We start from the raw sequence: 72,089 nt of genomic DNA, 5'->3' as shown, positions 1-72,089 counted from the left end.
CTTGGGTTGTTCTTTACTTATTTCAACTTAAGGTTCGCTGAGTGAGTCCTTCCCTTTTGATTTTCTAGCCCTAAGTCTTTGCAAGGTATATTATACTAAGTTGTCTTAATTGAACCACCTGTTGAAATCTTCTGTTCAGCTCTTTTACTTCATTTAGTCCTTTTCTGTTAGCTCCTCTACATTCAAGAGCAAGTAGCAAAATATATTCTAACATTTGTTTTTAACTCCTTATCTTTTTAATTTCTTCTACTTTCTTTGTGTATAATGTCATTGACTTCATTCCACAATTTATCATTTTAGTGAGTAGCATCCTTTGCATCAAATGTATTCTTAATATAACTGCTGTGGTAGGATGTATAAAAAGTCATACTTTGACTCTTTGGTATAGGTTTTGATTATCAACAACTTTAACCAAACAATTGATGGCTATTCCATAGTAGGCCTATGTCATTGTTCTGAGAGTTGAGTTTTGGCTCATCTGTTTTCCCTGACATGATGATGTAGTCACTTTATATTCTATCAGAGGAGGTTCAAATATATAGTTGGCATTTATGATGCTGAGTTAGTTCCAAATTCAGAAGAATCACAATGATGCATGGAAGATAGAGTGTGAGAGATGGTGCTTCAATAATAGATATAAATCTAATTTAAACCCACTCGCACTGTTATCCAGTTGATTCCGACTCAGAGTGACCTCTGGAAACCCTGATGGTGTTGTGGGTTCCACACTGGTCAGCAGTCCAAGTCCTATGAGATGGAGAAAGATGGGGTGTCTTACTCCCACTGAGGTTCGCAACTTGGGAAGCCTACAAAGACAGTTCCACTCTGTCCTGTTAGGCCACTATGAAAATTGAGTGCAGTGCCAATTAATTAATTGGGTGTAAAAATTTCCCATTTCCTTTTAAAAAATAAAATATTAAAGCCTGTTTTAAACTTATAGGTTATCCTATATATTCTATTCTATATTTTCTTCATCTATAAAAGTTAAAATTAGTAATAATTCCATTATATAATAGTAAGAACACATACAAATGGAATTTTTTAAATGCATCTAAATACATGATATCAGGAGAAATATTGAAGACATTAGTATTTTTAATTATGAAGATTATATTAAAATGTAGTCTTTTAGTGCTTGAGGGTTCTAAGGTAAAAATTGAATGTGATGACAGTATTTTTCTTGGTTATTCTCTCCCAGGTCAAGTTGCATCTGTGCAATCATTAGCTGAGGATTATTTTAAAATAAAAATGTAAAGATAAAAATATTTTTCCAAATATGTTTTCCAATATCTGTTGCTCTGTGCCTCCTTCATGGAAGGACTCACTGAATCCTCAGGAATATAATCAACACATAGGCTCCACCTGTTAGTTTTTTCAGGACTTTTTTCATCTGCCCAGAGCTAAATCTTTCCTGGGAGATCCCCTGTGCCATGGCTGTGCAATAAAAGTCTATTGTGATCAGTTACTGTGGAGTCTATGCCAATTCACGGCAGCACCGCATGCTCTATTTTAACTCAATGTGGGAGCTTTTGTGCATGGGATTCTCTCAGGAATGGCTGGCGTTTTTATTTTGATTATTCCTTTTGTCGAATGGTGGCCATTTATAGAGCTGGTTACCAATTTAACAGACAGCAAGTTGTAAAGGCTTTCATCTTAGTCACTGTCTGTTTATAATCAGCATCGCTGATTCCATCTCCTCCTGGCGTTTCCACTCTCCATCCCTCTATCTTTTCTAACTCTTTTGAATGTTGTCTCTGGCTATATGCTGCCTGATCAATCACAAAGGGTCAACTACTCTACACTGTGTACACCTCGATAGTGTTGCATTTTCCCTTATAGGTCTGTCTCTTGAATGGCTGACAATTGAGCCACCAGATAAATGTTGTTCCCAAGCCAAGTACTGAGCAATGGCCTCCATCTCCAGTGTCCCACACGGCTTTATCCAGAGAGCAAGCCTGGTCTGCTTAATGATTTGGAGGTTTCCTTACGTTTTTGTCCCATCCTATTCAAGACCATCTAAAATGATCCCGTTCATAGAATTTGGAAATGGTAGTCCAGCACCACCTGCTCTCTTGGTCTTAGTCTTGTGCATTCTCCTGCTCACCTGTTCCTTTAGTCTTCAGACTACTTTTTCTCATATCTTCAATTGTCATTCTTTTTTCCAATGACACTGTGCGAGAACTATAGTTGCAACTTAGATCATTGCTCATGAGATTTTTAAAAAGTCAGTTGCTATGCATCGATATAGGATGCTTCCTTTGTAAACAATATTATGCCAATTCAAGTAATGCCTGGATTTTTTTAAACCGCTTCTCAGTTCAACTTCTTAATTTTCCCCAATCCTCTCTCTCTCTCTCTCTCTCTCTCTCTCTCTCTCTCTCTCTCTCTCTCTTCCTACTTCCCTGATCCTTCTTTTTTTTCTTTGTTTCATAGATTTTGGTACCTAAGAAATACCTCATATACCAAACTCTATCACAGCAATTTCTGTATTTCTGGAGAATGAATCCTATAATTACAGTAATGCATGTTATTTTTATTGATTGATGTTTTCCTGTGATATAGTCTCAACAATATTTTAAGCCTCATATGTGTTCCTGGTGTGGAACCTGAGTGTTGTATCCTCTGTCATATATTAGTGTAATGCACTTCCACTTGAAAGGAAAAATGAAGTGACTATAACAAAATCTACTCACTTTCCCATTCACAAAATTAAGGTTAACATCAATGTACAATTTCACATGAGTTGTGGCAAAATAACCTTGGGGAAATAATTTTCTGACCAATCTGGTGTCTTCTCGCACATTTCCAAATAAAGAGCCTTATATATTATCCTGCAAGTAACAAAAGATCTCAAATCTGTGTCAATCATCAGTTTGAACTCACCAGCCTCTACGTGGAAAATGATGAGGCCTCTCAATAAAGATTTTAAGATGCAGTAACCTAAAAAGCGGTTCTTCTTTGCTGTACAAGATCAGAATTGACTTGATGGCAGTGGGCTTATATGTGACATGCACACAAGCTCAAACTGAACTGGATATAGATGATATTTGTTTATTTAGCTATAGTATATTTGATTCTGTTGACTGCTTTGAAATGTCATATTGTATTATTATTCTGATAACCTTTACCTTTTATTTAAACATTAATGACTGGGTATAAAAAATAGATTATTTATTTTCAAAGTAAAATGTGGCATTATAGTTGTCATTAACAGAAGCGTTAGAATCCCTTTATTTTTCACTTTATGTATTATAAAAACAGTATTAATTTGGTTTTTATTATGATTCTTAGAAATATCCAATTGCACTAAAGATTAAAGAAAAAAGCAGGAGATTTTCCTTTCAATATAGCATATTCAAATTAAATTTGCATTACTTGTAAGTATCAAAGTTTTTCAAAAACACACCACACTATTAAACATAATACATTATATAAAATATTATTAATCTCCATTTTAGGTCAATTTATCATATACAAATATGTTTCCATATAAATCTTTTGATATTCCCGTTAGATCAGGAATATTTTAAAATATGTATAAAATGACTAAATAATATACAAATGTATGTTTACTATTGTACAGTTGCATAATGTTTTAAAATTTGTCTTTTGGAGATCTTATAGACATTTAATTTTTTAAAAGGGAAGATGGAGGGATGTGTTTGAATCAAAAATACTTTAAATCTGCTGAATATCAATTTAACATTTACTAGAAAAGAATATTTAGAATTGTTTTTGTACTATAAGAAACATCCCATTACAATGAATCTGATAGAAGATCCAAACATCTTTGTTTTGACATGTATTGTAATAATAAGGAATTTGTGACAAATATAAATTATTATTCTATCAGGAGACATCAAAAGTCATGCATATCTTCTCTCCAGGTGCCTGTGTTTTGGCAGCTCAGAGCAAGTAGCAAACAGGGTTTTAAAAAAGGAAAAAAGGAAAACAATTCTAGACAACAAATTCTTACTAGTAGGAATTGTTATTAAGGCAAATATCTCACTAGTAGAGTATATTTTTCTCTAGGATTGTTTAGAATTATTATTGTCTGGAGTTAATAAAGAAAGAGAAATATTTAACCCTACGTTTACTTTAAAATTCTTTACAGACAAGTAATCCCATTGTTTCCTATAACCAGCATGTGTCATGCAGACCACCCATTGCAATACATTGGTATATATTGCAACCGTTGAAGTGCACTGTTTATAACCCTTTAAAGAAAATCTACTGAACAGAGAAGTGATGACTGAGAACCTCAAGCAGATTATTCAAATCCACTAAAGTAGTCGCATAGATATCTCACTTCTCAGAGTCTCTCCTAGCAAGTAACTGTGAGCCTGAGGGGCTAAACTAAGCTTGTTTTCATCCAGGACAGGGTTTTTCTGGTGGTATTTTTAAATGAGCAGAAATATAATATTGGGGAAGAGTTCTCAGTAGTCCCTGATGTCAGTGTGACATTTTTCTACTGACTCTTCGTTCCTTTTCATTTTTTGACAGCAATGAGCCCTGCATAAGGCTCTCCTCACCTCCCCTTCCATCCTCCTTCGTGCGTCACCTTGTTTCTCAGATGATAAGAAGGGCAACTGGCAGTCACTGGGGCACACTGGTGAAAGGCTGGCTGCAATCAAAGGGTCTGTTCTTTGACCGCACCAGCCACCCCATCAGAGAAAGGTGTGTCCACCCGTCTCCGTTAATATTTACGGTAAACCCTTCGGACCCTGTGGGAGCAATTCTACTCAATCCTCCAGGATGTCTGTGAATGACAATCAAGTTGAAGAGAGGGAGCTTTTGATTTGAATAGCTGGTTGGCAATAAGAAATGGCTAGCGAAAACAAGGGTAACATAGGGATAGACAATGACTCATTCACTGTCCTCTGGCAACGTGGAATCTGTGCTGAAATTAAGGGCAAAGAGACACTCCCACAAATAATGGATACTCAGTTGTTGAAACTTCTACCAGTGACTATTTAGCAAAGACTTGAATTGTCAGTGTGCTTCCCAGGGGTCTAGGGCTAACAAGTCTGAAAGGTTAATGGAACTGTTGTTTATTGATAAATTGAATTGATAGTTGCCAGTGTAATAACAAGAAATTGAGGGTAATGACCAAAGAGTTAAAGACTGAATATAAGGGCCAGAGGAATTTTTTGGTAGATTATGATAAGACTCTTATGATCTTCATTCAAAGAACAAACAAATGACTGAGCAGACTCAAACTTGATAGTCTTTATACTAGAGATATTTGAATGCTCAGTTATAGCATACACAGTCATTCTAGGAAATATCTGGGACTCTAAAATGTGGGACTAGACATCTAGGTAGATTTTCATATGGTTCTTGTTGTACAAAGTCCCCTGTGCATTACTCCTTAGAAAAAAATAGCAATTCTTTCACAAGGGAATGCATTAGGGATTTTTTTTGTTGTTTTCATTAACATATACATTAAATAATCATTTTATTGGGGGCTCCTACAACACATACATCCATACATCCATAGCATAATCCAACCATCCATCCATTGTGTCCAGCACATTTGTACATACATTGCCATCATCATTCTCAAAACATTTCCTTCTACTTGAGCCCTTGGTATGAGCTCCTCATATTTCTCCTCCCTCCCCGCTCCTCCCTTCCCCATGAACCCCAATAACTTATAAATTATCATTATTTTGTCATATCTTACATCATCCGATGTCTCCTTTCACCCACTCCTACACTGTCCATCCCTCAGGGAGGAGCTTAAATGTAGATCCTTGTAATTTGTTCCCCCTTTCTCCACCCTCCCGGTATCGCCACTCTTACCACTCGTCTTGAGGAGCTCTTCTGTCCTGGATTCCCTGGGTTTCCTATTCCTATCTGTATCAGTGTACATCCTCTAATCCAGCCGGATTTGTGAGGTAGAATTGGGATCGTGATAGTGGGATGGGGGAGGAAGCATTCCAGAACTAGAGGAAAATTGTATATTTAATCATTGCTACACTGCCCCCTGAGGCTTGTCTCCTCCCCACAACTCTTCTTCAAGAGGATGTCTAATTTCCCACAGATGGGCCCTATGACCCCACTCTGCACTGTGCCTCATTCACAAAGCTATGGTTTTTGTTTTGTTTTTTTGGACTCTGATGCCTGGTACCTGATCCCTTTGACACAGGCTGGTGTGATCTCACAGGCTGGTGTACTTCTTCCATGTGGGCTTTGTTGTTTTTCAGTTAGATGGTCCCTTGTTTACCTTCTAGTCTATAGGACCCCATATTCTATATCTTTTGACAGCTGGGAACCTTCAGCTTTCTTCACCGCATTTGCTTATGCATCCTTTTTGTCTTCAGTGATCGTGTCGGTGTTGACTGTTGTGCTTCTTCCATGTGGGCTTTGTTGTATCTTAGCTAGACGTCTGCCTGTTTATCTTCAAACCTTTAAGACCCCAGATGCTATATCTTTTGATAGCCGGGCGCCATCATTTTCAGCTTTCTTCATCACTTTTGCTTTTGCACCCACTTTATCCTTAGTGATAGAGTCGGGACAGGCTGGTGTGCTTCTTCCAAATGGGTTTTGTTGTTTCTCAGCTGGATGGCCACTTGATTATCTTCAGGCCTTTAAGACTTCAGATACTGTATCTTCAGATACTATATCTAGCTGGGTACCATTAGCTTTCTTCACCACATTTGCTTGTGTACCCATTGTTTTCAGCCATCATGCCAGGAAGGTGAGCATCCCAGACTGCCAAATTGTTAGAACAAAGTGTTTTTGTGTTGAAAGAGTACTTGAGCAGGGGCCTATGTCCATCTGTTTCCTTAATACTAAACCTAAAATATATGTACATAGATCGATTTACCTCTCATCATATATAAATATATTACATCTGTATATGCCTGTATTTAGATCTCTATAACTACCCTTTGCCTCCTAGTTCTTTCCCATATTTATTTGTACTTTCTTCTTGTCCCACTATCATGCTCAGCTTTCATTTGGTATTTAGGAATTCCTCTGGGTTACATTGCCCTTGATCCAGCCGTGACAGACCTCTTACACCCTCCTTGCCACTGATTTTGGATCACTTGTTGATCCCTTGTTCCTGGGTTTGTTTACATCCACTTTAATTCCCCCACCTTCCATTCTTCCATGTACCCTGGATCTGTCATCCCTTTGTTCTCTATTCTGGCTTGTTTATCCCGCCTATCCCTTCCAGGTAGACGTGCTATGTACCATCACAAAACTTTTCAAGGCAACACATTCTTGTCGCTTATTTGCCTTCATTCTTTTGGTTGCCTATTTGATAACTAGAGATATGCTAAATATAATCTGGCTAAGGGATAAGTAGAAATGAGTGAATTTTTATAAAACAGTACATGAGTAAAAAGAAAACTACTGAGGGATACAGTCTATATTTGATAGGATGACTGGTCCCAACACTCATCTGATGAATCCCTTAACTTGTAGACCCCTAGAGCTTCAACATCAGCCCTGGTCCAAAATGGTTAATCATTAGGAGGTGATTCACAAATTATGTCATTTAAAACCACCGATTACTCTAGATAACGGGGGTTTTCTAGATAACTGGGGCATTCTATAAAGCAATGAGTTACAATCTCTGAAACTCACAGAAGTTGTACATTGTCCTGTGTGATTGCGATGAGTTAGCATTGACATTTGGCAGTGAGTTTGGTTTGGGGGCTCTAAAACAGGGACCATCATAAATGTGCTTTTGAGGAGATCAGACAGACCACTATATTGTTCCTTTACATAAATGACAAAAAATGATGTGAAAGTGTTACCGATGACAATCTTAGAAACCTGGGCACCAAATAGAATGCTGAAGAATTAGATTTAGCACTGCAATGCTCATGAAAATAGGAAAGGAAGATATTTAGAGATAATCAACACCCTGCCAGGTAAACTGGTGCAAAATGTATTTCCAGATGAGAATGGAAAGGGAACATCATGGAATTTAGGACGGGAGACAGAGATACCATGTCAACAAATATGAACTGAAACAAAGTGAGCTGGACACAAAGTGGACCTCAGTAGCACCTTCTTGGAGACAGGTAAGAGATCTAGTGATCCTGGCCCTCACAGAGAGAGAAGGTCCAGAGAGTAAATATGAGACTGGACACCATGGTGATGCCTGAGCCTTAGGCGAGAAGATGCCCAATAAAAATAAAGCCTTTGAACAGCAAACAGCAGTCTGTCATCCTGTTAACTTGTATGGAGCACTCTCCCCATAATTGATCATGCTAAGCTCAAGACCCGATGGCCTGTTCACCCTCCCAGGAATGTCTGCCCCTCCATGTACACTGAAGGATGGGTGTCAAGCAGATACAGTCAAGTGTGCTTACTGCATCCACTCCCCAGTGGTTGACAGATATATTCACTGTACCCACTGCTTGACAACCAATAGGGACACTCACCACACTCTCCTCTGTATCAGGTAGTTTTTGTTCTGTTCAGTAACAGAGAGACATTCCTGCTTCCCTATAGAGAGTGGCAATCAAGATGTTGAGACACCAGAGAAGGAACTTGCCACTGTCAAGCAGCTGGTCAGCATTCCCTCGCATAATGCCTTGGGCACTCTGCCAAGGGTCTCATAGCAAGAAACAGCAACTAGAAGGCAATCCTTTTGCCCCCATCCAATGACAGCATGAGTTTGACAACACATAACCCATTCCCAGTCAGTTCCCTGCTGGATCATACGTGCACAGAGACCCCCTGGATATCTGGTCACCTACTGATATACCAAACTATGCATGGACAGCAGGCTCTAATCTATCCATTTAGAAAAGATTATTTTATCGGGCTAAAGAAATCACATCCATGGCTCCTCAATCGACACACTAAATGCTCTTACCAGTACTGAAACAGCATGCTGTCCCAGACACACTCTGAGGGGAGCCTAACTAGCAGCCCTGCTGTGTAGCCTCAAGGAAGGGACCTCACCTTGTAATACCACTCAGTCTTGTCATGGGAGACAAGTGCATCTAATGACAGAGGATTCACATGAATCTGTGAGCACCATAACCATAGAACCACTGTCACTGAGCAAACTTTAACTCAAAGAGACGCTATAGGACAAGGTATAACCGCTGCTTAGAGTTCCTGAGACTGTAAGTCATTGCAGAGAAAGCTTCTCCCACAGATTCTGCTTGACTTCAACTGCCAACTTTGTGGTTTGAAGCCCAATGCTTAATCCACTAGGACACCAGGGATTTACTATACTCACTTGGAACATGGAAACCATACTGGAGATAAATGAATCTCTAGAGGTGGGACATTAGACTCACTCCTTGTGACACATTCCTGAAGGCAAGCCACATGGCGATACACTAGAGCCTTGGAGATGAGGAAGCCACGTGGAGACCCCTGCCAATGTTGAGATGCTTCCACTACCACTGGATCCACAAGACTTTCCACCCACAGGCCTGTGATCTTTTTGCATTCAGTGTCATTTCATATGTTGTGTGAGTCTGAAGAGGAATTTATGAATTGGTATTGGACATATGGACTAATATTGAATTTATGGATTTGATCTGGACTGGGCTGAACTGTTTTCTCAATAGTCATTTGCTCTTGTATATAAAGCTCTTCCTACACACAGATGAGTGTCTATGAATTTGTTTCTCTAGTCACCCCAGACTAACAAAAACCTTTATAAAAATTTAAGTAACAAGTAGAAATAAAAGAGTGCAAACAATGAACAAAGTATTGGGTTACGTGGGTTGCTATAAAATTAGTTAGCATTATTATGAATTCCATGGCAGTAGAGAAAAAATTATATATAGAGAATTTTTAAACATATATAAAATCTTCCTAAATATCATAAAAGATGAGAACATTTATATCTATAAACCATATACTAGAAAGACCTAAGAAGATTAAGGCACATCATAATCAAATTGTGCAAAACAAAAGATGAAAAAATTGATTGCATATTGTGAAATTAGCAATATCATATACATTAAGGCATCAATAAGACTAGCACAGATGACTCATCATAAAGGAAATGGAATGACAGATATAATAAAGAAAGCACATTCCATGGAAGACAACTAGATTACTGGGACCTATTAATAATAAAACACTGGTGTACATTGAAATATTTAATTTAAAAAATGAAAAGGGAGTCCACAGATTGGGAAAAAACATTTAGTAACCAATGACAAATTGGACAAAGGACTAATTACAAAATCTGATATACACTGCAAATGTACAATAAGGAAAACCCTCTGATAAGATAGGCATAGAACCTATTGGCCTCTACTCATCTGGAGCTAAAAAAAATGGAAACCAAATATGCAAAGAAAAAATGTTTTATATATTACATAATCCACATGTCCCAAAGCCACATATACATTGAGACCAGGTTGATAAGATAGTGTTCTACTACCACTTACCATTTTGAGTAGTCCACGGTCACAAAAGTGAATGGAAGAAAAATGTAGAACAAAACAAAAATCCCTACAAAATAAGAAACCCAGACTTACTGGGATGGTAGAGTTGAGGGTAATCCTTGGTGGAGTAGACCAAAGTCCTGAGAGACCATGCGAACTTGAAACTGGCATCACCCGAGGAAGCCACTGTTAAGTCAAACAACATATTGGCACATTCTTACTCTTTTTATACAATATCTTAGTGTATTTTAAAAATAAGTAGGAGAAGAGGGGTAGGAGGAGACACACAGGTGTAGACTCAGGACCCAGATTTTAGCCTCACTGAGAAGACCAGGGGCCGCTCTACTTTGTATGTCAGGATTGATGGTACGAGGGACCTATGTGATGGATGCTTGTTAATAGACCATAGGGTGGTAAGTTATCAAAGTAGTTAAGATTTTATTTTAGCACTTAACTGAAATGATTGGCAAGATCAGAAGGCCCACTTGGCATTTGACTCAGATGTGTAGCAGTTGCTTCCGGTGTTACGCTCCAACCCATAGTGACCTGTGCCCAACAGAACAACCATGCCCTGGCCTGGTGCATTTCTTATACCTCTGCCTACAGCTGCTGCACCAATCCATTTTGTTGAGGCCTGCCTCATTTTCAACACCCTTCCACTTTACCAAACATGATGACCTTCTCCCCAAACCGGTCTCTCCTGACAACAGGATCAAAGTATGTCAGACAGTCTTGATATCTTTTTGTCTAAAGAGCACTCTGGCCTTACTTCTGGTAACACAGATTAGTGTCTCCTCTTAGCAGTCAAGGGCATTTTCACTATTTGTCTCCAGCATCAGAATTCCAATGCCATGATTCTTCTTCCTTATTCAGTGTTCGACTTTAGCATGTGTACAATGCAATGGAAACAAACATGGCTTAAACCAGGTGAACCTTGGTTCTCACAGTAGTATCTTTGCTCTTCAGTACACTTAAAAGGTCTGGTGCAGTAGATTTACCTAGTGCAATAGGTATTTTGAGCTTTTTAAAAATCACTTTATTGGGGCTCTTATGACTCTTATTATAGTTCATACATTGACTGTATTATGAATATTTTTAGATATGTTGTCATTATTCTTTTCTAGACAATTACTTTCTCTTGAGCCCTTGGTATCAGCTCCTCTTTTTCGCCCTTTCATTCCCCCCACCCTCATGACCCCTTGAAAGATTATAGATTATTATTATTTTCATATCTCCCACTGACCGCAGTCTTCATTTGAGCTTGTGAGGCTGCTTCCATGAGCACTGATTGTGGATCCAAGCAGGCAAAGTCCTTGACAACATCAACCTTTTCAACATTTTCATGAGGCAACAGTCTTCTTCATATCGTCGAGTTCTCCGATGATTTTCTCAGCATACAGATTGAACAATGTGGTGAGAGAATAAAACCTTGATGCACATCTTTCCTGATTGTAAATGATAGTGCACGCCTTTGCTCTGTTTGCACAGCTATCTTGTGATCCATGTACAAGATCATCATGAGCATAATGAAATGTTCTCAAATTTCCATTCCTTTCAACATTGGCTACAGTTTGTTATGATCCACACAGCTGAACACTTTTGCATGGTCAATGCAAAAAAAGTGATCATATTCCTGGTATTCTCTGATTTCAGGCAAGATCCAGCTGATATCGGCAATGGTAGCCCTTGTTCCATAGTCTCTTCTGCATCTGGCTTCACCTTTTGGTAGCTCCCTATCATTGTACTGCTGAAACCATTGTTGGAAAAGCTGCAGGAAATTGTCACTTTCATGTGATACTAATGATATTGTTCTGTGATTTGAGCGTCCTGTTGGGTCACCTTTACTCAGAATGGGTACAAATATGGATCTCTTCCTGTCAGTTAGCCAAGCGGCTGTTTTCCAAATTTCCTGATATAGATGAGCAGGTGTTTCCAGGGTTCCTCAGCTTTTTAAACTTTTCCATTGGTATTCAGTCAATTCCTGGAGCTTGCTTTCTGACTTATGCTTTTAATGTAGCTTAAACATCTTCCTCTAGTACCACTGATCCTTCCTCATTAGCTACCTCCTGAAGTGGGAGAATGCTGAATGATTCAATGACACTGTGTATTCTTCCCAATTTCTTTTGATGTGTCCTGCATCATTCAATATTTCAACTACAGAGTCCATTATTATTGAAACTCTAGGTTGGAATATAAATTTTCTTGAGTTCTTTCATTTTAAGACATGCTAAGCATTCTCTCATGTTTTGGAGTTTCTAACTCTGTCTCTGCATATGTCATTATAATATTTGGCTTTGTATTCTCAAGTTGCCCTTTGAAATTTTCTGTTCAGCTCGTTGACTTCATCATTTCTTCAATTTCCTTTAGCTACTCTATGATTTTTTAAGTCTTAAAGCAGAAATTTATTAAAATCCATTTATATACTGTTTACAGACAAAAATGTACAGAGCCCTCAACATTCAGGCAATCAGTTTTACTCTCAGAAGTACTGTGAGAAGACAGAATTCTTTGACCTCCCAATAAGATACTTCTGTTTATACCCCTGAAAATGAAGCATTTAATCATGCCACCTCTCAGAAGAAACAATCCCTTTGATCTCTAACACCTCTGCATAAATGAAGAAATTTAGCAGAGAACCTCCTCCAGAATGCGATGCCTCAAGACAGGCATCGACGACTCTACGATTAACATCAAGTTTGTGATTCCCTTCTGACATTCTGGCCTTTTTTGGCTTTTTTTCTTTCTTCCTTGTCTTTTCAAAGATGTTTTGCTTTCTTCATGAATGATATTGCTGATGTCCTCTCAAGGTCATCAAGTATCTTCTCATTAATGTTCAATGCAGCAGATGTTCTTTTGAGGCATTCCATAAATTTAAATGGAATATATTCAAACCCATGTTTTGGCCTTTGGGGACTTAAAAAATTATTCAGCTTCAACCTGAACTTACATATTTTCAATTGGTGGTCTGTTCTACAGTCAGCCCTGCTCTGGTTTTAGCTGCTGATATAGAACTGCCCCATTGTCTCTTCTCATCGATGTAGTCAATTTCATGTCTGTGCATTCCACCTGGAGCAGTCTATGTGTATAGTCACCCTTTATGTTGTTGAAAGGTATTTGCTATGACCAAACCTTGGTCTTTCAGCATTCTATCATGAAATCTCCAGCTTTGTTTCTAGCACCAAAACCATACTTTCCAAAATTTGCACTCCAATTGCCAATAATTAGCAATGCTTCACTTTCTGATTGATAATGTTGATAGAAATATTCAGTTTCTTTATTGATAGCTTTCATTGGGAATGCATAGATTTGAATAATACGTATATTGATTTGGTTTCCATGAGGACAAATAAATATAATCCTATCATAGCACTGTACATTAAGTTAGACCTTGAAATGTCCTTTCTCACAATGGATGCAAAGCCATTCCTCCTGACTGTGTCATCCCCAGCAGAGTAAGCCAATGATTTTGTGATCCATAATGTCCCAAACCGATCCATTTTAGCTCACTAATCCTAAGGTATTGATCTTTATAAGTTTCATTTCATTTCAGCATTGTATTATACTACGAGTCTATGATGAAACGTTTTCTAGATTCATATTTTGTACATTCCTATTTCTGAATAATTAGCTTGTTGTAGCTGTTTCTTCTCTTTCTGAGATGTACTCCATCAACTACTGATGATCCCTGAGGCTCCCGTCCCACAGGCTCAGTCCATTCATTTCTCCATGGTCTAATCTACTTTGAGTAAGCAGCTCCTCAATAGTCACATCTCTAGAACATTTCCTCCCAAGAGACCCATCCGCCGGCCCTATCTCTGACAATGTGCTGCTTCCGTTCCATGTAGCTCAGTATGTGCTCTTGCTTGGGATTGTAAAATGTACTGCAGCAACCATTAGTGGATGATCTCCAGCAGTATTGTACTGGCATGTCTCAGTACTTAAATGCTATCCATAAGGTTTTCAGAGGCTATTTCCTCTGAAGAGTGGATCTGATTCCTTCTCTGTAGTCTGCGCTTACTCTGGAAGCTCTGCTGAAACATGTTCACTTTCAGTATCCCTACTGGCATTTAAAATACAAGTGACATAGCTTCCAGCATCACAGCAACTTACAAGCCACCACACTATGACAAACTGGCAGACAAGTGGTGGCCCCAGAGATAGAAAGTCTTGTCTTAGAGTTGACTGACACCTGTCTGCAGGTTTCCAGCATCTTGAACTGAGAAAGGATCCACCCACGTTGACTAGCACCATTCACTGGTATCTTTATTAGGGCAGCATGGTAGAATGAAGGACGTGTCTTTGTGTGGTGGAACAGGGGTGAACTCTCACAGACAAGACAATGTGCTGCGCTCAGGCTGCCCATATGAATATGCTGGGAGAAATGTAGGGGATTAATGGCAGCCGCAAATGCCACATGAGGATTTACCAAGATATTAGCACAAATGCTTTACATTGATAACCAGCATTGTATTATACTACGAGTCTGTGAAACATTTTAGCATTACATGGATTTATATGTCATACATTTGTAAACCTTAATTATCTATATTAAATAGTATTTAGAAAGGTTAAGCAAGTTTCCCATGAAGAGATTGACTAGATGGAAATTATGATATTTAAACTGAGAATTTTTCCATTATCTAACACATTTGAATTCATTGTATTATATTACAGATATTTATAGTAGTGTAGCAGTTCACATATATGAAACATTAATATTCTTAACAAATATTTGAGATGTTTTCTGTTATTATACTTATTTAATATACAAGAAAACCTAGACATATAGTCAAAAGAGATTTCTCATAATGTTATATAGGTAAAATACATTACATTGCCTAATAAGAAATTTGAAAACCTTGAGAGTAACCAAGATAAAATAGGTAATAAGCAAGTTTCTTAAGAAATGAAAAAAGGGAACAGAGTTCCAATTTCTAATATTATTGGAATATTTCCTTTTGATCATAGTGTTAATATTGGTGGGTGATTTCAAATGCATTATAGTTTATAAAATGTATTTGTAATTGACTGCTGTCTGATAGTTTTGAATCATCTTTTGTATCTTTTGCAGTCCCCAAAGTCAAAGTGAACAAGACTATGGCTAAGGAAGTCTATAAAATGACAACAGTCTGGTAACCAGTGGTCAGCCTTAAAGAAACATTCAATGAGTTCAATTGGCAATTGCTATAACAATGGTCTCGAGCATGATTATCTGCCATGATACTGGTCCATGATTGGGCAATATTCCTTCTTGTTGTAAATACAGCCACCATGAGTCTGAGATACGTCTATGACTACTAACAACAATGACAACAATAATATGAAGTTCCATAAAACTGATTCTCCAAATTCTTAATAATTTTCTCCTCATATATTGACTTTGATTATAAATGACTACATAAGGTGAAAGAAAAGTTATTACTCTGATGTGGAGATTCAGTTTTCTTTATAATTAAATCATGCAGTTTTGCAATTAATAATGTTAGTAAATGTTGGTGATTTTCATATATTTAGTCAAGAATTACATGTCGTCTTCATATTTGCCAAAAACAGAGATAATTATCAGAACTTATCAATGTAAATGTGGACCACAGAGTTACATTCTCTCACCAGACTTCTTCAACCTGTTGTACTGTGAAAATATTCAGAGAAGCTGGATCATATGAAGAAAAACATGCTCTTTGGATTGAAGGAAGGCTTAAATTCTCATGGAGATGGATAGACACAGTGACTGCAACAGTGGGTTAAAACAAGGACAATTGTGAAGAAGGATTAGGACCAATCCACTTTCCCCTTTTTGTACATAGGATCACTATCAGTTGGAAACTAGTTAGGACACCTACCAACATCAATTGTTAGAAAGCAAGAGGAAGGCTATAGGTATAAAGACACATGTGGAATGTCTTTTACGATTGTAGTTTCTTTAATTCGATTTATTTTCACAACACACTATAATGTAGTCCAAGAGAATGTGGAAGTTTTCATTTCTCTATGTTTCTCACTTTGACTCAATAAGATTAGATTTCATATATTATATTGTAGAATTAGACTAAAACCAAGTTCAAAGAAATGGTCTATGATGCTGTCACATGTGATAAGACTTGTTACCCATGAGAAAATGAACCATTAACAGCCACCTGGAACAAATATGGAGCTGTGGTGGTCCAGGGTTTGTACATTGGGCTGCAATCCCCATGGTTGGTAGTTCGAAATCACCATCAGCTCTGTGGGAGGATGACTGACAGTTTCAGAAATCCACAGGGGTCCTAGGAGTCAGCATTGCCTCGATGGCAAAGAGTGAGCTGAACAAACATGTGCAAGCAAACAACTCAAAGATTGAAACATTTGCAAAATATTGGTAACATATTATATTTTCCTGAGAGTGTTAATATATCTTTCAAATAAAGAACAATGATTGAATTAATAATGACGTGATTGAGAAAGTGTGCTTATGGTAAAGAGTAATAAAAATAAACCAAAAAGTGTAATACTTGCTTTAATCTTTAAGATTATAGCTCTAAAGAGAGCAGTTGGATGAAATCAGTCATTCCATTCTTCATAGCATATTCATAAGCAATAAATAGAATTCAAAATTTATTATATAGAAATGAAACAAATTGAGAAATCATGCACACAGAAAAAAGTGTTATGTAAGTCCTTACATAATTAGAACCTCTTGACCAAGAAAACATATTTTATGTCATTTTCCAAAAAGAAATTAATCCTAATATTGTAGAAACAGAACTGTTTAATAACTCCTTTCTCTTTCTGAATTTAACAAATTCAAATAATCTATAATACACTATATATATATATATATATATATATATACACACACACACACATTTAAGAGAGAGAGAGACTATTTTGGGTCACCTAACAGTCTTAAGCTGGGAAACGCTCTGCTTGCTTATTTCAGATCTTGTATTAAAGGTAGGCTCTTTCTGTGTATTATTTTGTGTTTTATATTTTAAATTATTTTGCTCTTGGGTTGTAATTTCCTTTCTTTGAAACATGCCCCAAGCACAGGATGCAAAAGCTATCTAATGTCCCTAAGCTTATAAATTGGCACTATGATTTACAGTAGAAGTATGCATATTAGATAAGTTCCATCCAACCAGATATGCAGTGCTCTAGATGAGTTCAATGTTAATTTAAAATTCATCTTGAATAAGGTGTTTTAAGACAGAAACACACTTCAAACCTGGTTTGCACTCATCAGTTGTTGGAGATATTGTGACCTGAGGCTCTCTACAACAAACATTTATATTATTCCCAAGCACAATAGCTAAGGACCAACTAATTTCATTTTCCCCATGATTTACACAATATGAATGCTATAAATACCATGGATATTCTACTGCAAGTATAGCATCGAAAGTAATAAACACAAATGTGTCTATTCATAAACTCATTTCTAAACATGTTTCTCTTTCTAGTCCCCTTCCATGGAATTGCAAACCTTGTGCTTTCTTCTTTACTGTCTTAATTTCTGACAAGGGAAACAACATGACTGTTGTTATCCTAGGAATCATTTTTTTAAAATACAGGCAATCGTGTTTCTGAGCTTCTGCTTCATGATTGTCCCCTGAAAGAGAGAACGCTATATGGGAATTTCTACATTATTATGTTTTGTTTTTTTGTTGAAAATTGTATTGTACTATAGGTGAAAGTTTGCACAGAAAATTAGTGTTCAATCAAGGACTTATACACAGATCCTTCTGAAATATTACTGAGACCCCACCTTTACCCTCAGTACCTCATTTCTGTTTGTCCAGTCTCCTTATCCTTCCTGAATCCTCACCTTGTGGGCAAAGGTTGCACTGTTGGCCTTGTGTAGGCCAATGTTCTGTGAAGCTCATTCTCTTGGGTACTATGGTTCTTTTTCTTAAAATCATTTTATTAGGGGCTCATACAACTCTATCACAATGCATACATACATCAATTGTGTAAAGCACATTTGTTCATTCATTGCCCTTATCATTCTCAAAACATTTGCTCTCCACTTAAGCCCCTGGCATCAGGTCCTCATTTTCCCCTCCCTCCCCGCTCCCCTTCCCTCATGAACCCTTGATAGTTTATAAATTATTATTTTGTCATATCTTGCCCTGTCTTACGTCTCCCTTCACCCATTTTTCTGTTGTCCATCCCCCAGGGAGGAGGTCATATGTAGATCCCTGTAATAGGTTCCCCCATTCTACCCCACCCTCCCACTTTCAGCACTGGTCCTGAAGGGATCATCTGCCCTGGATTCTCCATGTTTCCATTTCCTATATGTACCAGTGTATTCCTCTGTATTATGTTGTTTTTGTACTAATTTCACCAACAAATAGATTTCTTAAAACTGTTCTAAACAATTTAAAAGCTTATATTCAAGAGTGCTTACTGCCAGCAGAGTCAATTCCAGCTCCTGGCGATCCCATAGAACAGAGTAGACTGGCCCTTCCGGGAGTTTTGAGGATGTAATTTTGTTTGAGAACAGAAGTGTCACAGTTCTCCTGCAGAGGGTTGATTGTTTGGATCTGCTGTCCTCTCAGTTTGCAGCCCCACCTGGTGCCTACAGTGTTACTAAGGGCTTCTCATGTTCAGAAGTAGCGGTAGTTTTAAAAAGTAACAATAGACTTGCCCAACTCTAAGTCTAGGTTTCAGGTTGCCTAATTCATTAAAAAAATGAAAAATATCTATTTTTGTCTTTCAACGAATTTTATAATGGGAAATTAGTTGACCCACTTTGAAATAAGATACCAATGTATAACTCTTAAAAATTAAAAATAATGTTGTCATTCAAAATGGTGGATGATGGGAAATCTTTCTCACATTGGAACGACTGTAGCAAATACTAGTTTGTGAATTTTTAATCAAATACAAAGTTGTAAATTTTTTCTATGCTCATTTTTAATGCCAAAGAAGATTCTCCATATTTCAGAGTATAAACTCAAGAGTTATGATAGTATCTTGTTCTGCCTATCAAACATGATGTCCTAATGTGTGCACAGCTGCATGGAAACAAGAGAACCATTTTAAAAATATTCAATCTCTGTTGGTAGGAATCCTGTTAGTGTAGTGGGTTATGTGTTAGGCTCTTCACCACAAGGTCCACAGTTGGAAAGCATCAGCCAGCTCCTCAGGAGAAAGATGAAGTTCCTACAGAGTCAGTACCAGAAACCTACAGGGGTTAGTTCCACCTTTTCTGCGTCAATTAGTGCATGAGTTGACCCAATGACAAAGAGTCTCTAACTTCTCAACCAAACTAAGAGAATATATGTTCCTTTACATTTTGCATCTTCTCAAATAAAGAGCACTCTCTTAGAATTCAACACAACAATTTCAATACTTTTTTTCACATTTTAGCATATCTGAATTTTTTCTGGTATGACTACATCTAGAATTACTTAATTTCTGCTATATCCATTTACTATTGTCTCATCTCATTTATCTATTTTTATTAAATTTCTGTGGAAAAATTTTCTTCAGTTTTCAGTAGACTAGTAAGCATGTGTAATTCACTGTGGAGGTCCTTTAGACTTACAATTTATGAGACCAGCATTTTATACAAATGAAATTAGGAAATATATATATATATATATATATATATATATATATATATATATATATATATGAATATGTAAGTCTAGGAACTACAACAACCACTCCATGTATTTGCATCAATTCTGATTCTGTAGAACAAGATAAAAATTCTCAGTGGGTTTCTGTCTTTTTATCTCCACCTTTTTTTAAAATCAGACTTAAGTCTTTAAGGAAATAGAAAGCCCCATATTTTTACCACATGTAAAATTAATAGCAGGTAATACCTGTTATTTTCTCACATTGAATAGAGACAATTTGTTAGTAATTATATTCAAAAGAATAAGTTATGTAGTAGCTTAAGTTTAAGATTATGGCAACCAAAATCCCAACATTGTGTGATTATATATATTAATTGAATACTAGATGGTACAAATTAGAGATATTTTGAGTATTTTTTATTTTATATGCACTGTATTAATCTGCACAGTATAAAGTTACCGTCTTAAAGAGATTTTATAAAGAAATCCTCTTAAGGAGAGGGTAATTTTATAACTGATGAGGGCCAGACTTCAAGTAAGATGTGAAACATTATCACAAAACATTGCAACAAATATAAAGAGTTAGTCCTTAATATTAGAAGACGAATGATAAAGCAATTTAGTGAATAAATCCAATGACCAGATATACAGGCAAGGAGTCCAGTAGCTACTGGAGATGTTATTGAATAGAGATAAATTATATAATAGGTAGGTATATAAGTAGATACATAGGTAGGTTGACAGATGTGGATTAGTAAATCAATCGATATTTTGATATATATATTCAGATGATCGATTAGATAGATAGATGGATAGATAGATAGATAGATAGATAGATAGATAGATAGATAGATAGATAGATAGATAGATAGATAGATAGAGACAGTGGGAACCTGACTGCTCCTTTTTTTCACCCTCCAGTAAACTACAGTATCTACTTTGTACTGCTAGGCCAAATACACTGCCAACATGGAAGCCTACCCTTCAAGTATTAGCACTACTACTGTGTTCTAGGGGAGTCAAGAAGTGTGAAGAACAAACCTGAGGAAACATACCTAGAAACTGCTTAACCTTAAACAATTAAATATATATATATATATATGAATTATCTGTAAATAAAGAAGGATCCTGAATGAATCACTAAATGTCTGTGAACTTATGACTTAATTTCTGAAGCAGGGAAATTCGACTATCAGAGAAGTAAGAACCTGTCCAGGTACACAATTTTATTTGTGTCTCTTTGTAGTCCAATGAAAACAGGAGAGAAAATGTCTTTGTAGCATACTTTTTCAAATGCTGTTTACCTCATGGTGATTTCATTACAATGAAAAATGGTTTTGATATATCATCACGTTAAAATGAAATTGGTTCAGGAAAGCGAATAAAGGCTGCATTTATCCAGGTTACTAGAGGAAGAGTGGTTTTCTTACAGACATTTTATTAAGAAATAATGAGTACATGAGTGGCGTGTTACCCTGATGTTTCTTTTTCAGTTAATCATGTCCATGTCATTTGACTTGACATTAGTTCTCTTCGGCACAAACTTGCAGCAAAGTAAGAATGAGCCTTTTGTGGGTGATAAACAGAGTGGAAAAGCAAAGGACAGAAACAAGAAAAGAATTATTCAAAATTTATATAGCTAACTTTTTAAAATTTTCTTTAACAACAGTTTTAAAAAAGAAAAATAATATAATGCTATTATGGGAAACATGAATCTCAAAGTATTGTAAGTTATGTTATCCATTTTTCTTAAAATTTATATAGTAGGCCAACTAGAGGGAATAAGAAATTCTTCTCTAGACAAATTGTAAATAGAGCTATGAAAACGTTGCAATGCCCTAGGAGATAAATCTTTAATAGAAAACCATATAAAAATACAAAAGGGGTGACAATAGACTTATATTTTTCATATATGTAAGGATTTATAATAAATTATATGAAGTGCCTGTACAGTTTTATGTCTCTTAAAATGTTTTTAAATAGATTTTGACATACTGAAATAAGTGTGATCCCAGAAATTTTAAGTTTTTTTTAAATATTTTGGTATTATGGGGGGGGAATGTGGAAAATTATAATTAGGCTACTTTTCCCCAAAAAATTATGGGCAAATAGATCTTTGAAAGCTAACTGGTAAAAAACTATACTTTAAAATATAAATCTTATATCTCTGTATAACTGCCAATGACCCCTCTATGTTCCATGCATCGTATGCACATGGTTTGATTGAAACAAAGAGCAAAGATCTAAAAGCAAATTATAAATTTTGAGGAATTTTAAAATAAATTGCTATCTTTTTTAGAGACTATTTTTTTCTATTGAACTAGGTAGTATATGCTTGCTTACAAAATTCCTTTATTCCATATTTTTTCATACAACACAGACAGGCATATGTCAAATACTGGGTCAATATTTAATGCTGGGTCTACTGAGAGTCTATTAATTATGAGATGGAGGAATTGATTGTAGACAGACAGACCAAAGTTTGTTATGTGCAAGTTTCTGACCCAAGTATTATCTAAAGTTCCCTGCCTGTAATGTTTTATACAGAGAAGACAGTCTAGGGCCCAGTTACTCTTGAAGTTATTTTTCATAAATAAACTTTTGTGATTTGGGTTGCTTCAAGACAGTTGCAAGGGTGACATTGCCTTTTTGAAGTCTTGTAATTGTCTTAAAACTTAGTGATCATTTTTCTCTCTTTTAAAGCTTTTTTAGCTTTGGAATCTGTTCCAAGTCAGCCTTCATTTTTCCGCCACGCCCTCAAATTGCTTTTTGTCAAAACAGAATTACCTACTTGAAATACTGGGGGGTTTTTTTTTGTTTTTTTTTTTTCGAGGCTCAACAAGCCATTTATTCTCTGACATTCAATTAATCCCACATGTGTTTATAGGCCAGGTTGGCACAATAAAATACCTCAAATTGATATAGGTACAATTATTATTGCTCTCCTCTGCTCTTCACACAACCTTCATTTTGAAACCAGCCACATATGACCGGTGTTCTTGTTTTGGTTCAGAGTATCCATTTCTAATAGGATAAAAAAAGAAGGCTTTGAAAAAGAACTTTCATGGTAATGTCCCCCCCACCCCCCACAACTTTGTGTTAGCCAGGAGGAGGTGGGGGAGTCCGTGCGGGCGGCTGCAGGATGTGAATTAACACAGAGACCAGAGGGGAGAGATGAGTGCAGCCACAGACACATCCTTACCAGTTTAGCTGCCGGTGTAAGTGAATCACTATGGGTGCTTCTGTGAATTGGAGCCGTCCATGTCATAGGACAACTCTGATTGCTGAGATGTGAGTAAACAAACAGTCAAAGTCCTGCAGTGTCAGCAGGGCTTTGAATGAACAGAGGAGAAATGGCAATCACCTATGAAATACCCCTTACCTTCCGGGGGGTGGGGGGGGTGGCCCAGCAAGATAATACATCTCACTGGGGTACCACTGGCCCATGTATAAGCCAAACCCCAGTTTTTCAGCACATTTTTGTGCTGCAAAAACTCGGTTTATACATGAGTATATACGGTATATATTTTGTTGTCTTTTTCAGAACAATTGGTGTTATCTAGGCAACATTTTATCAAGTAATTCAATACATACTCCTATCCCTCATGTAACTTGTGTTGTATATTTTTAATGGGAAATAAAAAATCAAAATTAAAGAAAAGCCAAATAGATAAATACCAACAAAAATGTTGAAAATTTCAAAAATTTATTATATTAATTTTAAAACTTATTAAGGTATGTAAGAACATAGGAAAAGGCACAGAAATGTTTCTGTACTTAAGAAAACCTCTACATGCCTTTTAAATCCCCTTAATGATTTAATATCTCATTTCCTATTGTTTTCTCATCACACTTGTAATTCTAGGTAGAGTAGTAAAATTATTTCCAATAATGTTTATATATTTAAAAACTAAAGGCTCTTATATTTAGCCTGACAATTCTGAAAACCATTAACATAAAAACATTTTCCATCAACTCTATTTGATCATGTATATTATTAGAAAAATAAGCAAAAATCTTAGCCAAATTTTGACATTCTAAGGTCCAAAGGGGTCATTTTTTCCTCAATAATAACCCCCCCCCCAAATCCAAACAAAGCCTAACCCACTCTCATCAAGTCTGGCCTTCTGTACTGGGGCAGGTCGCCTCCTATCGTTATTTATTTTATTTCCCTGTAGTGAGGTTGAACACCCGATCTGCACTTAGCAGTTCAAAGCTTATCTGACAGCGCCACTGAGGCTCACTAAATCTAACATTTGTTATTAAATCCATTTACAAAAAGCCTTCAGATGTTTAAATACACAATAGCAGATTACTAACATGATGCTGTGTTGTTATTATGTGCTATTAACTAGATTATGACTCATAGCATCTCTTTATGAAAAAGTACAACTGCCCCCTCACAGTTTTCTGCATGATGATCCTTTACCTCACCACCACACTCTCCCTCCCTCGCCGTGAACCTTTTATTCTAGTTGCGGTCGTCACAGGTTCATCAGTCCTGGGTTTCATGTACCGAAAAATGGAAAAACATAGACCACAGCTTCAAGAGGGTGACCTTCACTGACATAACACCTCTGATAGACACTCTAATCTGAATAAACAAAAATGGAGGAACAAAATACAAAGCAAACATACAGAACATTTAGGGAACCAGAACAGGTGCAGCCTGAAACATAGGACAGATCTACTGACAAACTTTTAACTCTTCGGATCATTTATGCCTTTGATCATCTATATGCGCTTTTTAATAGGAAGAATTTGAGGATACAGAAGAATGAGCATATAGCCTCAACATGAGAAGGATGGAAGTTCCACCATATGGGACTATATTACAATCATATTATTTTCCTACTTTCATTTCAGTTCATTATAAATTATTCTGAAACTGTTGGCAAAGAAAAAATACTGACTGAATGAAGGCAACGATAATACTTGAAAATGTTTATACTTTTACAGTGTATACCTACTGAGCACTTCAAAAGCCAAGTATATGATAAACGGTGTCCGTTAAACTAGCCCACCGGAATGGAAGAAAACAGGCAATCACTATACAAGGTACAATTCAAACTTTCTCATAACGCTCTTAAAATAGTAATCCTAGTGTATTAAATTTTGAGTTGTTCACAAAGCTTAATGCCCATTCTGAACTGTAAATTCTGTCTAGAGAAATAGGCTATGACTGTGATAGAAGTTCCTTGTTATAAAGTGAGGTCAAATGAAGAGCATAGAAGATAGTTACTGAATGATTATGATGCCGTGGAAAGGAGAAGGGAAATGATATTGTAGTTTATCAGAGAACTCACTCCTTCTATTGAGTTGTCTAGACAAATTTTTAAAAGCAAGTTTTTGTTTTTACTCTCCACATCAGAGATGATAAATGAAATATTCTTATCAATAGTATGGAGATAAATATGAAATATTCATATCTAAATGATTCTGTGAAAAATAGACTAGATTAAGTTTTGATTCTCACATGAAACAGGAACATGAGTGCTCCCCCTGGGAGGTTGGGGGGGTGGGGGGGCTAGGAAGACAACCTAGTTTCTGTCCATATTGAGCACCCATGTCCTAGGCAGACAGTGAAGCAAGTTAAATGGCTGGGAAACTCTGATCACATCTACACAGATTATTGAAAATCAGAACTATGCCAGACTGTCCCAATTGGCACTCAGAGCTTTTAGTGGCATGGGTCTGGGTGTAAGCCTTACACAGAATGGATTCTTTTTAGTAATGTAATTCCAGAACCTTGGATAGTACCTGTGCCTGTCAAGTACTATTTCATTAGGATTTTTAATTCATGGTTTAACTTGAATGATTGAAATAATGAATTAATTAGAGCCTGGTGGGAGTCGTTTTTTGGGGAAATGGTGTCATTTCTAGGGTATTTGCAAATGTAGTCAAATGTTAATAAATACAGACTCCATTCAAAGCTAAATAATGATTATAGACAAAATGCAAACAGTAATGAAGAGGGAGGGGGTAAGGCTAAAAAATTAGTGATTGTAACAACCATAACAAAAACCCAAACTCACTACCACCCAGTCATTGACGACTCATAGTGACCTCTTGTGAATTTTTGATACTGTACCTGTTTCTAGGTGAGCAAGTCATCATGCTCCTGAGGAGCTGCTGGTGATTTCAAACTGCAGATCATGCAGAACACATCCCAAATGGTAACCACTTTGCCATTAAGGCTGCTTAGTGATTCTGAGAATACTAAAAGTATCTAGTGTTTTGAAAGTTATGTTATTGTGTGCTGTCAAGTTGATTCCAACTTATAGTAATCCACTATGACAGAGGAGAACTGCACCATAGATTGTAATTTTGTTCAAGAGCAGCTCGCCAGATGATTTCTCTGTGGACCTACTGATGGGTTTGAACAGCCAGCTTTTTAGTTGTGCCACCAGAAACCTACCAGATGAAGTTACTCACATTATCTCTCAGAAGCATGTGCCTACCAGTGATTCAAAGGTTATGTATTTGGTTGTAAACAGAAAGGTTGGCCATGTCAACCTCCGACTGCATGTCAGGAGAAATAGATGGCTGTGTTGTTGATCAATATCTACAACGCTAGAAGTCCTGGGGGGATTTTCTTCTGTGTCCCAAAGAGCATCTCGGAGTCAAAACTTGGGTTGATGGCAGTGGGATTTTTCATTTTATTTTGTCTCATCTTGTTTGTTTGTTTTTGTATATATATTTAGAATTAGAAAGAGAGAGTCACTTTATGGTAGTAAGACTTATTTTCTTTGTAGATGACAAACCTATGAACATATTTCATTCAATAGATATTTATGTGGGGATGGAAGCAAATATCTATATTTAACTCAAATATAAATTAACAAAATAAACTGATAAAATATAACCAGAAAAGCTAAAAACAAATAAAATGTTGCTAATTCATTGGAGTCTGGTCCATAGCAAATAAATAAGACAGAATTTTTCATAGAGTTCCAAGGCTGTATAATCATTATTGAAGCAGATCAGAACATAATTGTCCCAGAGATTCACTGTTGGGTTCAAAATCCTAACTGAGAGGTTAGGGATCAAATTTTCCTGGTTTCACTCTGTTGTTGTTGGGTGGTATCAGAGTTGGATCCATCTCAAGTACACCCTACCTACATCTCGTATGATTGCCTCCATTCCCTATAGATCCTATCTATAGCAGAACTGGACTCTACCCAGTGAAGTTCCATCCTAAAAATCACTATTTTGTTTGAACCCAATTTTACAACCACTGCTTCAATTCCTCTCCTTTAAGATTTCTTCTTTTTCACCACCTCCCTTCTTAAACCAACAGTGTGTCTTTCTCAAAGGATTTGTATCTCCATAGAACATGGTCAAGGGACATCAAAGCAAGTATTGCTATCTCTCTCCTAATGAGCCTAATTGTGTACTTCTTACAAGACAGATTTGTTTGTTCCTCTGGCAGTCCATATTAATTTCAATATTCTTAACCAACACCATAATATAAATATATCAACTCTTATCCACTTTTCTTTTTTATTGCATATAAGGTAAATGAAGAAGCTATTGTGGCTTAGGTCAGGCATACCATTGTCCTCACAGGAATAGTTTGGTTTCCTATAACTTTAGAGTCTTTTAAAGAAAATCTGACTTAAAAATAAGACTTATGATTTATGGACTGATTCTTCCCTGAGAGTTGATTGTGGTACCAAGTAAAACCCTTGGCACGATCAATATATTTTTTTTCTCTATGATGCTTATAGGCGCAGGTGTGAGAATTTTATTTTATTTGCATTTACTTGTAAACCCTATCAAAGCTGGTTTTAGATCTTTATCAATAAATGCTTTAAGTCTGCTTTGATTTCAACAAGCAAGATTGTGGGATGCTTGTCAGAGGATGTCAGCCTTCCTCCTCTCCCAATGCAGTGCTCTTCTTTATAAAGTCTAGTTTGTCTGGAAAAAAAATTGGTACAACGATTGAATGTGGTCCAAAAGACTAAAACCCTGGTTCATACCTTTCCTGATTTTAAAACAATTCCATATTCACCTGTTCGACTGGAACAATTGCCTCTTGGTCTATGTACAAGTTCCCCAAGAACATGTATCATGGAATTCCAGTTTTGCTCCATGATAGCCATAGCAAGTGATGTACAGAATTTAATGCCATTGCACAGACATCAGGACACAAATCAATACCACTCCAGTATTCTCTGCTTTCAAATCCATCTGAAATCAACAAAGAATTCTCAATTTGAAAACAAATTGAATCTCTGACAGTTTCTTATTATGACTGCAACCATTAAAACATTCTCAGTAAAGTGTTAGTTGCTTGTGATATTAATTATAATGTTAAATCATTTCTGCACTTAATCACCTTTTTTTGAATGAGCATATATGAATAACTTTTATTCAGCTTACCAATTAAGTTTCTTTCAAATATCTTCTCAAAGACTAGTAAGTGCTTTCAGCATTGCATGTTTGTTGAAATCTTTCCATTGACTTTATCAATATCTATAGCTTTTTATGAATGCTTTCAGTGAAGCTTGGACATTTTCCTTCAAAATTATTTGAGTTTATGCTATCTCTTACAATTGCTGTACTTTGATGAATCATTCTTGATACCATAATTCTGTGCTTTACTTCCACCTCTTTTTAATGCTTCTTGTGTCTTAACTTGGATTTCTCTTTAATTATTTAGCTTAAGAGTTGTTAACATATTTTTCCTTTTTCATTTCTAGTCCCAGGTCTTCATATATTCCCTTATAATACATTACTTTAACTTTAGTTGGTTTCTGAAATTTTCTGTTCAGTTCTTTGCTTCATTATTATTCCCAGCTACTTTGCCTTTTTTAGAGTAAGTTTCAGAATCTCTTCTAAAGTCCAGTTATGTCTTTTCTTTATTTAAATGGTTTTTTGCTTTCTGCAAGTATGATATGCATGATTCCATCTCAAAATTCCTCTGGTCTTTGGTCCTCATTATTTGATGAGTCAAATCTATTCTTGAACTGGATTCTCATTTCAGGTGGGGTGTACTGAAGGTCAGGTGTGCTAGTTACAGAACTTCTTTCAACTTGAAGATATGTCAAACTGTAAGAGTGGAATTTAGCCTGTGGATCAGGCCACAGCCTGAGGTTACCTCCTTCTGGCTTTGGCCCTCTCATGAGGAGGGGCCTGGGAACCTCTCCTCTGTCTCTGCCTTCACCTCTTGCTGGCAGACACTGGCTGCTGCCAGAGCCCTGAGGATGTGCCCCCCACCATTGGATCCACAGGACTTTGCACCCATCAACTGTGGTCTCCGTGCATGTTGCATCACTGCTTGTGGTTGCATGAGTCTGCAGAGGGACTTATGGGCTACTATCGGACTTATGAATTTTAATTGAACTGGGCTGGGTTGCTCTTTCAATACATGATTATTTCTTGATATAAATCTCTTTCTTAAACATACATGAGTGTCACTGGATTAGTTTCTCTAGTCAACCCGACCTAACACATCATGCCATGGCTCTTGTGGGCTAGTTTTCATTTTCTTTATCTTCAACCTGAAATTGTATACGAGCAATTGATGGTCTAATCATTTGGACACTAGCCTTGTCAACAATGATGACATTGACCTTTTCCCTGTATCTTTTCACAAATGTGAAAAGTGATCTATTAATTACCATGCACTCAATTTGATGAAGTCCAAGTGTATAATAGTCATTTATGTTTTTAAAAAAAGGAGGAGAAGAAATATTTTCAATGAATAAGGTGTTGGTCTTGATAAATCCTATCATGCGGTCTCTAGCAGTGTTTCTATTACCGTGGACATATTTTTAAGTTTCCACTTCTTCATTTCCAATTTCTACATTCCAGTCACCTATAGCTATCAAAGCCTCTTGGTGGCAATTTTGCTTAATTTCAGGCTAGGCCATTTAAATCGTAGGATTCCTCATCTTTTAAAACATAAAATTCATTAGTCTTGTGTAAATTTTAATAACAGTCATAGTAGCTTGTCTTCTTTATTGTGATATGGAATCTATTCTGCCAGAGACAGAAATATAGTTCAGTGTTTACCCAAATGGGTGATATCGTCCTATGAGGTTGCTGGAAGGACCCAGGGAGGCTTCAAACACAGATACTGATACCTTATCCTAGATGATAGACTACATCACAAAACATTTTAATTATTAGGAGGGCAGTGAATATTTTTTTCTTATATATTCTTAAATATTTTTTTCTTGGGAAGTAGTCCAAATAAGTTTGGGAATACATATTAGCATTTAATTTAGATCTTGATATATTGTTTTGATAATGAATTTGACCTGATTTCACTTCAATTTCTCATTCTCCATATAATAAGTCATTTGACTGTCTGACTCAAAATTCGCCATATCAGTTAATTGCAACTCAAGATATCAATCTGTAGCTTTTCTGTTTCATTTTTTATGACTTCCAACTTCAATGGGTTCACATTTCATGGATTCCCTGTTCTGAATGTCAATGGGTAGTGTCAGCTATTTTATGTCATCTTGAGGAGTACTGCAGCAGCAAATGGGGGTCCACACCACTTCCCTCCATAGAAGACATTAAGACAGGCTCTGCATTGAGGAGGCAGCTCTTCTCCACTCATACTTTGAATTATATACACAATGTTGCACTACGATTAGTAAGGTTTCAGGGGCCAGTTTTTAGAAATTTTCTCTTCCTTCTTCCTCATCTCATTTGATTTTTATAAGTTAATAGGAACTGTACAATATTGGTGACTCTATTGGTTCTTGAAATGTCTGTGGCTCATTTCCCAGGATCACAGAAACCTGAGAGCCACCCAGCAGGACTAATTGGCATACAAGGGTTGGAATTCTTCAATGGTACTTGAGGTGAAATGAAATTGTTTGGTAAACCACTTTACATCCAATGATGTGGGGACATGCAAATAAGGTTTATAAGACTCTGACTGAGGGCTTGATCAGTTTTGCCAGTCCTCTGGGTGCAAGAGAACTATCTAAATTCAAACAGGAAGGGTCCACGAACCATCGGTAAAGATGTGGCATCAGAGAAGCATGTTTGAGATCCTGGGAGCAGCGCCCGAGTCATGAGACAGAGCAGTGAGCACACTGGCCTGGAGCACAAGGCAGAGGCTAAGGAAACATGTGGTTACTGGCTGGGAAGGAGTGCTTCTATTGACAAAAGATTTATCCTTAATGTTTTCTCATCTTAACTTGCGACAACATGTTAAATTCTCTAATAAGCCACCATAATTGTGAGTATTTTCTGGGAATTTTTATAACCACTGCAATAGATTATCAAGCCCAACAGAAAATTAGTGTCATGGGAAGGTTGGCTGTTGTCAGAACAGGGCAAAAGAAATGTGGAGGCGGACCATGTCTGACTTCTGCCTTGTGTCAGTGGACTGGTATGTAGCTGGGTTCTCCTTCCCCTTTTGTGTAGTCTAAGATAAGGTGCAGCTCCCACACCTCTCTTCAGTACTAGATAATTAGCACAATTTATAGTTTTACGTGGAGCAGGTGTCTTATTAAGCCCTTCTATGTAAACTATCTTGTCATGCTCTCAATAATCCTCAGGGAAAGATTTCCATTTGTAGATGAAGATTTACTCATATTGTGTGGGTGTCAACTGGATGGAAGTGGGTCTTGTTTGTTTGTTTTGATTTTTGGTAAGTTATTCAGGGATGCCTTTATACTTAAATACTGGCTACTATCCATATGCTCTGATATTTGAACCCACCAGCCACTATGCAGAGGAAAGTTGAGGCAGGAGCTTTACATACAGATTCATTGTTGGGGAAACTATAGGGAAACTTCTACTCTTTTCAAAAAGGTCGTTGTAAGATGGGATCAACTCAATGCAGTGCATTGATTTTTTTTTTGTTTTTTAGTTTATTTAGACCAGATACAGGGCAAATGATATACCCAATGATTCCCCAATGACTTTTAGATAATATCTTAATGCAGTCTATTTCAGAGTAAAAGGTTAAGTGACATTTTTTATAGTTAGAATTGGAAGCATTCAGAACACTATGATCTTAGACATCAAAATTAATTGTTACATTGAGATTTTGACTTACCTTGAATCCTAAAAAAAGTAATTATTGTTCTTGGTAAATGGATTTTCCAAAAACATTTGTTCATCAAAGGGCATCAACCTCGTCAAAGATGAGATGTATGGCCTTACTGAGTCCCTCATCATGGCCTGAGTTAATGAATGGAATTAGAGAGGAAATGATTTCTTAACTCTGTGGCAAAGTTTAGTTGGATCTGTACTTACAGAACTATAAAGTCTGCTTTTTCTAAGGCTCCGGGTCATGCCAGTCCACGTAGACTTTGGAATCCAGCCTAGTTTTAAGCTTTTGGATCATTTAATAATTATTTTATATGTCACCTTAGCAAAGTTATAAAATGGAATTGATTGGTCAGCACTGGTACAGATGTTCGTGTAAAGGTGTTTTATAGAATTGAGCAACACAAAATCAAACGACTTTCTAAAAAGAATGGTTTTTGAGTGAAGACCTTCATACACAGATGGATATTTCTGGTACAAGAAGGAATTCTGCCATAAGCCAGTTACAGAAATCATTTCTACATTCGGGCCTACTAGTCAGTCCTGTACATTTCAGAATTAAGACTGGAACCCAGATCTGCCTTTTGTTTCTGGGCAGCTCGTCCACCCTACAGACTTCAAACTTATTAGCTTCTAAAATGATGCGAGACAAGAAACCTATCTCCCTTCTCATCTAGTCTCTGTCCCATTCCCTTTATCTCTCCCTCTCTTCTCCCTATCTCTGAATAGCACTGTCTGATCCATATGCAAACTTAGAGCCACTTTTATACTAATGCAGATTTATCACGATAACTCACCCTAGATTTCAATGTATTCAGCAAGTTAACAAAAGTGTTGGTTCAATACAGATGACTTGTTAAGATGTTCAATAATAATTTATTAAAATAAAACCATGGTTCAATGAATAGCTAATTCATGGGGGCTTTTGGTTTTAGATGGTTAATGAGGAATGTGAGGAGCCTGTTGCAGATGGCTGAGCAGCTTTTTCTTAGACTCATTCGAGGGAGCTCTACAAAGCAATGTAAGACGGAGCACACAGCTCCTTCACGGTTGTTCATCTCAACCCAATACACCTGCATGCCACATCTAATATAAGTCATATGTTAAAAGAAATATGATTCACTTAATATGCAAAAACACATATGATAATTTGAAAGTCATATATCTATATTGTCCAAGGATTTTAAAGTCATGAAAATGTAGCAAACATTTCATTGACTTCTCTCGGGTCTCATGACAAAAGGAAGTTTCATAAGGTCAATAGCTCAGGAAAAATACAGGCGAAAAATAAATAAGAGTTTAATATTTATTGTTGTGATGATGTCTTGCTAAAATGGTATGTCCTAAGTGAAAAATTCCCCCCAAAACACCTTGAGCTGAGCGCAGAAATAAGTTGGAACCAGTGTGGAAGTTGTCAAATAAGATTCATTCCCAGACATCTAAGGTGACTCTGCCTCTCTCCTTTTCTCTATTCCCCGGAGCATGACAAATGGTTCAGTGCTTTTCAAGTGGAAACAAAGGAGCAGGAATAGAGATTATGTCAAGAATAAAGTTAAACTAAACATTTCCTTATAGATTAAAAAAAGGTTTCTGTTCTTCAGAGAATATAGGTATCGTGCATGTAGAGAAGATATTTTGAAATTTCAGTAAATTTTCAACTATTGCTAATATATCTAGTATTAGTGGGTATTACCATGTAAGGGTTGTATTTCAGAATTGAATAACGTTAAGACCAGGATGAAATGGCAGGCTTTCTATGACTCAGATGTTCACAACAACAAATCTATTGACCATGATTTGTAAATATGTACACCATTTTGTAATAATTTAAACACTAGAACTATTTAGATGGAAACATGATTTTTGACTAATTAATGAAAGAGGCAAGTAAATAGTCTCATATATTTTCTCAATGTGGCTATAATATCGTCGTCCTCAGAATGCCTTCTACATTCTGAATACACAAATTCACATGTTGAGGATGTTTTCTCCCTTCAGAGCAATTTTGGAAAGATGAAATAACTTGTTAGCAAGAACTGGTTCTAACCAGTTTATACTATTCTTATGATAAGAGCCTTATGAGCCCCAATAAAAAGATTTTTAAAAATCTTATGTATTGTTTCTTAAAGTTAGAAACCTTGATTATAATACACACATTCTCTTCAAATTTCTTCTTGGTTAAGCCAAAACAATGATACAGATGATAAATTATAAAAAGAACAATTAGTCATATCATAAACTTAAAAAAAGTATTGCCAATAAGTCTATTCTGAATCATAACAAACATATAGGACAGAGCCGAGCTGTGTCATAGAGTTTCCAAGTCTATAATCCATAACTACTTGAACTACTGAACAAGGCTCCGTATCACAAAAGTGTTGCTCCTTTGATCTGCCATTGACTCCATTCTGTCCCACAGCAAGTCAACGCACAGCGGCAGGAAACATGGCCTGCTCCTCCACCATCCTTACCATTGTTCCCATGCTGGAGTCCATGTGGTAGCCATTGTGTCAGTCCATCTTGTTGAGGGCCTTCATTTTTTTCGCTGCCTCTCTACTTAACCACGCTTGATTACATATTTACTCAAACAAACAAACAAAACCAACCCCGACGTGGCTTAAATGCCAAGTTTCCAGAACCTATCGCCTTTCCCAATGATCTTTCTCAAATCATCTTATAGTAAAAGATTGTCTTTTTTCTCAAATTACAATGATTATTGTCTTCTGTTAAGGACCACATTTTCTTGCTGCAGCATTTTGTCTTTTAATAAAAGAAAAAAAATTTAAACACTCAACCCCATAGTCTATCCTTAACAAACTAAAAGTAGAGTATTAATTTGGTCAATGTAATATGTTTAAATAAAACCACATTGTGCTGTGTCTGTGAGTCACTGAATTTATTTCAATTCATAGTGATCTGGTTGGACAGAGGAAGAAAGTCCTATAGTTTCCAGACTTCCATGTATTTTCTCCCACACTATTTGAACTGCTAATTTTTCGGTTACATTATGAACACTTAACAAAAAAGCAGAAAACAAAAAGAAAATCGTAGCTCTTTATAGTCATATACATATTTATATACTTATGACCCCTTTTAAACTCAGGAATTAGAGAAAATAGTTCACTTAAATCTAAGAATACTCCTGTTATCCCATCCCCTCTCCCAAGCTCACGCCCTCCGGCGTTTCCACTTCCCTGAATGTGCTACTGGTTTGTTTTCTTGAGCTTCCCAGGGAAATCCTGCCAGGGTCCCAGCCTTCACTCCAGGGAGCATGTATTAAACCCTGAGAAACTGGAGATATTTCCATATCAAAAACCCAACCTTATTAAGCTTTACATTTGGCCAGGCGCCAGCAATCTAGCACCCTGAAAATGCACCCCTCAGAAGGACAGCGCAATCTGAGAGTCAAATATTATTTCCAAGATAATGACTTTACATAGAGTATCCCTGCATCTCATGAGTGTCAAGTGCTCACTGCTTCTTTATTAAGCATGTGCAATTAAAGCCTTTCCTTAACTCGATTCAGTTCTTAGCTTAATCTGCCCTTCAGCATCCATTTTACTGGGGGTCCGTACAATTCTTATCACAATGCATACATACATCCATTGTGGCAAGCACATATGTACATTTGTTGCTATCATCATTCTCAAAATTTTTGCCTTCTACTTGAGTCCTTAATATCTGCTCCTCATTTTTCCCCTCCCTCTCTTCTCAAGAACCCTTCATAATTCATAAATTATTATTATTTTGTCAGATATTACACTGTCCAACGTTTCTCTCCCACCCTTTTCTCTGCTGTCCATCCCCCAGGGAGGAGGCTACATGTAGATTCCTGTAATCAGTTCCCTCTTTTTACCCCACATTCTCTCCACCCTCCAGGCATCGCCACTCTCACCACTGGTCCTGAAGGGGTCATCTGTCCTGGATTCTCTGTGTTTCAAGTTGCTCTCTGTACCAGTGCGCATCCTCTGGTCTAGCTGGATTTGTCATTTGGCTATTTTGATGCAATGGTTCACTCTGTTTTACACCCTGCCTTCCCTTGTTAATGAAGCAGGGGGTTTCTCCCCAACTCATCAGTAATACCCACTAGCAACTACCTGACTCCACGACCATTATTATTAGACTACACCTATCAAATCCTTTCCCACCTAAGTTCTCTCAGAGTTGAACAAAAGTAAAATTCTTAGTAGCTGCACTGTTACAGAACATCAGGTCATTGTAATTTCATGTGCAGATAGAAATGGACCCCCACTGCCATCTGGCCAACAGGTGGCTTGCTTCCTGGGTTGGCTTCCAGTACCAAATTTTTTTACATTGTATTTTCACAAAAAGGATTTGGGGCCAATATTTCTGGTATAATGTTCTTAGGGAATTCAGCTGCTGGGGAGAACAGAGTAAGGAGGAAAATGAACCAAAGTAAGTATTCAATTTCAAATAAGTTCTCAGGCTCAGCCTAATCTTTTGGTGAATAACTTTTCCCTCATGCCTCTTCAGTCTTCTGTCTAATAAAGAAAGTTAACATAAAACTTACAAATAAGATTCTTTCTCTTACAGGAGATGGGACACAAGTTTTGGAATTCAAATTATTCTGTACATTACATAATAAAATTATTATCTAAACTCAAATGGAGATTATAGGTACAAACAATGAACCAAACCATGAGAATTTATCCAAGAACAAAGGTAAGCATGTGCTTAAATACTAATCTATGCAGAACAATTTCACGTTTTCCACATCAAAGATTCTGCTTCTATGTTTGGATGACAGCTGTCTCTTTCCCAGGCCCACGACACCCTCTCAACTCTACATTCAGGACAAAGATTGTGTATCTACTAAGTCGGATGACCTTAGTTGTGCTTACTTACTAATCTGCAGTGAGCAATTTCTCATGTAACACACGTGAACATGTTTCCTATGGATAGTAAATGCAAATAAATACATGCTCACCTTGCTTATGGAGCATTCCACATCTGAACTAATTAATGCAACAACAAAAAAAGTATCCTCACTTAGAAATTTATGTCGTTAAAAAAATCCTGGCAGTGCAATGATTAAACACTCAGAGAGTAAACAAATTGTCACCAATCAAACCTAAATGATGGGAAGACATGATAATCTGCTACCGTAAAGTTTATAGAACAGAAATCTATGAGGTGTAGTCTACTCTCTATCCCATCAGATCATTATGAGTGAGATTCAACTTGATAGCACTTATCAACAGAGAGTAAAATTATTGGCATACATTTTATTATTATAATAATAACTTAAATATTAAATATCTATATCATTTTTCTTTCATACTAAATCCTTTTCACATGATATCTCCTTTACAACCAAATGACATAGATACACTATGTTGTTTAATATACAAAGAATGCCAGAATGGGTACAAATTTCAATCTTAGAAAGCCTCCTTTGTAATTGGAGCAGATAATGCTATCTAGTTAATGACCTGGCATCTGTAAATAATTCAAAAAATAAATATGAAAGTGAATAAATGATGTGTGGCTAGAGAGATGTTTATGTTACTCAGGAAGAGCAGACTAGTGCAAATATTCCTAATTCATTGCCATCAAGTTCAATTTAACACATAGAGACACTAGAGAAAATAGCACTGCCCCATTCCGTGATGCTCACCTTCCTGACACAATCGCTGAAGACAAAGTGAATACATAAGGAAATGTGGTGAAGAAAGCTGATGGAGCCCAGCTACCAAAAGATATAGCTTCTATTCTAGGGTATTAAAGAGTTGAAGGTAGACAAGCAGCCATCTATCTGAGAAGCAACAAAGTCCACAAGGATGAAGCACACAAGCCTGTATGATCACGAGGAGACAAAGGGATTCGTTATTGGGCATCAAAGAACAAAACTCATATCATTGATATGGGTACATAAACCAATGTGGTGAAGAAAACTGATAGTGCCCGGCTATCAAAAGATACAGCGTTTGGAGTCTTAAAGGCTTGAAGGTAAACGAGGGGCCATCTAGCTCAGAAGCAACAAAGCCCACATGGAAGCACACCAGTTTGTGTGTCACAGCACACTAACCTGTGTGTCACACCACAAGGTGTCAAAATCATATAATTGTGAATGAGAGGGATTGCGGAGTGGGGACCCAAAGCCCATCTGTAGGCAACTGGACACCCTCTTACAGAGAGGTCACAGGGAGGAGATGAACCAGTCAGGCACAGTGTAGCAACGATGAAAAATACAACTTACTTCTAGTTCCTAAATGTCCCAGTTCTACCTTACAAATCTGGCTAGACCAGAGGATGTACATTGGTACAGATAGGGACTGGAAACACAGGGAATCCAGGACAGTTATCCCTTCAGGACCAGTGGTGAGAGTGGCGATTCCGGGAAGGTGGAGGGATAGTAGGGTGGAAAGGGGAAATTGATTACAAGGATCTACATATAACCTCCTCCTTAGGGAATGGAAAACAGACAAGTGTGTGAAGGGAGACATTGGACAGTGTAAGATATGACAAAATAAAAATTTATAAATTATCCAGGGTTCAAGAGGGAGGTGAGTCGGGGAGGGAGGGGGTAAAATGAGGAGCTGATGCCAAGGGCTTAAGTGGAGAGCAAATGTTTTGAGAATGATGAGAGCAATGAATGTACAAATGTGCTTTTACACATTGATGTATGTATGGATTGTGATAAGAGATGTAAGAGCCCCCAATAAAATAATTAAAATTTTAAAAATAGAAGAAAATAGCACTGTCTCATAGAGTTCCCTATGACTTGTTATCTGTGTGCTTGTAAGTCGGGATGAATTAAAAAGTATAGAAATATACAATCCATACTTTTTGTTTATTTATCTATTGCCTTCTATAACGGGGGAGGGAAAAAAAAGCTATCTCACTTTGGGGCAAGATAATTAAGCTCCTTTACATATTGTCCCTCCTTTTAAAATAAGGATAGGGATGTAGAAATTAGATGTTTCAAATGAGAAGAAAATATTATGCATTTACAGAGACTAAAAAATGTTTAAGGCACAGGGTGTGCTCAGTGAATTATAATATCTGGTATTATTACTCTATTATCATCTAATAGCTCAGAATTTGAAATATGATAACATGGTTATGTAAAACATGAGCATTTCCTATTTAGGTGCAATTGTATTAAGGAAAAATTATTATATCTTTTATATCTGGCCTTGAGTTTTTACACTGACACTAGGCTGCCCTTTTCCCCTTTCATTATTGAATGGCCAATATAAATCTGGTTTGTAGCTCCTTGATATTTCAGTATATTGTCTAGCATTGTTTTTAAGATTTTCCCTCATATTAAATATATCTGTCATAGACATTCTGTCACACAATGTAATAGCCTCTTTATTTAAAAAATGAGTCATGCTATATTATTTCCTCATATCTCTAACACATCTCATTTTCTTTCTCTCTCTGTTTTTAGTGATGTTCAAAACTGACAATTTAGGATAATAAGCTATTTTAGTTAAAAGCCTGTTTACTATCTTTCCTAGATCCACATGATTGAGGGGCTCATGGATGACTTTCTCAATATGAAACAAATTCAATTCTGGAGATAGAGAGTGATTCATTCATGTCATACTGGAACCCCGCCGATGGAGTCTTCTGGTGGCTCTCTGTGATCATGAATCCATTTGTGAGTGTTCCTGACTGTTGTCAATTTTATGGAACTGCAGTAAATGGCAGTAAATTCATCTAAATTGAAGATATTTTTCATTTTTTTTCTGCTCAGGAAAATGATGCCATTTTTATACAGCTTTTGTTAACACTTCACTTTAATATCCCGTCTTATAAAATAAAAATAACTATTGCAAATAATGACTAATGTGCATTAAAATTTAACAAATTCCAGGCTAAGTATTATAACATATAAAGAGACTCAAGAATTCTGGGATACATTCCAATACCTTTTCATTTCATTTTTTTATGAGCTCCTTGAAGACCTTGTACATATCCACACAATAATCCAGTGTGTGCATGCATGTGTGTGTGTGCGTGCATGTTTTATAGCATTGAGGATAAGACTACAGGGATTTTTTCTTCAGTGCAATTCTCCTGAGATTTATTTAATTTTTTCTGTTCATAAATATATACACACTGTACAAGGAATGGAGGAAGAAAGGAAGGAAAGAAAGAAGGACGGCCAGCCTAGTGACACTAAGTGGATTCCAACTTATATTGATGCTCCACAGGTTTTTCCTAGACTCTAAATATTTACCGATTACATACTTGGGGGTATAGTGGTTGCATGTTGGGCTTTGATCCACATAGTCAGCAGTTTGAAACCACCATCACTCTGTGGGAGAGACTGGGCTTTCTACTCTTATAAACAGTTACACTCTCAGAAACCCACAGGGGATCACTATGAGTCAGCAATGACTCAATCAATAGCAGTGAGTTTGGTTTGGGTTATACTTGGGACAGTAGAAGGTCAGGGGAACAGAAGAGTATTCCCAAGGGACTAGATTGATGGAGAACTGAATCGATGGCTCACACTTAACAATTTGAGGCTGACTCAGAACTAGGAAGTGTTTCATCCTATTTTTCATGGATTCACATTGAATCAGAAGTAACCAAATCTCACCTAGTGGTGACAAAAACAACCACAAATGTTTAGAGAAGCAGAAAGCCTCATCTTTCCCCATGGACACTGTGTTTAGCAGCCCACACCCGAGGCACACCACTACCAGGCCTTCATGTAGACATAGCAGGACTCCATCAATAACCCGACTCTCAATATGCGTCTTAATATGATACAAGTGGTTCAGTACTGACAGGATAACCAAAAATCTTGCAAAAGTAAACCATGCTGACCATGTTGGGATATAAATCAGGCTTTTGCTTTGCTTTTACCTAAATGGATTTAAGCTTGAAAACCCTATGGAGAAGATCTATGGTGCATTCTATTTCTATATAGCAGAATTAACTTGACAGCAACTAGCAATAATAACACATTCTCAAAGTAATACATTGTTTAGCATACAATTCCTTTAAAACATTTTTATTGTTATCTTTCACCATAAAGTCACTGTCATTGAGTCTATGATGACTCTGAGAGAGTACCTGTGTATTTCTGAGACCCTGTTTATGGGAGTAGAAAGTCCAGTCTTTCTCCCGCAGAGCAGCTGGTAGTTTCAAACTGCCAACCATGCAGATCTCAGCCCAATTTGTAACCATTACACTACCAGTGATTTATATCTTTCATGGTATAATATATTCTGTATCAGTATAAATCATTTTATTGCAGGTGATACACCTGGAGATCCCGAAAGAAGGTATTATGTCCTACATACAAAATGGACAATGTACATCAATTGCTTCTGTAATTAGTGACATTAAGAGCTATTATATGAAATACTGACATTATGAATGAGAAAATTGATGCATATATTATATGAGGAGCCCTGGTGGCCTAGTGGCTACATATAGGAATGCTAACCTCAAGGTCGGTAGACTTAAGTCACCAGCTTCTCCAGGGAGAAAGCTGAGGTTTGCACACAGTAAAGAGGCGCCTTTTAGAAACTCACAGAGGGAGTCTACAGGGACAGTTCTATCCTATCCCACTAGGTCGTGTGAGTTGGCTTAGACCTGAAAGCAATGTTTTTTTGTTTTGTTTTAATGTTTGTAATATATGATGCTACTCAAAATTTATGTTTTTGAAGTTGTTAGATGTCTTCATGTCAGTTCTGGCCATAGCAATCCCCCAAACACTAGAACAAACACTGTCAGAGCCCGCAAGACACCATCTTCAGATGCTTCCCATGCTTGAACCCAGTGTTGCAGCCAACTAACTGAAGAGCCCTTTTGCTCAGGGCTTCTACTTCAACAAACAAAATGTCTATGTCCAGAAATGTTACCTCTTACACATATGTTCAAAGTAAGTGAGACAAAATCTTGACATCTAGACTTCTAAGGAATGTTATTGCAGAACCTTTTTTAAGACAGATTTTTTTTATATGTCTGGCAGTCAATATGCTTTTGTTTGTTTGTTTGTTTGCTTTCTGTTTTGGGTCTTCTGATGCCTGTTACCCCATCCCGTCAACACCTCATGGTCACGCAGGCTAGTATGCTTCTTCCATGTAGACTTGTTTAATTTCAAGCCTGTAGGACCACAGATGCTATACCATTCGATAGTCAGGCACCATGAGCTTTCTTCACCGCATTTGTTTATGCACCCATTTTGTCAGTAACGATTGTGCCCAGAGGGTGAGCATCACAGAATGCCAGGTTGTTAAAACAAAATATTCTTGCAGTAAAGCAAGGCTTGAACAGGACCAAAGTTCATCCAGTACCTCAGAATATTTCCATCTAAATGCATGTGCACAGGCCAATATCTCTATTTTTATGAATCAATGTATTTACATCTGTGCACACTTATGTTTATACCTGTATCCTTAGCTTTACTTCATAGATTTTCCCTCTCTTTCCTTTTATCTTCCTCCTACCCCACCATCATGCTTGCCCTTCTTCTGCCTCTTAGTCAGTCCTCTCAGCTAGATTGCTGTTTCTCCAAAGTCCCAGGATCTCTAAATCCTCCTAATGGATGTTAATTCTCTAGTTGTTCCTGTATCTGTGGTGTTGTTTGCTCACTGCTCCCTTTCTCTGCCTCCTCCTTCCCCCAAAACCCCTTTGAACCCTCAGTCCCATTGCTTTCTTCTCGAGGTTGCTCCCCATGGCTACGTTATATAAGTTGGAAAAACCAACAATAATGGAGACTAAAAGAAAACAAAAGATTGAATAAACACATAAACAGAGATCAAAGGGGAGAAAAGATAACAATAACTAGGAAAAAACACAACAACAACAATTACAAAAAGAGTATACATAATTCCCCTGACCTTTATGATTCCCTTCTACTGTGCTGGGGGAATTCTGGGAACTGCCTCGCCTTCCCTGAAGTTTATTTTGGGGTCTCTTCGGGGGCTTTGTGGCTTTCCTTTGCTCTGTGCTGATGTGTTATGTTCCCTTCTTGGTTCGCTCTGCTGTGTGGGGTTCAGACTGTATTAACTGAGCACTGTGGGTCCCCAGTATTGTCCTCAGTTGTGGTGTGCTCCAGCAAGGGATCCTGTGCCTTAGCTCCCTGTAGGATGTTGTCCTTCAGTATGGTATGCCAATATGGGGTCTTGACCCTGGCTCTCTCTTTTTCCTTCTTAGTTTGCTTCCATATGGCTGTGACATGTCAGACCCTCTCCCCTACATGCAGATTTAGGAGTTTAAAGCCCTTTATTTCTTCCTCAAGCCTCTGGTGGTTTTTGTTACCGGAGAAACTCTGAAGGAGTAGCCAATGCCAAGTGGTTTGCGATGAAGGAAAGTCTTTATTGCTGTTCCTGGGTGTGGCCCAGTGTATTTCTATCCAAAGACTGGGTCCAGGACCTCAGGGAGGACTTCAACTAGAGAGCAGTGGGACCCTTAGGGCATTTCAGGAGAGGGGAAGGGCGCAGGGTACAGGGTGAGGATTGGCTGATTCAAAAGCGTGGTGGGAAGGGGCAGCACCTGTAAGGGGCAGCAGTTGACAGAAACAGAAGCATTAAGTATTAACCCCATGACTGTTTTCTCTTAGGTAACAGCACAATGTAAGCTATAAAAACAGCGTAAGATCGGCCTGGTCTGTGCACTCTCCCCCCTGCATTGGGTGCCATTTTGTCTGAGTTCTGAATTCCTGCCTTAGCAACTCCCAGCCCAATATTGAAGCACCGGACTTTCCCTTGGAAGGAAGATGAACTGTTGTATTTTTTTAAAGATTTTTTCTGTGATCCTCAGAAATTTGATAAATGTAAGCTTATCCTATTTGTAGTTTGCCCTGTTTCTTGAATATTAACCTTTATTTTTCATCTATTTTTTGTTATTTTAAAATTATTTTTGCCTAGACCTGTTGCTCCATTCTCTTTTCAGGATTCTGAAGGCATAAATATTTGTTAATTTATTATAATTCCAGAGGTTTCTGTGAGCCATACCACTGTTATTTTAGCTGTTTGTTTCAACCTACATTTATTTTCGGTTGTTGGTAGTCCTTCTCTCTTTCTATGTTCACTGATATTTTCCTTCCATTTGCTCCATCTTATTATTAATCTCATTGATTGACATTTTAATTTCCATTATGATGGCTTCTCATTCTATGTTTTTCTCTTCTTTATATTTTTAATTATTTTCTGATATGTACAATTTGTAATTTGTTTCAAGTATTTTTGTGCTTTCTAATTTAAATAATTTTATGATAGTGGCTTTCAACTTGTGGTAAGTTAAGTACAAGATTTCTGCCATCTTGTTGGTATTTGTTACTAGAGTGAATAGTGTCCCCTAAATAATCTCTGTTAGTATGAACCAGTAGAACATAAGCTTATTTTGGGAACAGGACCTCTTGAGATGATACTGAATTAAGATGTTGTCACGGTGGATAATACTGGATTCTCTATCTAATGGCTGATGTCCTTATAAGAAGAGAAAACACACACAGACTCACAGGGAATATGATCATATGAACATGAAGGCAGATTAGTAGCTTAAACCATCTGCCCCTCCAAGGGAACAGATGAGGCGCTCTGCACCTGTAAGGAGTTGCAATCTCAGTGTCCCACAGTGGCAGATCTATCCGGTCCTATGCGGTCACCATGAGTCGGAATTGACTCCATGGCTGTGAGTTTGGTTTTATCACTAGTATTCCATACTATGTTCAATGTTATAGAATATAATGTCTTGGCATTACTCTCATGCCAACCCCCAAAGATAAATAAAAGTCAGCATTATAATGATACTGATTCAAAGAGTAATGTGGAATATGGTGCCAATTTTGCTCAGTCAGTATTTTTTAAGGTTTGGCAGTTAGGGCATGCTGATGCACCACAATGATCTACCAGTGTAATGAACTCTACGGTGGGAGCTGCTATGGACAGCAAGGCTGTTACAAAGTGATCAGGGAGGAGGGAGGCCTTACTCAGGTCACAGCCTTAATGCAACTGTAAGAAAATTGTACTGAGGATTTGGTCTACTCCTATTTAAGCAAACTCTCTGGAAAGACTTGGCTTGGTTTGCTGGTCTGGATAATATCATTATCCTCAAGTTCTTTGAGACAATGACCCAGCATCTCACCTGTCAGCATGGAGAGCTATCATGTTGCCTGTCACATTGCCTCCTGACCTTCGTGTCATTGAACTCTGCAACTCTGAGCCTGACCGCTGCCCATGGGTGTATCAGCCCTGCCTCTGCTAGCCAACGGGCTTCCTGCTTCCTGTCTCATCGGCTACACGTGTCAGCAAAGGCCTCTCATTTATTATCTGACCCCCGATTTGAACTGAGCTCCACATACCCGATTTTCCAACTCTGAGAACCATGTTCTTGACATAATTATATATATATTTACTGGATTGTTTCTCTAGAGAACCCACTCTGACAAAGGCAATAATTGTGAAATCTATAAAATAAAATAATATATTTCTTTACATAAAAAACAACTCATGATGGAATTCTGTCAGACACAACTTACATTTTCTAATGACATGAAAAAAAACAACATGAAGTGTATTGCTTTTATTTTTTTCTTCAAATGATTTTTGTGATTGTTGATAAGATATATGATTTTCAATTAAGTCTGGATCTTTGGGATATTATCTTGTGAGACATATAATATTATTAAGCTTTCTGTTTTATTTCCTTCTTCTGATGTCAACTAACAGAATTGTCAGAGGCTACCTGATTATGACCATTGGAAATAAAAGCTCGAGGTCCTCTCTTGATCTGTACTGACACCTATGGGGGAGGCACTTTGTTACTCCTCGAGTGGAGTAATGCATCAAGCTGTCTTCCAGGTCTCTTTGCCGCCATTTGACTTTGAGCTTCATTCTGAGGTACCTGCACTACAGACATTCTGTTCTTCACACTTTAATATCTTATTATTGCCTCCCTTAATATGTACTATGGGTCTTTGGTTGTTGTGCTTAATCGGAACAAGAGAGAATATGGGAACAAGAGAGAATAATAAATAAGATATCCAGAACTGAATATCTTATTAAATAGCTATAACAAAGACATACTTCTTTAAATATTGTATGATTTTTAAGACAGCTTAGATTTTGCACCAAATATTTCATGAACTGAAGTACTAGTATGCACAACTAAAACAACTCCTGGCGTACTTTAGCCTTTGTTTAATAATCCAAGGTAATAATCCAAGGATCAATAGACACTGTGAAAATTTTCATAAAGTTTTACCCATGTGTAAATAGTACTTTGCCAAAAAAAAGTCTCCAATAGTAATACATTTATTATTGTATATCAACATAGATGTTCTAAAGCACACATTTTAATATAATAATACATTGCACTTGAATTCTCTTATATTTGTAGATGTTCCTCAGTATCCCCGGCTTGATGCATGTCTGTCTTAAATCTGCTGTGATCCTGCTCTTACCATGAATACTCTTTTCATTCAATCACTTTTAATCTAGGGATTATTGGAGACTTAATTTCCCCAAATTACATCTTTCAACTCGTTACTTACCCTGAAGTCCACGTACTCATTTCCATTTAGTGGAAACTCAAAGGCTACACGGAGATCTTAAGTTTATCTACAACGAGATTCACCCCATTTCTAATGAGACCCTACTTCTAGGTTCCCCGTTTGAAATAATATTATCAACATTCGCCTTTTGACTTTCAATAATTCAGTGTTTTTCGCATTTTACAAACAGCAGGAAGTTAACTGTGGCCTACTCCTCTCTCACCTCTAGAGGGATTTCCAGTTAAAAAACGTACAATTTTTCATATGATACTTGCATAAAAAGACTTACCTATGACTACTGGGAGCTTTACTTTTACTGGAAATCAACTCAATTTTAAAGCTCTCCTTTGAGTTTGTTTGCTTGAATGAAAAGAAGCAAACATAGTATCTGATCTTATTTTTTTTTTCACGTTACTATGACTAGGTAAGCTTAAACAATCTTAATATTTCATTCGTTAATATTTCTGAAGTAGATTAGTAATAAGTAGCATTTCAGAGTTTTAAAATCATAACATAAATAATTTTCTCCAGTTGACTATTGTTCATTTGTTGCAGGCATGTGAGCCCTCAGTGAGTATACAGGGCAGTTCCAGTGCTCACGATCAGATGGAGGTGTGGACGACTCCGTCTACTCAAGAAATTAAAAGACAGGAAACAGGTCGGTGGTGTCTTGAAGCTGTCACACAGTCTGCTCCTTGGGTGCTGTAATCTGCCTTTGGCTGGTGTGGAGGAGTCTGTATCTGTACCTCTCACTTTGCTGACAGAGATGTTGCTAGTCACAAGTTCTCTAACCCAGCCAAGGCAGTGTTCCCATCTTAGCTGTCATCACCCTGAAATTGTCAGACATATGGTCCCAGCACAGCAGCTCTCCAAGATATCTGTCAATCTACATAATTTTCTAGGACACTTGCATATAAGCACGTTGTAATACTTGTCTACTAATTCACAATCAGCTTTTTATCTGTCTCCTTTTTGAAACAATTGCTCTACCTGTGCCCATTGTTCCTTACAATGTAATGAGGGTGGGAAATCTGTGAAAAAATCTCTACTATATTTCAGATCACTGAGATTTCAAAAATATTTCCCATCTGATCCTGAAGGTAGAAACTTTTACAACTAAATGCCTTATTGTGCCTTAACGTGTGTTTTGCAGAAGAGAATAGGAGACTGAGACAGCGACTGTGTGGTGTTGCTAAGTTACCTCATTGTAGACCCTGAGTCTCATCATCGTAAATGAAAGAAAAAAGGTACAGAATTGATATACATTGTTGAAACATAGAATTAAAAGTGAGCTTAAGATATCAGAAAAATATTTATATACGACCCTTTCTAGCAAGTGTCAATGTGCAAACACACACATTGTGATGGTTGTTTTTAATGTTTTTCTTGTCTCATGTTTCATAGTTTGTGTGATTTGCTACGGTACAGACTTCACCTATAATTAGTTGTAAAATACTTGAGGACGTGTTTTTCCAGAACATTTGTTTTCTGATATCACACCTCTACAATTAAAAATAAAGCCTCCAGTTTATTAACCATAGTAATAGGGATTTTTTGAGTTAAAAACTCCACCTAATAGTGTCTATCCCCACAGCTTTGAAATCTAGATGGACCTTGAATTTTGGCCAAAATACTTCAGCATGCATGATGGACAAATTGTCAAATGTAGCCTCAGGAGATGCGGCAGATTCCATTTCAATATTTTGAAGAGTAGCCTGGAAATCAGACTACAACGCAGTTGATTACACATACTGCCTGGAAAGAGAGAGGTCCTGGGGAAGAAAACAGGCAAACCCAGTACTGGCCCACACTACCTTCCAGTCGGGCTGAGACGCTCTAGACATTCCCATCCAGTTGACCCCCTAGATAAATGCAACCATGGGAACAAGCTTTTTGAGAACTTGGTAAATCAGATAATAAAAATTAAAAATATATGTTATGTGGTAAGCCACAATGTTTTGAGGCAGTTATACAAAAGAAATTAGCAGAGTAAGAAACCGGTGCTGAGACGGAGAAAAAGATTCTGTTTTCACATTCATTTAGCTTCTCTCTGAATGTCAGGATAAATCAAACAGGCTGCTTACATTCTCTGATCCTTGAGATTGTCAGTGGTGATTTGTTTCGATGTTTCATGCAACATTTATGATGTAGTATTTAAGAATTACTATGTTGTAATGCTTCTTCTGAAAAAATGAAGAATTAGGATACAATTCTGGGGAACACAGTATGATTTTTATTCTTCCATTTATATATGTGAAGAAAATGAATCCCTTGTATATTTTAGAATCATTTTAAATTGATGATGTCATTAACTGACAGATGTATTGAAAATTGTCTTTAATGATCTTAAAGACAATATGAACAGTACATTTTATACAGAGAGACACATGCACATACAAACGTCAGAAGCACACACACATGTAATTTATCATTTGATTTTTCTTAAGACTGGTCATGCTATGACAGTTCACTAATGCAAAATTTCATTCCGCTTCACTTAATATCAAGTGAGCATAGCTAGTCTGCCCTAGATGATGTATGAGCACGTGATTACTCTGAGAAATGTGGAAAGTGCTGCTTCTAGTTGGAAACACTTCAGAGTTAATGTGATTTTCCATCTGCACTCTTCAGTGTCATTCAATGTCTTTCTGCTGAAGTCTGAATCCCTGAGTAGTTCAGTGTGGTGCAAAGTACTCTGAATCAGACACGTGATGTAAGTCTGAAACACACTGTATTGCTTGATGCCGCACGGTGGGATTGAATCGGTTGACATTGCAGATCAATGTCACAGATACACTGTGGAAATGCATATAAATCTATGGAATCAGATTTAACTTGGATAAACATTGGTTTTAGGATACATTAGTGGCATTTATTTTCCTACATAACCCTTATAACCTTAAAACCTTTTCACTTATGGCCTAATAAACCCATCATGCTTAGTGCATGCCCATTGCTACAGTACACCTGAAGGCATAGGGATGGGGTCATAATGAGTTACAAAGGACACTTAAGCCAAAGGAAAGTTATCAATGAAGTTGGAGATTAAAATAAAAATTTAAATGTATTAACATGTACTAGGATTTAAAAATAATATCCCATATTACTTTTATAATAATATTATTTGTCCCTAAAACTCAAATACTCTTTGTGTATATAAATTTTTACAGGGACTTCAAATAGTTCCTTGAAAATGGAACAAAAAAATTTTTTTATGAACATTATGAAACCTCCCTATCTAAAGCATTAGCTAAATTCATCATAAAATATTCATATATTTGGCCTTATAGTTAGGTGTCCCAAATGGAATGTCTATTAGATATTTTTCTAAACATAGATCATACATTCTAAGTTGTTATTTTATTGATTTCACTTATATCAAAGGATTTTTCTATTTATAATTTGTTAAGCATTATATCATAAATATGTGTTGTATGCATCATATTGTGTTGTTTATAGTTGCCTGTATGGCTTATCAGGAGCCTGTGTGGTATAGTCTTTTGTGTTTTGGACCCAAACCACCAGCCAGTCTTACAGAAAAAGATAAGGCGTTCTACACCTGTGAAAGAAGCCCCACAAGGGGAGTACTACCCTGTCATGGTGGGTCTCTATGAGTCAGAATTGAATGGATAGCAATTTGGTTTTGTTTTTTGTATGATTAATTACATTGATACACCCTTTAATAAAATAAACTAAACTACTTGATTATTATTATTAATTATTTAAACATATTATTTTATAATGTTACTTTATGTTATATACATTTTTTAATGTTTATGAAGATGATATACATTTATACACAATATATCCATTCATATATTTTTGTATTCCTTTATGATAAGATTTGGGAGGGTTTAATATTAGTTTAGTTTCCTGAAATATGCTGTGAAATTCTTCCACTTTATATACTTTTTGGAACTATTGATGTAAAGAGAGAATTTCTCTAAAGTTTTAGAAATATCCATCTGTAATATTTTCTTGACTCCTCAGTTACATATTGTAAGTAGTTTATACTTTACAACATAGATTAAAATGTAATGGTGGAGCTATGCCATATTTATGAAAATAGAGCAGCACAGCAGAAATGATAAAAATGGTTATGCCTTGTGAAGAATAAAACTAAATTCACCAAACATCTGATGTAGAAATTGTTGAGTGAGAAATTTTTCACCAAAAAAAATTACATATTATTTTAACATCATGCTTATTTCTCATCAAAAGCAGCAGAGCATAATGGTTGTATGCTGGATTGTTTTCTTCCATTCTTTGTTGCTATTTTTCATGGTTTCCATTTTTTTTGGCACCAGAAGAAATCAACTCTCTCGCTTGCTTCAGCTGGTTGCCTTGCTCTATGAATTCCATTGAAATGTGGTGCCGCAGGCATGCTATGAATTCCATTGAGATATGTTGCAGCAGGCATGCATTTACAGTTAGTTCTGTTAAAACACAGCATATGCATTCTTAAAAATTACTACTTTATGAAAAACCATGCAATAGAAACCACCTGACTAATGGAGGAAATGTGACTTTGTACTCCAGCCTTTCATCAGTGATAAATTTTAAAAGAACCTAACAAAAATGTCAGCATAGTTTTACATATGTTAATTAATATAGCTATGCAAAAATATAGTCTTATTTCCTGATTTATAGCTGCAGTTTTCATTGGAAAATGAAGGTTGGAAAGTCCACAGTTTATAATTTTTTTGTGAAGTTGTATAAGAAGAGCTTATATGGAGTGAGAATGAAAATTGTAATACCAAATGTGGATGTCATAGCTCATAACATACTTGGTAAACTTAATAATTGGTAATTATTTAGAGCTGTGTGTAAGTATCCTTATGTTGTATCATTGTTCAGTTGGGTGTAGCTTTCTATGCCACCTATTATTTCTTGTAGATAAAATTTTACATAAGCCAAAGGAAACCCTGTGTTATGTTTAAATGTTTAACAACATACCAGTTGGACAGAGGCAAGTTTTAATTTTCAAAACAAGTGGTATAATAAAATCAATCATACTTGCCTGGTTCTTTCTCCGTCCTGTAAGATAACAGGCTGCAGATTCTTGGTTCTCATTGCAGGTTACATCGCCTGTAAGACAGCCTTAAGAGATCACAGTTACAGCATCTACTAAAGCTGCTCTGCCTGGGTCCTAGTAATTCACTGCCTCTTCTCCAGAACAATGGTGGTAATATCTCTGCCAGTCCTGGAGTGTTTTATGTCATTTCTTTTAGTTTGTTTCAATTATTTGCACATATTTTTAATCAAGTCTTTCCAGTTCCTTTTGGGTAAGTGCCTTCAAGTTGGTTATAAGTCATCGCAATAAACATAGAACCATGTACAACCATGTACAACATGTAGCATGAAACACTCAGTTACATCGGATACTCATCGCTGTTTCTATATTTGAGTCCATTGTGCAATGCAGTGTCAATCTGTCTAATTGAGGGTCTTCATTGTTGACACTATTCATTACTTTGTGGATCACTATATCCTCCAAGGACTGATCTCTCCTGATTTCTTCCAAGATAGATATGAATATTCTGCTGGCAGACAGTGGCAGTTTCAATAATTTTTTCAACACCATAATTCAAAATTTGTGGCCTGCCTTATTCACTGTCCAACTTTCACCTGCATATGAGATAGCTAGAAAGCTGAAAGGTGTTTCAATGAAACAGCTCTTGCCACTCTTGAAAAACACACAGGTACAAATTAGTATGGACAGATACTTCCTTGATGTGATTTTCCTGCCCTATATCCCATAAATTTAGTTTTCAATTTTAATGAAAATTCTTCATAATACCTTTTAAGATTACCTCTTTTGCATGCCCCAAAATAATCATCACAACCTTCAGAACAGACCCCTTGATTTTAATGGTCCCAACTTATTGCCCCTCGAAGGCACAGTTTGTTTCAACACTTTTCTCTTCCTTTCCAAGAGATACTAAGCAGACTGAGGCAAGTGTGTTACTAAGAGAACTCTGTAGACATCCATTGATTGCATAGATGTGTTAGACAAATTCTGTTTGAAATAAGACAATTCATATATGAATTGGTAACACTATGATCTGACTTACCATCAGAAATTCATCTTGAAAATACCTGATAAGTATCTATTCATCTCTAATATTTGTGTCAAGGACCTGATCTTCTATGGATCATTTTTTCTTTCTCCCCACCCTACTAAAGAATAGGGATAGAAATGTATGCTTATTTTCTTCCTTTTTCCCTTAGGAAATTGATCAGGTTTCACTCTATGTAATTCATTGGGAAATATTGAAAGAGGAAACTTGAGCAAACAATTCTTTTAGCTATTTTTGCTTTCAATTGTAACACAATACAGTATACATGTCAGTACTTATATTGTACAAAGGACTCAAAACGTCATGGAAATGGAATGAAAGTAATTAATTTTTCCCACAAGTGTTTTGAAGTGCTCCTGGTGGCTCTCTTGACCACTGCAGCCTCAGTGTTTGAGTAGAGACAAGCAGAATACAACTCAGGGCTCAAGTTAGCAGTACTTCCCGGTGGGTCAGATTTTAGATGCAAACACGAATCCGTTACGTCCTGGATTTGTGGTTTGATTATCTGAGAATATATATATATATATATATATAATTTATACTCATATTTCCTGTGAGAGAGAAAAGTGAAGTATCAATCACTGGTGAATCATATAAATCCAGCACTACTTTTTGTTTGTTTGTTTGTTCCATTTGTGTTCCTTCCTTTTTGCTTTCTTCAAAAGTCATCATATATGTTCTTTCTCATTCCCATCAACTGAGATTATTGGCTAGCGTGCATACTATTGGTCATTTACACTTAAGCGCCTTGTTCTCAAACTGTAATGTGTGCATACAAATTAGCTTGGGCTTTCCCCCAGATCCTGGATGCTTCCTCCCCCCAACTACCATGATCTGAATTCTACCTTGCAGGGCTGGATAGGGCAGAGGCTGTACACTGGTACATATGAGGGCTGGAGGCACAGGGAATCCAGGGTGGATGATACCTTCAGGACCAAGGGTGTGAGGGGCGATGCTGGGAGAGTGGAGGGTGAGTGGGTTGGAAAGGGGGAACTGATTACAAGGATCCACATGTGACCTCCTCCCTGGGAGTGGGACGGCAGAGAAGCGGGGGAAGGGAGACTCCGGAAAGAGCAAGATATGACAAAATAACGATGTATAAATTACAAAGGGCACATGAGGGAGGGGGAGCGGGGAGGGAGGGGAAAAAAAAAGAGGACCTGATGCAAAGGGCTTAAGTGGAGAGCAAATGCTTTGAGAATGATTGGGGCGGGGAATGTATGGATGTACTTTATACAATTGATGTATGTATATTATGAATTGTGATACGAGTTGTATGAGCCCCTAATCAAACGTTTAAAACAACAACAACAACAAAAACAAATTAGCTTGGGTCCTTATTAAAATGAAGGTTCTGATTTAGTGACTTGGGCGTGACAGCATTTTTAAGAACTTTTACGTGAATGCCGTGATATTTGTTCAGGTGAGACCAATGTGTTTCAGTAACAAGGCATTAGATCAAAATGCAGTGTCGGATTTGTTAGTTAACAGGTGGTACTTTGGTATCTCATTACTGAATTATTTCTTACTGATAAAGTAGGCTTTACACAAGGAATATAGACGTTTATAGTGTAAGATGGAACTCCTTAAATCCTTCAAATTAAATTCTCTTGTAGCATCACTGTAACTCTTGGAGTAGGAGCCCAAAAGTTGGGGAAACATGTTAAGTACTATGGCTGCCAAGAGAAATTTTAGGTTCCACTTAACCTAGAGCTTCTGCTGAAGAAATGCCTGGTGACCAACATCTGAAAATCAACCACTGAAAACCCCATGAAGCACACTTCCAATCTGAAATATTTGTGGTCCTTCTTGGTTGGAATCAACTCCTAGGCAATTGTTTATATTTAAAATAATTTTCCAAGTTACATCATTAAATATAAATTTAGCAAGGTATCAGAAGAGTATTAAAATAATTAATAATAGTTTCTACTCTTTAAGTATTTTATTTTATCTTACTTCATCTACATACACAATTCAATAGTTTAACCCTAACAAGAAAAGTCATACAATCTTTACCACAATCAATTTTAGAACTCCTTTTCTTCCTTGTACTTATTGCTATTCGTATATGATTTTACATTGTGGCCAAAATATATACAACAAAACATCCTCCAATTACATTCTTCATGTTGTACAACAACTATTGATATCCTTTTCCAAATACTTCCTCCACCATTAACATGAAGTCAATGGCTCCTCAGCCAAACATCCTCCTTCAGGTATAAGGTGATTTCAGTTTACATTCAGTATAGAGGTTGATACTAGGGGGAAATTTACTATAACATTTCTTATAAGACTAGATAAGGTTGCCTGTCTGAATAATACCTGTCATATTAATGCAAGCGGAGAATCAAGGTCCTAAATATATGGTGGTTCTGAGTCTCCTTTCATTGGATGCCCGCAAAGCCGAGGATTCCATGTAAGTCCAATAACTGCCATTTCCACAATCTTGGGGAGATCATTGCTTACGTCCTCTCCTATCAGGGAATTTCAGTCCTAAGTCCAAGGGTATATTGTGGTTAAATTTTTCATCTCCTGGATGGCTTGAGATCATGAGCATTTTTTTCAAGTGTTTGTGTCCTAGTTAAGGTTTATTGTGCCAACTTGGTCGATAAACACATGTGGGATTAATTGATGGGCAGAGAAATAAATGGGTCAGTGAGCCTCACCTTTCTGGTTCTCTGGTCGCTTGTTCTCTGATGGTCAGACTATTGTGTGGCTGCCTTAGCAAGTTCTTTGCCTTAGTTGGCAAGGCTCATTTCCTGTGAGACATCCCTGAGGAGAAGCCACACAGATCTGTCCTGATGCAGGCCTGTGGGTGCTGGAGCAGCCGCATGGAGACCCCTGCCAGCCCTGAAATGCTAACACTGCCACTGGATTCAAAGATTTTCTACCCACTGGCCTGTGATGCTCCTGCATTTGGTGTCACTGTGTGTGTTTTGTGAGTTTGAAGAGGACTTTGTAGATCAGTGTCAGACATATGGGCTAATGTTGGACTTATGGACTTGGACAGCACTGGGTTGGGATGCTTTCTTAATGTGCACTTATCTTTTATATAAAACTCTGTCTTAGATACATGAGTTTCTGTGGAATTGTTTCTCTAATATACCTAGACTAACTAGCCATTTTTACTTTTGTTTTGGTGAATGATGATCAGTAGCCATTGAAGTTTTGCCCTAACTTGAACCCTCATTGTTTAAGTAGTGTGAAGTCACCTACATTGTTAATCTGTACAAGTCAAAAATCCCTGTACTTTGCTCTGTAAGACTGCCTTATACATATAAGCTTTCCTTTTTTCAACAGGGATTGAAATTAAATACCATTGTCTAAGCAATGATAGTATCAGTAATATTACCTATGCCCCATAGAGATTATTGAGAATATTCTCGAATAAAATAATAAAACCTCTAAATTTAGCAAAAACATATGTAAAATACAGATAGAGGAATATATTTTGAGCTCACACTTAATGGTAGTCCTAATCTAAGAACAATAAGTTGTTATGATATTGTCCCACTCTATACTTGTTCTCATGAAAAATCACTGAAAATATGGATGCTATACCGAAGCACAATGAAGAAAACAGATGACAACTGACTATAAGATAGACTAGCCTCTAGAGACTTAATTTTTGTCTTAAAAGAAGCATCCAACTAAGTGATGTGCCAGTTAAATCCACACAAAAGAAGCACACAAATCTCTCAAGCATACAAGATCAAAGGACTGTAAATATTAATTTCTTATGAACTCAGAGAAATAATAGTTTATTAACAATTTCTTAAGAACTCAGTATTAAAATCACTTTAATATCTTGAGATGGACAGAGTCTATTGTTAGGTGTCATTGATGTCATGTACAATGGGAAGAAATACTGTGTGGACCTGCTTATGCGACAATTCTCACAGGTGTTGTGCTATAGCTCACTTTGTGGTCACTATGACCATATATGGAAGGTCTTCCTCTCTCAGGGTGCCTTTGCTTTACCAAGCATGTTCTAAGGTGGTAAGGATACACGCATACACTTTCAAAGGATATGAAACAAAATCTCATCTTGCTCATTTCTAAGAGAGGATACGATTTATTTATAAAAAAATGCTAGCTTAATGCCAGAGTATGATGTAGACATAAATAGGAAAACTTAGATATTTAATGACATGTTAAGTAATAATTTTCATATGGAAAGGTTTATTGAAAAATATTTTCCTACAGTGATAAAGTTGATTATTGATTCAATGAATATCTAAGTCTATCAACATATTTTTTGTTTATGTAAAGAAGCACCTGGCTTTTAGGACTTATAAGCAATTAATTTTTAAAACCTTAGCAATATATACATTGAATTACAGAAATAATTATTACTAAAATAAAGAGAAACTAGTATTGTATAAAACCTATTTTTTAGGTATAATGTTCATAGAGCCATCTCTGATGATGTAATATTTGAGAAAATAGGTACATACATTGAAAGTTAGGTTATACAACATTTTTGAAGTTATTATTTGCCCTTAATCAGTCCTAACTCATACACAACAAAACCATCATTTCTCAGTCCAGCATCATCTTCTTAAACATCACTGTGTGAACCCATTGTGACCACTACTGTGTCAACACATCTTATTGAGAATGATGTCTTTCTCAAGTGATTTGTCCCTCCTGGTCACATGTACAAAGTATCTTCATTCTAGCTTCAAAAGAACAGCTAGGGAGGAAATAAATAGGACTAATGGATCCGATGGGAGATCGGAGGGGGAAGTGAAGTGGGGGGAAGAAGGGAGTGTCAACAAACCCAGAGACAAGGGAACAACAAGTCATTTAAAATTGATGGAAAGGAAGGCATAGGATGCCTGGGGGCGCTTTTCAAGGGCATTGTAGCTAAGAGGAATTATTGAAACACAAATGAAGGCCAAACATGATAGTGGGACAAGAGGAAAGCAAAAGGAAACAGAGGAAAGAACTAGGAGGCAAAAGGCATTTATAGAGCTCTAAATACAGTCATGCAAATATGTAAAATATCTATATAATTATAGGGAAATAAATCTATGTAAAAATATTTGTATGTTAAGTATAAAGGTAGTAGACAGACATTGGGCCTCTACTCAAGTACTCCCTCAACACAAGAACACCTTGTTCTAATGAATTGGGATTCTTGACGCTCACCTTCCCAACACAATCCCTGAAGACAAAAAGGGTGCATAAGCAAATCTGGTGATGAAAGCTGATGGTGCCCGGCTATCAAAAGATATAGATAGCATCTGGGGTCTGAAAGGCTTGAAGATAAACAAGTGGCCATCTACCTGAGAAGCAACAAGTTCACATGGAAAAAGCACACTAGCCTGTGTTATCATGAGATGTCAATGGGATTGGGAATCAGGCATCAAAGACCCAGAAAAAAATCATATCAATGTTAATGAAGGGGAGTGCAGACCCAAATCATCTGTAGACAATTGAACATCCCCTTCCAGAAAGGTCACAAGGAAGAGACAAGTCAGTCAGGGTGCATTATAGCACCAATGAAACATACAACTTTCCTCTAGTTCTTTACTGCTTCCGGCACCCTACTAACATGAACTTAATTTGACCTTACAAATCCAGCTAGACCAAACATGTGCACTGGTACAGACAAGAGCTCGAAACACAGGTAATCCAGGACAGATAAATCATTAGGACCAATAATGAGAGCTGTGATACTAGGAGTGGAAGGGGAAGGTGGGGGGAACAAAAGGGAAACTGATCACAACGATCCACATATAACTCCCTCCTAGGGAAATGGACAACAGAAAAATGGGTGAAGGAAGACACCTGTCAGTGTAAGACATGAAAAAAATGACAAATTACCAAGGGTTTATGAAGGAGGGAGAGTGGGGGCCGGTGAATGAGCTGATGCCAAGGACTCCAGTAGAAAGAAAATGATTTGAAAAGTATGATGGAAGCAAATGTGCTGACACAATGGATGGATGTATGGATAGTGAAAGAAGCTGTAAGAGACCCGAATAAAATGATCTTTTTTTAAAAAAAGAATTGCTCCTTCTTCAGGTAGGCTGTGTTATTTTAAAAACTTTTCAACTACTTCATATAAAAAGCTATCATTTCTTTGGGTCACTTCTTCATTCTTACTGATTCATTTTCTAAATTTCACATGAATATGATGTAATTGAAAACCCTGTGGTTTTGCCATAAGTCTTCAAGAAGACATCATTGCTTTTTAACATGTTAAAGTGATTTTTTACAACAGATTTCTCCAATAAAATACGTCATTTGATTTCCTGACTGCTGCTTTCTGAGAGATGATTGTGGTTAGAGTACAATTATGTCCCTAAAGACTTAATCATTTTTTCTATTTACCATGATGTGCATTCATCCATATAGGAGAATTGTTTTCTTTATGTTCAGGTGTATTCCATGCTGAACTATTTAATTTTTGGTCTTATTAATAAGAACTTAGAATCCTCATCAATGTTACCATGGTAGCTTGTGCCATCTGCATATAACAAATTGCTAAATCATCTTCCTCTAATTGTAATGCTCCATTCATCTCCTTATAGCCCAGAAGATTTTCAGACTACTTCCTCAGTATATGAATGAAATGCTTACTGTGAAAGGATACAGATTTAATGGACACACTTCTTAATAATAACAAATTACTCTCCCTTTTCTGTTCCAATGTTTGTCAATTGGTCTACACATAGGTTCTTCATTAGCACACTGAAATGTTCTGGAATTCTCATACTTCTTTTTTTTAACAATTTATTGGGGCTCATACAATTCTTTTCACAGTTCATACATATACATACATCAATTGTATAAAGCACATCTGTACAATCTTTGCCCTAATCATTTTTTTCTCTTTTCTTCTTTTACATTTTATTAGGGACTCATACAACTCTTACCACAATCCATATATATACATACATCAATTGTATAAAGCACATCCATACAATCCCTGCCCCAATCATTCTCAAGGCATTTGCTCTCCACTTAAGCCCCTTCATCAGGTCCTCTTTTTTTCCCCCCTCCCTCCCCATCCCCCCCTCCCTCATATGCCCTTGGTAATTTATACATCGTTATTTTGTCATATCTTGCCCTATCTGGAGTCTCCCTTCCCCCCTTCTCTGCTGTCCCTCTCCCAAGGAAGAGGTCACATGTGGATCCTTGTAATCAGTTCCCCCTTTCCAACCCACTCACCCTCCACTCTCCCAGCATCGTCCCTCACACCCTTGGTCCTGAAGGTATCATCCACCCTGGATTCCCTGTACCTCCAACCCTCATATGTACCAGTGTACAGCCTCTGTCCTATCCAGCCCTGCAAGGTAGAATTCGGATCATGGTAGTTGGGGGGAGGAAGCATCCAGGATCTGGGGGAAAGCTGTGTTCTTCATCGATACTACCTCACACCCTAATTAACCCATCTCCTCTCCTAAACCCCTCTGTGAGGGGATCTCCATTGGTCGACACTTGGGCCTTGGGTCTCCACTCTGCACTTCCCCCTTCATTTAATATGATATATATATACATATATACACATACATATTTACATATACACATATATACACATACATACACACACTTATATCTTTTTTTTTTTTTGCATGATGCCTTATACCTGGTCCCTTGGGCACCTCGTGATCGCACTGGCCGGTGTGCTTCTTCCATTTGGGCTTATTTGCTTCAGGGCTAGATGGCCGCTTGTTCACCTTCAAGCCTTTAAGACCCCAGACGCTATCTCTTTTGATAGCCGGGCACCATCAGCTTTCTTCACCACATTTGCTTATGCACCCATTTGTCTTCAGCGATCCTATCATGGAGGTGTGCAGTCAATGATATGATTTTTTGTTCTTTGATGCCTGGTAACTGATCCCTTTGGGACCACTCGATCACACAGGCTGGTGTGTTCTTCCATGTGGACTTTGTTGCTTCTGAGCTAGATGGCCGCTTGTTTATCTTCAAGCCTTTAAGACCCCAGTCACTATCTCTTTTGATAGCCGGGCACCATCAGCTTTCTTCACCACATTTACTTGTTCACCCACTTTGACTCCAGCCGTTGTGTCGGGAGAGTGAGCATCATAGAGTTCCAATTTAATAAAAGAAGGTATTCATGCATTGAAGGAGTGTTTGAGTAGAGGCCCAAGGTCCTTCCTCCACCTTAATACTTGACCTATAAATATAGACACATAGATCCATTTCCCCATCCTCCTATATATATTTGCATGTACATGTCTTTGTCTAGACCTCCATGAATGCCCTCTGACTCCTAGCTCTTTCCTCCATCTCCCTTGACTTTCCTCCTGCCCTACTACCATGCTTCATCGCCACCTGGGCTAGAGTATACCTCTTCTCTAAGCACCCTTACCCTTGATCATTTCCCTCCAGGCCAGCCACTCCCCCTTCTCTACCATTTGGGGTCTCATGTTTTTCCCTTGTCCCTGGGTTTGTTAATACCACTTCCTTACCCCCCCACCCCAAGTCCCCCCAGAACTGTCGGTCCCGTTGTTTTTCCTCCAGATAGTTCATCCAGCCTGTCCTATTCAGACAGACCTGTGGAGTCACTAACATGCACGAAAACTAGACAGAGGAACACAAAGCAACAGTATACAACCAGACAACCAAACAACCAAAACAAACCACTGACAAAGAACAGAACAAAACAGTTCACAAGAGAAAAGCTTGTAGTTAGTTCAGGGATCGTTTGCTGGCCTTTAGGAGCTTTTTCCAGTTCAGTCTGTTGGGGCACCACGCCCTGGCCCCAAAGTCCACTTTCAGCATTCCCTGGGGACCTTGCCACTCCATTCCCTTGCTGTTCCGCTGCACTCCCCCAGTGATTTGCCTCGGTGTGGTGGGATCAGGTCAGGTGTCTCATACTTCTTAACGTTATCTATAATTTGTTATGATACACAAAGTAACATTTCCTTGCATAATCAAAACAACACAAGTATATATAATCATTTTGGGGGCCTCATACAACTCTTATCCACAATCCATACAGACATCTATTGTGTCAAGCACAATTGTACATTTGTTGCCATCATCATTTTCAAAACATTTGTTTTCTACTTGAGCCTTTGGTATCAGCTCCTCAATTTTTCCCCTCCCTCCCAGCTCCCCCCTCCCTCGTGTGGCTGGATAATTTATAAATTATTAGTTGTCATATCTCACACTGTCTAGTGTTTTAGATATTGGTCACATAGCTTACAGCAACACACAAGCCACCCCAGTACGACACACTGTCAGATGAGCTAGATCATGCAGCATGGCCCATTGCCATTAAGTCAAGTCTGATTCGTAATGACCCTATAAAATAGAGAAGAACAGATCCTTATGGTTCCTGAACAATTGTAAATATATATGAGAATAGGCAGCCTTATTTTCTCCCAAGTGACTGGTAATTTGAACCACTGACCTGGTTTGCATTCCAGTGCTTAACAGACTACTTTACTAGGGATCCCTATAGGTGGCATATTTAGAGGGAAAGATCCAGAAAGACCAAGAAGATCCTATGCCAGAAATAATATTAAAGAATTTTGAGTGTGGTATATATGTATGATAGAGAAATCCAGTATAAGTAACAATAAAAATGTGACTTTAAAAAAATGTGTATATTGACTTATGGAGTCCTAAATACACATTTAAAAGTTAAATTTATTCTACCTGATATAAAAGACTGTCTTGACTAGCCTGTTTTAAATATCAAATTGTACCCTGTATTGGTATTTGTATATCAGTAATATAAACCCATCATGATGATCTACAAATTAAAGAGTAATATGTTGGAAGGCAATCTAACCTACTGTAATGAATGTGAGTTGGTTGGAATTTTAAGTTAATGGAAGTGCAATAACCAAAGGAGAAATTATGAAAATATTGACGAAACATGAAGAATGAAACTACCATTTAAAAACTGTGAAATGAAAGTGGGTTAAAAAATGGGGAGTTGTATATGACCAAGAAGTTCCACCTGCGTATTGATAATTTGTTGTTGTGAGGCTCTTTACAAATGACTGAGCATCTTAGTGTGTTCGCAATGGAACGATGGAAAAGAACTCTGCTATAAGGTTGTAATGGAGATTAGAACCTTGAGCAGCTGGCAAAATCTCCCCTGTCTTTTATCTTCATCTTTCGATGGAAAATAAGTTGAAAGCCTTTTATCCTAAATCCTCGAGGCTGCTTATATTTTAGAAGTTTTTTAGGTTAGATATATGAACCATAAAACACCACATAAGTGCCAACATTACAGCATGGCCTGTGGCGGTACCAAATAATCAAAGATATTTCTCTCAAGGAAAACAGGTGAGCATTCAAACTCCTGGAGAAAATATCTGGAAGTTGCCTCAAATAAAATCAGCACAACTTTGCAACCATAAAAGTTGAGAAAAGGGCCTTTCCTTAGTGCTAATTTTGTACTTCAATATTCCCTTTAAATGAGTATGACAGTTTATAAAGACTCACCCCATTCTTCCTTGTACAAAATAGCAGAAATCAACTGTGATAAAATAATATTTTTAATTAATCATTTTTCTTTTTCTTTTTTTTAAACATGTTATTAGGGGCTCATACAACTCTTATCACAATCCATACATATACATACATCAATTGTATAAAGCACATCTGTACATTCTTTGCCCTAATCATTTTCAAAGCATTTGCTCTCCACTTAAGCCCTTTGCATCAGGTCCTTTTGGGAGCTCTTGCAGATATTATAATAATCCCTAATTCAGTTAGATCAAGTATAATTTTAAAAATTGTTACCACCATCAGTTCAAAACATTTTTTTCTTCTTGAATTCTTTGATATCAGCTCCCCTTCAACCCCTCCCTCTCCCACCCTACCACCCTAGGGACCCATTATATATCATCATTATTATTATTTTGCCATATCTTACACCATCCAATGCACCCGTTCACCGGCAATTCTGTTATTCCTTCCCCTCAAGTTGCCTTATGCAACCATCATTGCTATCAGCTCACCCTTCCCCTTCTTCACTCCTATCTCTTCCAGTACACTTAGAAAATCACTACTCCCGTTAATGTTCTGAAGGGTTATCTATCTTGGCTTTCATGCATTGAATGATCTTAATTATACCAAAGAACAAATGCCGGCCTAACAAGGTTAATGAGGTAAAACTAACATAGTAATTCAAAGGGGTGGAAATATTAAAGAACTAGAGGATAGTTATGTGTTTCATCAGTGCTATGCCACTCCCTAGATTTATCATCCCTTACATGTGGCCCTTCTGTGAGGGACTGTCCAATTATCTTACAGGTGGATTTGCGGTCTCCATGTTGATCATGCTCCTTTAAGTCAATTTGATTGCTTAATTTTTAACTTCTGATATCTTTCCTTACTGACACCACATGATCACACAGGCTAATGTGCTCCCCTGTGGGCATTGTTACTTCTCTGCTAGATGGTTGTTTATTTAATGTTAAGTCTTTACGACCCCAGACCTTATATTTTAATAGCCTTATTCACCACATTTGCTCATGCACATTTTGTCTTCAGTTAGTGTGCCAACAAGGTGAGTAGCATCCGATTTCACATTATTATTATTATGGTTATTAAAACAAACCATTCTTGTACTAAGGTGAGATTTAAGTAGAGGCCCAAAGTCCAACTGCTTCCTTGTATTTACACACACACACACACATATATATATATATATATATATATATATACATGTGTAGGCAATAAATCTAACTACATATTTATATATTTGCATATATACATACCTACGTTTATACAGATATATAATTTTTACTTACTTCTTCTTTCCTCTTTTTCGTTTTGCTTTCTTCCTGAACCACTATCATGTTTACCCAACATTATTCACCGCACAGTAATTCCTTTCAGATACATTTCAACTTAAAAACAGGAAAGAAAAGGAAGCCTACACCCTGCTCATCATCAAGTTTAGAATCCTTGCTAGTCCCCTTTCCCTGTCATTATTGGCTCACCACTCACTTCCCCCTCCTCCTCCCCTCTCTTTACTCCCCACTCCCACCCTATCCATCTATCCCTTTGCTGTCTCTGTGGGATTGCTTACCCTGCCTTTCCCAATTGAAGGAAGGACGGAAGGAAGGAATGACCATAGAAATAGTTCCGAGTCTCAATGTGATCCTCACCCAGAGTAGATAGGTACCTCTCTGTTAAAGAGCGAGCCATCCAATCCACTTTTCTTCAGGTTCCATACCTAAGAACATTTATACCCTTTTATTCGTGACCAAGAGACCCACTTCTTCCAAGTCCCCTTTGCTATTCCTGGAGTAGTCTAGTGCCCCCATCCCCACCCCTACCCGACCCCGTTACACATTTAGACTTTCAGTGTAGCCTCCTTATGAAAAGTCCCACCCATTTTAGATAAAGGGCCAGAGGGCTACAAACAGATTCCTCAGGGATTTTGTGGATTTGTTTCTATTGCTGATCTGTTACACCCCTCTCTTGGTTTGCCCCAGATGGGTGAGTCAGACCAGCTGATCTCCCCAAACTATGTCTTCAGTGCTCTTCACTGTGGTGATGCCATCTAGGGAGGGGACATCATGTTTTGAGCTGAGGCCGGCCTCCTGGTACTCCTGTCTGTGAACTAGATGCTCCCAGCATGAATGAGGCCTTCAAGGATTGGTGCACCAGATTGAGGTCTACTCTCTTTATCCCTTTCCTGTGGAGATATAAACAATAGCCTCCCCTTGGGTGAATTAGTGCCCTGGTCCCCATTGTTGTCTTTTTTCCTTCCCCCACCTCTCTGTGGACTTTGAAGTCATAGAAGATGGGGGTTGGGGCAGAGAGATGTCTTTCAGCACACGTGGTATCTGTATCTTTTAAATTTTTTTCTTTTTAATGAAAAATATATCATTTTGTTTTGTCTACCTCATGCCAGAGTATCTGATCCTAAGTCTGGGGACTGTGTGGCATGTGTATTTTCCCCTATGCCCATTCTGCTAGTTGAAATTGCCTCAGTGAACTCAAGTTGTACTTTCCCTTTTGTGCTTGGCTAACTTTACTCAGCCTAGCATCCTCCAACTTTTTCCAAGAGATGAGGTGCTTCATCTTTTCATCGCTAATTTTTAGGGAGGCATAGTACCATTGTGCGTTTTCACCAGTTTTTTAAATCCATTGTCTACTTACTGATGGAATTTTAGGCTGCTGCCAGTTCTTTGCAATTGTGAACTGTGCTACAATGAACATTGGAGTGCAGATGTCTGGTTGTGGTCTGTTTTTATTTCATATATATATATATATATATATATATATATATATATATATATATATATATATATATATATAGTAGTGAAATTGCTGGGTCCAAAGTAATTTGATTTCCATCTGTTTTACATATTGCCAAATCATTTTCCACAATGACTGTACATATTTACAAAACAACCAGCCAGCACTGAATGAAAGTACCTATCACACCAAATTCCATCCAACAGTTGTTGCTTTCTGATTATTTGTACTGGGTTAACTTTGTGGTTGTATCTCATAGTTGATTTAAGTTGCATTTCCCAGATGACTAATGGTCAGGAACATTTTCTCATATGTTTCATGGCCTTTCTGATTTCTGCCCTTGTGAATCTTCTGTTCAAGCCTTTTACCCACCTCCTCAGTGGAAGTAGCATTTGAGTGAAATGGTGGAGTCTTACCTGTCAATCAGGTCATAGCCAGTGAATCCTCTGTGTGGGCTGGGCCTTCTCCTGAAAATTCTGGGAATCCCTCTCTTTCTCCCTGGAGGTGTGACACGCTCTTCTTCTCTCTTTCTGCTTCACATTCCTGGTGACAAGCCACATGGAGCTATGTTGATGGCAGCCATAACCCTGCAGCTGGAGGAGCTATGTAGAGACTCACATCAGCACTGACATGCTTCCACCACCACTGGATCCACAAAACTTTCCACCCACTGGTATGTGATATTCCTACATTTTGTATCATTGCATGTACTGGGTGAGTGTAGAAAGGAATTTATGGTCTGGTGTTGGATCTGGACTAGGTTACGATGTTTTCTTAAAATACAATTAGTCTTTTATATAAAGCTCTTATACATACATGAGTGTCCCTGGATTTGTCTCTCTAGTCAACTCAGAGTAACACAGTGGGAAATCTTTTTTTTATTGTAAGCTTTCAGGAATAGGTAGATTTTAGTGATAAGCCTTTTGCCTGATGCCATTGCTAAATATATTTTCCTAGTATATTGGCTTTCCTATTACTCTCTTGATGAAGTCTTTCAATGTACAAGTGTTCTATCTTTAGTAGGTCACATTCATCTATTCTATCTTCCTCTAAATGTGTGTCCTTCCTTATTTCTGCTAGCCCAGGTATTCCCTGTACTAAGGTTCTTAGTTTTGTACCAATTTTCTCCTTGATGATGCTGATAGATTGGGGTTTTACCTTGAGATCTGTGATCCACCTGAATTTATTCTCGTGTATGGAAATAAATAATAGACTTGCTTCACTTTTACGTTGGTAGATATCTAGTTTTTCCAGTACCATTTGTTAAAGAGGGTGTGCGTTTATTTGATATTTGGTGGGTTTGAAGGATCAGTTGTCTGTATGCTGCTGTTTTCATTTCTGGATTTTCTGTTCCTATCTAGTGGTCCATGTATCTTTCATTAAACCAACACCATGCTGTCTTGACAACTGTGGCTATATAGTAAATTTTAAAGTCAGGTCATGCAATCCCTCACACTTCATCTTTCTTCTTGAGGAGGGAGGGGTTTTTGTTTGTTTGTTTGTTTGGCCAATTCTGGGCTTTTTCCAATCCCAAATGAACGTAGTAGTCAATTTTTCCATTTCTTTGAAAAAATTTGCTAAAATTGGTAGGATTGACCTCTTTAAAGTATTGTGTCTTTGGATCCACAAGCATGGGATAGTCTTCAACTTGTGAAGGCCGTTGTTAGTTTCTTGTAATAATGCTGTAGTTTTCCTCGTACAGTTCTTTTGTTTTGGGGGGTTAGGTACCTCCCTTTATATCTCAATTTATGCTTGACTATTGCGAAGGCTACTGCATTCTTTATCTCATTTTCTGACTCCCATCAGTTGTATTTAGCAATCCAATAGTCTTCTGCTTGTTGATATTGTATTCTGCCACCCTATCATATTCTTCTATTGCTTCCAGCACTCCTGTTGTGGTGCCTCTGGGATTCTCAATATATAATATTTTATCATCTGCAAATAACAGTAGTTCCACTTATTTCCCCAGACGAATATCTGTGATGTCCATCCATTGCCTTACGGCATTCGCTAGGACCTCGAGGACGACGTTGAATAAAAGTCAGGGTAGGGCTATCCTTGTTCAGTCTTCTGTTTCAGTGGGGTGTTTTCATCTTTTCTCCAATGATTGTAATGCTGGCTGTAAGTTTTTCATGTATAGCTTGTTTTAAATTGAGGTGATTTCCTTTCATTTCTATCGTCTGAGTGTCTAAATTAGGAATGGGTTTTGGATGTTGTCAAGTACTTCTTCTGCATCTATCGATATTATCATGTAGTTCTTATCCTTTTTTCTTGTCAATGTAGTGGATAATTTGTTGATGGATTTTTCTGCTAATGAACCATCCCTGCACCTCTGGAATGAATCCCACTTGGTCCTGATGTATTATTTGTGTAATATACTTTTGTATTCTATTGTCCAGAATTTTGTTTAAGATTTTTGCTGTCTGTGTTATTTCTCAATGTCTTCCAAGTTGTTGTATACATTGGAGTACAGACTTTCATAGTACTGCATAATTAGTCTTTTAATTGCGTTAGGGTCCACTGTAATTTCCTCTGTTTAATCTCTAATCCTGGATACTGATGTCTGCTCCTGCCTATGTTTTGTTGGATTTGCCAACAGTTTGTTGATTCTATTAATCCTTTTGATGAATCAGCTTTTTACTGCATTTATTTTTTGCATTGTTTTTTTTTTTGTTTCCCTACTCATTTATCTCTACACTGATTTTCCAAAATTTATTTTCTTTTGCTATTATAAGGGTTATTCTGTTGACTGTTCCAATTGCTCAAGGTTTTGGGATAAAGTATTGACAAAAATTCTCTCTAACTTCTTCATATGTGCAATTATCACTAACAAACATCCACTGATAACTATCTTTACTGCATCCTATAGTTGGGGGATGCTGTATTCTCATCCGCATTAGTTTCTAGAAACGTCCTTATTCCATCTCCAATTTGATCCAGTATCCACCCCTTTTGAAGAAGAAAGTTATTATCCTCCAAGTATTTGCTTTTGTTTTTTTTGTTTTTTAGCCTTCTCCAGTTGATTTCCAGCTTTAAGGCAACGTAGGCCGAGAAGGAAGTATGAATGACCTCTTTATGCTTAAATTTACTCATCCCTGTGTCCCAGGATGAGATCTACTTTCAAATATGAACCACTTGAACCTAAAAAGAACATGAATTTTGTTTACAGTTGAGTGGAGATCTTTTAATCTGTCTATCGTGTTGAGATGTCTGATTGTAGAGCTTAGTTCTGTAGCCTCCTTGGTCATCTTTTTTCCCAGTAATCTGTCTTTCTCAGAGAGTGGTTTACTAAAATCTCCTACAATGATTATCAATCCTATAATTTCTTTTTTTTTTCATCTTTTGGACAATTTGATTAACTAATTTTGCTGGTCTCTCATTGGGTGCATATTATATTTATTATGCTTACTGGCTTAAGGTCCACAGATCCCTTAAACATTATATAGTGCCCATACTAACCTCTCCTTATGTCCTGCACCTTGAGATCAATTTTGACAGAGAATAGAGTTGCAGCTTCTTCTTTTTTTACATTGCCATTAGCTTGGTATATTGTTTGCCGTCCTTTGCTCTTCAACCTGTGTTTGTGAACTTGAGATGTGTCTCTTGCAGACAACATATACATGGGTTTTATTTCCTGATCCAATCTGCCAGCCTTTTTCTTTCAATGGATGAGCTCAGATCAGTGACGTCCAGAGTAATTACATCCATCTGTGAATTCTTTGCTGCCGTCTCAGACATTTTGTGTTAGATATTTTCCTACCTCCCTCCTTAGCTGTGTGCTGTACATGTGTTGGGGGAGGGGATTCATTCCCGGCTCCTTTTCATCATTGGGTCAAGACAACTTGATCATAGTTTTCCATATGTTGACTTCTGAATAGAGTTATACTATGCGGTAGTCTCATATTTTTCCTCTGTAGATGCTGATCATCTGTCCAAAATGAGTGTGGAAGTAAGTTTTTTAGTGCTGGTTTGTTTTAAAAGTATTCTCTTTATGTTTTATCTGGGAAAACTCTTGTGAGAGTTTCGAAGGGAAGAGGATTCTTGTGTTACTGTTCTTCTCCTTCAACTTTCTTAATACGTTGCTCCATTTTCTCTTCTTCACAATTTCTGCTGGTAAATAGGTGCATATTTTTAAACTTTTATTAGGGACTCATATACCTCTTATCACAATCCATACATATACATACATCAATTGTATAAAGCACATCTGTACATTCCCTGCCCTAATCATTCTCAAAGTGTTTGCTCTCCACATAATCCCCCTGCATCAAATCCTATTTTTCCCCTCCCTGCCCGCTACCCCCTCCTTCATGAGCCCTTGATAATTTATAAATTATTATTTTGTCATATCTTGCCCTATCCAGCGTCTCCCTTTTCGTTTGTCCGTCCCCCAGGGAGGAGGTCACATGTAGATCCTTGTAATCGGTTCCCCCTTTCCAACCCACTCGACCCTCCCATATTGCCCCTCACACCTCTGGTCCTGAAGGTATAATCCACCCTGGATTCCCTGTGTCTCTAACTCCTATCTGCATCAGTCTACAACCTCTGCTCTATCCCGACTTGCAAGGTAGAATTCGGATCATGGTAGTGTGGGGGGGAGGAAGCATTTAGGAACTAGAGGAAAGCTGTATTCTTCATCAGTGCTACATCGCGCCCTTACTGATTCATCTCCCCCTCTAGACCCCTCTGTGAGGGGATCTACAGTGGACGACAAATGGGCTTTGGGTCTCCACTCTGCACTTCCCCCTTCAATCACTATGGTAAGATTTTTATTTTTTTGATGATGCCTTATACCTGATCCCTTCGACATCTCGTGATCGCACAGGTTGGTGTGCTTCTTCCATGTGGGCTTTGTTGCTTCTGAGCTAGATGGCCGCTTGTTCACCTTCAAACCTTTAAGATCCCAGACAATATCTCTTTTGATAGCTGGGCACCATCAGCTTTCTTCACCACATTTGCTTGTTCACCTGCTTTGGCTTCAGTGGTTATGTCGAGACGGTGAGCATCATAGAATGCCAATTTAATAGAAGAAAGTGTTCATGCATTGAGGGAGTGCTTGAGTAGAGGTCCACGGTCCTTCTGCTACCGTAATACTAAACCTATAAATATAGGCACATAGATCTATTTCATCATATATATATATATATATATATATATATATATTTGCATATACATGTCTTTGTCTAGACCTCTATAAATGCCCTTTGCCTCCTAGCTCTATCCTCTATTTCCCTTGAACTTCCTTCTGCCCCACTATCATGCTTCGTCCCCACCTGGGTTACAGCTATACCTCTTCGTTAGGTTACCTTACCCTTGATCATTCCCTACCAGGCCTGCCACTCCCCCCTCACCACCAATTTGGATCCCATGTTGTTCCCTTGTCCCTGGGTTTGTTAACATCACTTCCTTACCCCCCACCTCCCCCTATCCCAAGCCCCCCCCAGAACTGTTGGTCCTTTTGTTTTTCCTACAGATAGTTAGTTCATCCAGCCTATCTTATTTAGACAGACCTGTGGAGATAATAACATGCACAAAAACAAGACAGAGGAAAACCAAGCAACAGTATACAACAAAACAACAACAACAAACCACTGACAAAGAACAAAACAAAACACATCAAGAAAGAAAAGCTTGTAGTCAGTTCAAGGATCATTCGTAGGTGCATATTCTTATCTGATTACCCTTACAGGTGACTGCCTTTCCCCCCGTACCTGCTCTTGAGTTTTTTCTCCTTTTTCTCAAAGTTGCATCATTTGACTACTATATTTTTCAGTGTATTCTCCTTAGTGTTCAGTCTAATTGGTCTCCCCTCTGCTTCCTGGATGATTATCTGATTCTCCTTCAATAAGTTGGTTTCTTTGTTTGTCCTTGCTCGGGAATCCCAAGTATTTGAACATTGCTGCTCTTCATAGCATCCCTTATTGTCTCAGGTGTCCTTCAGCTTCTTTGATTACTTGTTTTATTGGCGTTCTCCTTTGTTGCATTTTACTTGAATATCTTTGAGGTTGTGGATGCTCTTCCCCAACTTCCAGGCTCTTAATAAGACATTTTATCATTTTCTTTGCTTCTGCTGCTTTGTCCTTGAACACTTTTATTTCCCTTTGGTAAGTAGAGCCCATCCTTTCTATTATTTCATGTTTTTTTCTTTATTTAATCCTCCATATCCTATATGTCTCTAAGCAGTATTCTGAAGATTTCTTTCTGTCACTATTTAAAATCTGCTTCTTTTATGTATCTCACTAGGTCAGGTCCTCCTACAACATTGCCATTTTTTTTCTTTTGCTTTCTTGTCGTGAGTGCTGATGTGAGTTATTGTCTGTGTGCCATTTTGGCGGAG

This window comes from Tenrec ecaudatus, chromosome 11, assembly GCF_050624435.1.
Source record: "Tenrec ecaudatus isolate mTenEca1 chromosome 11, mTenEca1.hap1, whole genome shotgun sequence".
Taxonomy (NCBI): Eukaryota; Metazoa; Chordata; class Mammalia; order Afrosoricida; family Tenrecidae; genus Tenrec; species Tenrec ecaudatus.
Note: the sequence above shows the minus strand (reverse complement) of the source record.